At 47.0% G+C, this 59,326-nt stretch overlaps 1 long non-coding RNA gene and 1 pseudogene across 1 annotated transcript; both read left to right on the top strand.

The window, feature by feature from the left end:
• Positions 1-15,259: 15,259 nt before the first annotated feature.
• On the top strand, positions 15,260-24,613 carry LOC130684493 (uncharacterized). The gene is made up of 3 exons (XR_008998772.1): positions 15,260-15,346; positions 22,668-22,796; positions 24,166-24,613. It is a non-coding gene; the product is annotated as an uncharacterized LOC130684493 (long non-coding RNA).
• A 7,966-nt stretch (positions 24,614-32,579) lies between these two features.
• LOC118929342 (60S ribosomal protein L9-like) lies at positions 32,580-33,173 on the top strand (annotated as a pseudogene).
• Positions 33,174-59,326: the final 26,153 nt, after the last annotated feature.

Raw genomic sequence — 59,326 nt, 5'->3', positions numbered from 1 at the left:
TGTGGGGGTGTGCGTGGAGGGGAGACCTAAGGGTGATATTCCCTCAGTGTCTAAGCTGCATTCTTGTGGATTCCCTTTTTCCTGCGAACTGTTAACCCATAATTTCCTTTTGAGTAGATAAATAGCAATTCTCTGTCACCACCCAACATTCCCTGTCCCCCTCCCCACCTCCATGTTCTCACATAAACACATGCCCTGGATTGCCCATCTCTTGATGTGTGAAGGCCATCCTTTGGAATTCTAAGAGAAATCTTCTGGTTCTCAATACGGCCCGGCTTTTGCAAATCCAAAGGAGTTTGTTTTTCAGACTATTGTTTCAGCTAGAGGTAGACAGAATCTTCCTGAGAACTAGAAAGCCAAGAACTTGAACTTGGCAGTACTCAGCGTGGGGGAGCCATTGGGGGAGGACCCCGGCAGGGACACCACCCCGAGTGGTGGGGTAGGTTGGCACAGGCAGTCCTAGGGGCCACCAGTCATGGCAGACTTCATCAGTGCGTTGTACTGACTGCAACAGTTATATGAGAGGTAACATTTTGAGGAAAGGGAAACTTTCTGAATTTGAAAATGAGCTGCTGGGGGCTCCTGGTACAGAGAAGTACAGGAAACAGTAATCTCTTAATGTCTTAAAATACCATCCTGCTGTAATAATGCAAAATGAGAGGTGGCACAGGCAAGAAGGGTGATGGGGTTTCAGGGAGAGGAGAGTCAGGAAGGTCACAGCAGGGAGATGGACTTGAACTGGGCTTCAAGGAGGAGCTAAGCGGGCAGAGGACAGCAGGTCTAGGTGAGGTTCTGTCGTGAGCAAAGGAATAAGAGAAGGGGTGCTCACAGAGTGGTTGGGGACAGTACTATGTCCCTACTGTTGGCTTTGTGTTGGAGAGTGACCAAAGAGAAGATTGGATGAGTAGTCTGGGCAGGCTTTGGAGTGTGACTGCCAGGCTGGAGATGCTCCAGGGGGCAGTGAAGGAGAGCTGGCTGGGGAGGAGGGCAGCTTAGCAGAGGTCAGGACCTTGGGGAGAGGGTGCCAGGTGCGTGGCAGTGAGTGTGAGGGAAGGGGCCTGCCTGAGTTCTGGAGGAGAATGGCAGGACTCCAGGACTGAGCAGGGAGGCTGAGAGGTGGTCAGATTATAGTAGGGATGTGGAGCCTGGAGGGGACCATGGGAGGGATTCCAGGGTGACTGGTAGGCAGCTGACAGTTGGCACCCAGAGACACAACAGAGTGGTCGGGGTGGAGGGTGCATGTCCAGGGGCTGTCTGCACAGAGGCCACCCTGCCCCTGAGTGGGCCTGAAGGTGGTGGCTTCTCTGAGGGAGGAAGGCACCTAGCGAGGACTGTAGGAGCAGCCTGGGAAAGCCCAGAGGGGGAGGCCACTTCACAGACATGAAATTTTTTTGGAACTGAAATGGTCATATGTGTGACTCTGAACTTGTGCAATGGCCTGGTGATTTCTCATTGTTCTGTGATGTCCATTTCAGTTTTGTTATGAGTGTTCATGACAAAAAATAACTAGCACAATGAAAATCAAAAGCCCTCTTGAAGAGCCGGAATGGAAAATAGGTCTCTGAAGAACCAGCTTTCATTACATTGTGAGGGTTGAATATTTCTCTCAGAGTTGTGGACCGACCCTGAACTCTGTTTACCTCCCCCACCCACCCTGACACCCACACCTGGGCCTCCCTGACATCTCGGAGGGACACACACCTGGGCGGAGATTTTCCACTCAGCTCTGGTGATTCACATTTCTGTTATCACAGACTATTTGATGAGCACGCTGGAGATTTTTCAGGGTGCACCCCCTGGCAAGAGTCGTGTTTCTGGGCTGGTGATTCAAGATGACTAGGCAGGCAGAGGGTGATCTGATGCCTTTTTCTGGCATGAGAGCTCTTCCAAATAAATGAATAGGCTACTTCCAAAAACACTGCAGTGGAAGAAACACGAGTACAGGTTTCTGCTCTGAGCACCATGGCTCTTGCGCAGCCCCACCACCATTGTTTCACCCTCCCTGGTCCCGCTGCAGTCCTCCCCACCTCTCGACAACATACTCCCACTAAGGGTGAAAACAACAAAAAGCATTAGCCATGGACTCACCACACTTCTCCCCTGAGCGCTTCCGACAGCCAGCAGAAATCGATAAATTAGGATGCAGAAAATGACATTTGGCTTTGTCATGGTATTGAATGGAAATTCTGTTTCCTTCCCCTGACTCTAAACTTATAGACTGCTTCCTGCTTTCCTGTTAGAGCCTGTTCTCACCCAGACAGTTCTGACACTGACTTACTAACTTAGGCTTTTTTAAACCACAGTTTTAGAAAAGTTAAACACACACTCTCACACACACACTTACAGGAAAAGAGACATACAAACAACAAACCCTGTTAAGGAGCTGACTAAGCAAAAAGGCTTGCCTTCCAAGGGCCAGGGCCAGGACGGGCATTCTCAACTTAGCTGACTAACACAGCTCACATTTTTAATAGTTTACACATCTGTGTGAGCTGTTAACACTTTGGTGTCTCAGAGGATGCACACCTCCAGAGTTCTTCCATCAAGACATGCCATCTCCGGTTTAGAGAAGAGCAAACAGGAGTGTTGCAGGGAAGATGAGTCAAGCGGCTAGTGAGTTGGTGCTAAAATGAAGCAGCAGCAAGCCAGGCCCCCTGGGGCAGTTTTGGAAAGGCTTGCATGTCTCCACGCTGCAGGGGTCAGCAGGGCTCTTCTGTCCCAGCCTTTGTGCTCACCTTTCTGTCCACCCTGTTGGTCACTAAGGGCCCAGAGCAGGAGAATAAAATGTTTTTGACATTGTCTTGGGCACAAAGTCCAAGACTGTTGTTAACCCAGTCCTGGATGAAGGAGGTTGTTTTCTTCTGGTGGAATTTTTGATGTGAAGGTAAGGCAGTGGGGCCCGAAGTTGGCAGTTGAGTGTGGATCCCACACAACCAACCTCATTTTCCAAGAGGAACCTAGTTTCTGCTTCTAGGTCTCAGGATTTGCTCAACTCGGACCATGCACCCTGAGGGCCTGGCCAAGATCTCTGTGTGAGGCTCTGGTCCCAGGATGAGTAGACAAGTTTATACAGAGGTCGCTGATACCTGCTGGCTACTGTGCTGCTCTTGCTTGGAGGAAAAGATGCACACTTATTAGATAGCAAGAAGTGATTCTTGCTCACCAGTGAGCCCAACTCCAGAGAGTTTCCGGGGCCTTCAGAATGCCTTTGCTGAGCACCTAACAATGGGCCAGGCCCTGGGCTATTCATGGAGGACAAGGCCAGGGCCTGCCTTCGGAAGCCCACTATCTAGGACAGGGATGCAGATAGTCTTTACAAATATTTCCTGCTTTGTGGGCCATATGTCTCTGTCACTACTACTCAACTCTGTCATTGCAGTGTGAAAGGAGCCACAAGAAAAGAGTATGGGTGTGTGCCAATAAAACTTTATAAAATAGGTGCTGGCTGGATTTGGTGAACTCAATTACTGCCCATATTTTTCTTCTGAGCTTTTGAAGGGCAGAAAAAATTCTTATTTATGTTTGTCTTGCTAGTGCTCTGCATGGGGCCTGATTCTTGGTGTGTGTTGAGTCATATTCCATGAAGATCTGCTAAGGAAAATTTGGTGGGTATATTTATAATTGTATCTTGAGATGCACTTGGAGCCATGATACTCAATTGTTTAAAGGATCCTAGTATCTCTCTCTCTCACACACACATGCACACACACACACATGAATGTAGGTGTTTTACAACTAACTTCCAGGTATATGGGCAGTTTATATTCCAATTCTGTTTTTCTTTCAATTCCCCCCTCTTACTATCCCTTCTCTCTTCCTTTTCATCTCCTGTCCATTTTCTTATCTCTTTCCCTAATATTTATTATGCATCTTCCACATGCCAGGCACTATGCTAGGCTCTAGATGATATCTAAATATAACAAACACCAACACATAAAACATTTGCCTTCAAAGAGCTTATAATCCAGTAGCTGAAACCAAAGAAAGAAAAAAGGAGGAAAAGTAAAGATAAATGCAGAATTTAATGAACTAGAAAACAAAAATATAAAATAGGAAATATCAATGAAACCAAAAGCCGGGTTCTTTGGAAAGAGTAACAAAATTGATTTTAATAAACAAAACCCTAGTAAGAGTGAGCAAGGGAGAAAAGAAAGAAAAGGTAAAAATAATGTCAGGCAGGATAAAGAGACATCACAACAGAGCTCAACTTCACTGAAGATCATAAGAAGATATTATGAACAATGTCATGCATTTACATTTGAAAATTTAGATAAATGGGTAAGTTCCTAAAAAACATGATTTGTCAAAACTAACACAAGAAAAATATAAATCTTAACTAGGCCAATAACTGTTCAATCAGCTGAATCCATAATTTAATGGCTTTCTACAACGAAAACCCTAGACATGGAGGTACTATGCTCAGAAATGCATGCATGCATGCAGTGTACAGGCACAAGGAAGATGATGGCAACACTATGGTCTTATGGACTAGGGAACAACCTAAATGTCCACCAGGAGTAGAACAGATGAGAAGACAAAGCCACAAGATATTGGCCTGCTCATCTGGAAGCAGTGTGCACAGATGATGTGTTCTGCTGTACTGGGAATGTTCATGGGCGAGGTCCTCGAGTGGAGGCTTGAGAGAGAGAAGCTATCTACTGGTGGGTTTGTTGGGAAGGTGGACAGAGATGCTCAAGCAGCAGATAACTCACTTTGTTTGGGAAAGAGCAGGCTTTCAGTGCAGCTGGAGTCTAGGTGCAAGGTGGGTCCAGGGCAGGGTGAGCCTGGAGGTGATTCACAATGGGCCAGGGAGAACCATTGACGGGTTTCAATAATATGACCAGGGCTTCCTGTGTTTCAGAGGACACTCTGGTGTCTTTGTTGAGGTTGGATGAAGAAGACTAGCTTGGAGGGGAGGGTTGGAGAGATGTGCAAAGTCAGACGAGAGATGTTGAGACAGGAAATGGTGCAGTAGTGGTGGGGGTAGAGAGGAAGGGGTAGGAACAAAACTGTTACTAAGGTCGAACCTATAGGACTTGGACAGTGAGTAAATTCGGGGGATGGAGGAGAGAAGAAGGGGTCCAGCACAGCCCTCTCATCACTGGTTTGGATGGCCAGGTGGATGGGGATCCCCTTCTCTGGGGAGGGAATAGGGGAAGGAGAGAGGTTAGGTTTGGTGCATGTTGAAGTTGAGATTCATTGTCCAGGAGAGAGTTGGGCACTTGCATTTGGGGCTCTGAGGAGAAATTTTCTGCTGTAGATATCAAGAACAGAGGTGACTAGAGGGGTGGAATGGGGGAGGAACACTGTAAGGGAAAGCAGTTGGGTGGAGGGAGAATCTCTGGGCGCCACCACTTCCCACAGTCTGCTCCATGGTGGGAAGCTTCCTACTGGAAGGAAAGCGCAGCCCTTCCTTTGAGGTTGTCCGCATGTGCTGCTGCAAGAATTAGTCATGCTGGCCAGGGAAGGCCTCCAGTGGGAGAGGAGCCCCCAGACAGGGGAACCCCGTGGACAGAAGGAAAACAGAAGCCCTTAGATTCCAGGTGTTTCTTCCTTCCAGCAGCAACTCCCGTTCTGGGTCAGCACTGGGCCTCTCTCCAGGCCTCTTGCTCCCTTAAGCAATAAGGAAATAGGGCCGTTGTGTTCCCCATGTGGAACCAAAGAGTGCTGTTGTTGTCATCCACCCCATAAGGATTGAGAAGCCTTCAAATGCCTTGTCCTGTCTGGGAAGGGCACAGCTCCTGGCCCATGGCTGTTCCTCTCTCCCAACAAAGGAGTGGGCTTGGCAGCTTTCTAGAGTTGTCTCAGCCTGTAAGCCACAGATTACATTTGAAAACCATTCTGTAAGTGTATGGCCTGGTTGATGAACTTTATGATCAAATCCACATAATTGGTCGTAGATATTTTGAAGCAAAAGAGTAGGGAAGTCCTCATTTTGGGGGACAGAAAACTAAGCTACACCGACAATTTAAAACCAAAGGCAAGTAACCCGAGGAGACTGGATCAGACAATTTTGGGAAAATGTAATGCAGAAGCAACCTTTGTTTGTTTAAATACATCTTACTGAGGAACCCCATTACCAAAACAGGTAGGTGCTGAGATGCTCTGGACCCAGGGAGCCCACCCCTCCAGGTCTCTCATCCCCTCTTCCCACTGCCCCCTGCTTTCCAGGCTCCGCCCTCAGTATATCGCTAGCAGATCCACTTGGTCCTTGGACCTATACCTGTAGAAGTTTCTCTCTTTCCTGCTAACCTCGTCCAACATCTCGGCCAGTCATTTGCATCTCTCAATTGGGTAGAAGCTTCTCACTCACAGCTTGCTTCTCTGCATGCTGCTCCTGGCTGAGCCTTTCGTCACAGAGATGTCACTGGCTCTTTTGTTTCTCAGAAACAGTCCAGCCAGTGCAGTTACTGGCCTGGGGCTTGGTCCCAAGGCCCATGGCTGCAGTCAGCCCTCACATCCTGTGTCTGAAGGGGCAGTCAGCTCGGGCTTTGAGAGAAAAGAACCCCAGGGGTGCGTGTGTGCTTGTTGTGTACGTAGGTGCTGGCCGTGGCCCGGCGGGGGCGCCTTGGGACTCCAGGCTCCACACCCACTGTCTTCCTTGGGTGGAAGGGAAAGAGGACAGAGGCGGGTGGGGAGTGGGGTTCCTAAGGGCCCAGATCTGGAGGAAGAGCCAAACAATTAGCTGTTTAAGGCTTTGAGGGGTTGGAAGGTCAGCATGCAAAGGACACAAATAATTCAGGTCAACAAACCTTACGAATGTACAGGATACTGACCATCCTACTTTGGAATCTGCTGTTTAAGAGAATGTCCTAACCTAATAGGGAGGATTCAGGAACTCTGAAGATGAGGTCATTTGGTAAGAGGTCAAGGTCCCATGGAGCCACTCTGAGTCACCTCTGCCATCTCAGCAGCTGGTCATAGCCTAATAATAACAAGAGTGAGCATTCATGGGACACTTATGGGCTTACATGGATTGTCATGCTCTGTCCTCAGGTCTATACCTACATTAGCCTTGAGGACAAACATGGCAATCTCAGCTAGGGCTCACCTGTGGGCACTCATGGCATGTGGGGCACTGTGCTAGTGTGTTCAGTGCACCATATCATTTAATTCTCACAATACCCCTGAGATGATGAGTGCTGATTAATTGGTGTGGGTTTGCATGCATTTGTCCTGGGAATGGGAGTGAGCATGGGTCCTGTGGGCCTGCCCTGGGGCACGGGAACAGACAAAGACCATGTCTGCATGACTGAGGTGTGCATCGCTTATGCACATGTCCCTGTGGCAGTGGACAAGACCCCCTGGGTACAAACTGACCTCTCCTTTGGAGGTATAGTAGGAGAGCTCAGGCAGCCTGTGGGGAACTGCCTTGTTTCTCTGACCCACCCAGTGTTACTTTGTCCTAGGGAAATGGTGCCACCTAGCCAGGCCCCAGTCTGTGGAGGGTTCACCATGCTACAGGATCACCCACAAGCTGCTCAGCAGAAGGGGACTGTTCCTGTAAAAGGTACGGGACAGAAGAAGGCAGGGAGGCTTTCTCCTGGCTGTGGCAGGCCTGGCCCTAACTCCCTGCCCCTTTGGGAATGTAGAGTAGACTGGCTCTGGATGAGCCCTGGGGGGATGGCAGGAGCTGAGAGGAGTGGGGAGCCACAGCAGTGGCATGGGTGAGCACTGAGCAGGAAGGAGTTCCAGGTGTTGGGAGAGGGGCTCACCAGGAATGCAGGGGGAGTGGAGCCCTGCAAGACAGCTTGGCGGTGGGGGAGCCCAAATGGGCTGGGCCCTGGGCACTGTGAACATGGGAATGCCCGCCTCCAACAGCTGGTATACGCAGCACCCGGGAACAGGAATACTACTGATTCTCCTGTGAAGTTGGGAAAGTGTGGCTTTATTAGGACATCTCACAATTCCAGGACACAGTGAAGTGACAAAATCTGTGAAACACATTTCTCTCTCTTTCTTGGTGAGAATGAGGGGAGAAGATGGGCAGAGAACAGGAGGACCACTGTGGGAACAGCAGAGTGTGCAAACCTCCCCCTGGACCTGCTCGGGGTATGGCCCCCAGGGAAGGGAGAGGTAGGCGAGGACAGCGGAGCAGGAAGGGAAGGAGGGGTGTGTCCTCAGGTTATCCTGCAGTTTTGGTGCTTTTAGTTCAAGGTTCTCGGGTCCATGTCCCATGTTTGGACACTTCCCTGTGTAGGGAAATGATAAATAAGATATTTTTTTCCCTCTGGGTTCAGAAGGAACAGAGCTTCCAGATGGCAAATAGAAAATGTGGCTGCCAAAGGTGTGGATGATGTTCTGGATTTCAGCTTCCAGGCTGGCCAGCACTGCCCCCAGGCCTCGGGGTAGGGCAGGATGAAGGCTGTCCCTGAGGTCCTTTGGGCCTGTCCCTGGGTGTTAGTCAAAAGAAGTGGTTCTTTAGGAAGGGGTGGCTGGTGAGACTCCCCCTCATGAGTCTGTGAGATGGGATACTGTCTAGACCTTGTTTTGCCGGGAAGTCGCGGGAATCCTCACTTCCCTCCCAGGTGAGTTAGTGAGCTCTCTGTGGTCTGCGGCCCAGGTATTACCACCAAGAGGTGCAAAGGACACAAGTGAGGGAACTGTGTGTTTTCATACTAGGTCCTGGGCAAGTGTGTCCCATGATGGACAGAGCACAAAGGCCATGGGGCTAAATTAACATTGGTAGCTAAGAAGGGGGAAGGGGGAAAGGCCAGAACCAGCAGGTTCCCAGGGAGAGGAGAGCTCAGGTGGGCAGGGGGCTAATCTGCACAAGGAAGGCTGGCTTTCAGATGGTGGGAGGCTTGGCTTCTCCACAGTGGGACTTGGCAACCAGACAGGATGTGGGAAAGGACAGAGGGATGGAGGCCTCCTTTTGCCTGAGAAGGAACAATGGTTATTCTTCCACTGAAGGCTGACATTCCGTCAGAGAGGAAAGGCCTCCTGGTGGTAGAGAGGGGGCAGCTTAAGGAAAGAAACGGAAAGGGAAGGGGTCCAGCCACCTGCACTGATCTGGGCACACAGAGGCCTTTGGAGCTGATTTGGAGTCTGATATGCCCCTGTCTGCAGCACCAAAGGAGACAGGCCGGCTCATGCTGCCGCCGTTATCTGAGCGTGACTCTCTGCTTTATGAGGTTCCACTGACTCAACTCCCACCCCCGCTGCACAGCTGCCTAGGACCCAAGCTGCAAGCCTGGATGGGATGGTACAACACTGCTCAGAGCAAGGGTCCCACGCTAGGCTGTGTGGTTCTGTGAGACCTACCATCTATGCACATGGGGCAAAGGATTTCCCAGAAAAAGTAAAGGATGCTGGGTAATATAATCAGTGCACACAAGTCCCTCCTCTTTCCAAATATGCACTTATCTCCAAAACAATCAAAACTGCCTAGTTAAATAACACTTGTTCAGTACAAAGGAAGTACAGCATGATGGGATTACTTACCGGTTCCAAGTAAAACATTCCCGATTGTTAAGCATGCAACAATGAGCAGAAAAGCTGAATGGCATGTGCGCTTGAGGCCCTCTGTGCTCAAGGCAAGCCTGGTGGAGTGGCTGGGTGTCCAGTCCAGGGGTCACCAGCGACTCTCTCCCACAGTCAGCTTCTGGGGAGAGGCTGCACCATGTTGGGAAGTGTGGGGACCTGTTCGGGGCACCACTCAAAGTCCTCACCTGATGGGCCATCTGTGCCCTGCCCACTGCCCGCTGTCCACACACAGTGACTTAGGCATTTCCAGCATATCTGCCTCTGGACTCGGCCTTCAGTCCCCTCAGTGGGAGGCAGGCTCTCTGCCAGTGCAGCTGGTGGCACTGAAGACATCATCTGCCAAAGAGGAGATGGCATTCAGGAGCCAAAGGCAACTGAGAGGAGGGGGCAGTTTTCAGTTCTCACCAAAAAAAGGGTTGGTGACAGGACTCATCGTCTGTTATGGACTGAATTGTGTGGTTCCTCCTATCCCTCCTGTTCATTTGTTGAAGCCTCAACACTCAATGTGACTGTATATGGGGGTAACTGAGATTAAATGAAGCTGTCAGGTTGGGGCCCAGATCTAAGAGGGCTAGTGTCCCTGTAAGAAGAGACACCAGAGAGAGCTCTCCCTCTCTCCTCCCCACTCTCTCCTGACGTGAGCACACAGCAGGAAGGCCACTGTCTGCAAGCAGGAAGAGAGCCCTCACCAGGCACCCAACTGGCCAGCACATCGACTGGGACTTCCAGCCTCCAGATCCGTGAGAAATAAGTGTCTGTGGTTTTAGCCCACAGTCTGTGGGATTTTTGCCTGGTGGCCTGAGCAGACTAAGACGTCATCCAACAATCAATCTGAAAGACAAAAGGGACCAGGAAGTCTCAGGGGCAAATGGTCCCTAGTGGCCATCTTAGGCATCTGTGGTCCTGCTGATGAGGGCTGCTGCTTTTTCTGGAACATGGCTAGGGAATTTGCTTGGAGGCATGTGTGCGTGTGTGCTGGCTTTTATGGCTAGGTTACTAAGGTGGAGAAGGAGAAGCCAGAGAACACTGACCCTTCTCTTGAGTCTTTGCTGTCTATGCACGGCTGTGACTCCATCGTGTGCCACATCACATGGGGCCCTGAGAATCTTCAAGCAGGCAGTAAACAGCAGTGAGAGATAAATTCTTAATAAAATGAGTCCTGTTTTTATGCAAATATGCCTGCTAATAAAGAATGAAGGAGCAGGAACTACAGAATATTTATGACAGAGAGAAGCAGGACTGTTTGGAAACAGATGTTTTATTAGGTTCCCTTGAGGCACCAGCTGCTCTTTTAACATTTCTATTTTGGGGCTTTATGTAGGAAAGCAATTGCTCTATAAATAGCAGGACAAACAGAGCCAGGGAGGTGGTGGTTATCCTGTGGGGAGGGGGAGCCCGGAGTCTGAGGAAACCTTGAGACGCTGTCCCCTGTCCTATTGGGGGCTTCTCACGCTAGACCCTCTCCTGTGCTCATCTCCCTTCTCAGTGGACTTATAGGTGTCCCAAATTCTTGTCCTTCTGCCAAAACCTCCATGCCTGCTTCCAGGCAATTTCATCTTCATAATTTTTTAAATCTTGAAATGTTTTTCTTTGTGTTTTGAAAGAAACTCATCCCTCAGAAAAGTTGCAAGAATAGAACAGGGACCACCTGTATGCCTTTCATACAAATTTACAAGCTAACATCTTGCTTCCTCTCTCTTTCTGATTACATATTCATATTTTTTGCAGAACTATTTGGGATTATGTTGCAGACAACATGGCTTTTTACGGTGAAAGAGTTGAGCAACTGTCTCCTAAGAAGACAGCCTTTTCTCTTCTGTAACCACAGTGTGACGATCACACCCAACACTGTGATCTCATGTGAAGTCAGTGTTCGCATCTCACCAATGTCCCATATGTTTTTACAACACCCTCCTCCCCCAAGCAATTGGTACAGTTGGTGCAGTCCCGAATCATTCATTGTGTTTACTTGTCCTGCTGTCTCTTTAGTCTCCTATAGGCAGCCAGGATTCTGTGTCCTTTCTTTGAATTCAGGGCATCCATCATATTTGGATTGGTTAGGATCTGAGAGGGGAAGCAGAAAGACAATGCAAAGGAATCAGGGATTTGTTAGAGGGATGCATCCATACACCACTATAGAAGAAACTGAGGAACTGCAGTTCTGGAGGGGACACTCGGGGGCCAGAGGAAAGTGCTAACTTGGGACTACATGGGGTGGGGTGGGGGTGCAGTAATGTTTATGGAGACTGCCCCTTAGATGGAGTGGAAGAGTGCTGGGCCTGTGGTCTCTGCAGGTGGGCAGGGCACAGACCTGGGGATGGAATAGATGCAAAGCAGGAAAAAACCAGGGCAAAGTCACCCATATGGGGACTCAACGGCTGTGTCTGTCCCCATTGCACCTGCAAAGAAGCCAGTGCCCCTCAGCAGGAAGCTGTCCCCATGCCTGGCTCAGGGCTTGGGCAGCTGAAAGGAGAAGGCCCCATGGGGCAGGAGATGCCATGAGTCGGTCCACTGCCTGGCATGAAGGTGATTGGCACACGGTGGCAGTGAGAGTCCTTCAAGCACGGTGGTAGCTCCCCCTCTGCCTTCCAGACCCTGTGTTCATCTCTCCCTGAGCCTGCCCTAGCCACTTCCCTCCACAGACTCCTGTCTCCTCCCATGACAAGTGTGAGGCAGGTGAATACCTTGTAAGATGGTCTTTGGGTGTGGGCTCGCACACCAGGGCAGGTGTCCCCTTACGAGGCTGAGCCCCGCTCTGTGCCCATCGCACCCTGAGCTGCCTCCCCAGGATCATCTCACCTCACCATGCTGCTTCTCATCTGCCTTCTCTTCGCAGGGAGATGAGAAGTGTTTCTGGGAGGACAGGGCTTGGCCCGTCCTCTCTATGGCTATACCTCCAGGACCCAGCCCAGTCCTGGAACAGAGCCTTCATCATGGAATAGTTGACCAATGAAGGAATGAGCTGGTAGCTCTGTTTTTCTGTAAACCATCTTCAGGGTGCTGACTTGTACTTTGAGGTTCTTGCTGTGAGCAACGGCCTCGGCCATCATGGAGCCACCCACCCACTATTTTCCATGGTGACTTTGTCCTGGGACAGAACATTGTAATTGGGGCAGTTCTTAATTCAAAGTACAGAAAATCCAGTGTAACTGTGGCTTATGCAAGATAGGAGTTTATTTCTCTCTTATCTAAACCGAGTCCAAAGGGAACTGACTGAAGGACTCTGCAGAGGCCCAGGCTGTCCTAGTGCCCCTCTGTGCTCTTCTCAGGGAAGGGCTCTTCCTTATGATCCAAGTTGGCTGCATCCACATTTCAGGCAGCACTACGGACAAGGGGACAAACAAGAGACAAAAGAGGCAAAAAGTGCAGCCACAGGTCCCTCCTGCTTACATTCCGTTACGTGGAACTCACATGGCCATACCTGGCTGGGAACGAGGTGGGAACATTATCTTTATTCTGGAGAGCCATGTGCCAGGAAAAATGCTGCAGCTAAGGAAGAAAAGAGTGTTTTTGTCAGACCATCAGTGGCCTCTGCCACACTGTGTTTTGGGGAAGGCCACTTGTCTTCCTTCTCACTCTTTCACATGTAGGCTGGGAAGGGGGCAGGAGGTCCCAGGCCCTGCACTTGCATGCAAGTATGGTGAAGCTGGTCATCTTTAGCTTTTCCTGCAAGTGGGGCACACAAGCAACTGTGTGGTGTGATTTGATGATTTGTATTGAATGGCATGAGGTCATCCACAGTCATAAAAGTGCAACCAGTAGATTGTACTTCAGTGCACTGGGAAAAGTCCTAAAAAGCAAAAACCAACCCAAAGCCCAAGGGAAGGTCAGTAGAGTTTAAAGGCCGTAGTAAGAAGGCAGGCAGATGAACAGTGTGTTTTTGGGTGGGGCCACTGCATATTATGGTGGCTATCTGGCCATTTTCACTGCAATGTTATTGAAAGAGGGCATTTATGATAGGGTGGGAATTTTAAATCTCCTTTCAAAAGCATGGGTCTCATGGGACTGTGCTAGAGGTGGGGAACTCCCTGGAGAGCAGTTTTCTAACTACTTGTAGCTGAGTTTATTTTGTTTTATTAAAGTATGCCCAACTGAACATTTCCTCTCTTTCTCATGCTTTTGGACCAGGGAACTCAGAAAGTAAATTTGCCTCCAAGCAGCACAGCCAGCAGGCTTGTGAACAAGGGACTCTCCTTATCGTGTCCAGAGGGTGCATCACCTTGACTTTGAGTGGTCAGTGCGGCAGGGAGGTAGGGGGAGGGGAGAAGCTGCTGCTGCTGGTTACCAAGTGCAATGTGCTATCCACTTGGCTGAATTACACTTGAACACAAACTGCTGGTGTTTATTTAAGGCGACTTCCCTATGTCCTGCATCTGGGGCTTGGACTATTCCTGTTACAGCCATTGCTACTATTCCATGGGAACTGGCATGTACAGGGTGTGCGCCATTGTTCTGGGCATTCCAGGGTTAGAGCATCCATTTCCCACTAAACCTTTGCATTGTTTGGCAGGCCAGAGAGGCAAATGCAGAGATCTACATAAGTCAATAAAAAATACAAGGCAACAGCGATGGCCATTTTTTGAGTGTGTACTGTGTTGTAGGTCCTGAATATGTAAGATCTCAGTATATTCTTTGACAGCCATGAAAGATAGGGTTTTTTTTTCCCTCTGGAGATGAGAACAAGACTGTAGCAGCAGCAGTTGAGTAACTTGCCTCCAGGTCTGTGTGTGATGGGATGTGGGGGTCGGGGTGGGACGCTCAAGCAGAGCAGCAGCCCAGCCTGTTAATGCTGCCAATAAGCACTAATGCAGAACCTGCTTTCTACAGAAGGTGGGGGCTTCTCAGGCTGTGATGCAGGGTGACATCCCACCCAGGACCACCTCCTCCCTCCAAAAATAAACCAGCTGGAAGCAGCCATTGTGGTTGACAAAGGTCCTCCAGCTTATCTGGCCTTTGGTTTCCTGTGATACTAATGTTTATGCCAAGACAGTCTCAGCCCTCTACCTTTGGAATGGAGAAGTCCCTCCTTAGAGTGTGAGATACCCCTTCCTGAACTTTTCATTTGAGTCCACACTAGCAATTTAACCCTTAATCATTTTAATTTACTTCTTTTTGTACATTTACTGGTTTATCAAGCTCTGAAAGGGAGGCATCAAGTATTTAAATTCTCTGCCTGAAGCAGCACTAACATAGTGGAGAAAAACAAATGTTTGAAGACTGGTTGACAGACTTAGTAATTTAAAAAAGTTACTTCCTCACCTTGTTGGTTTCTTTTGCAAAACAGTATTCTTATTCCATTAGTAATTTATTTTTTCTACTGTGTCTAGTGGGAGAAAGACCTCAACATGTTTACGGGTTACTGTTCTGTTGAACTATTCATGGGCTCCTGTATTTCCATGGTGACTTTGTCCTGGGACAGAACATTGTAATTGGGGCAGTTTTTGCAGACTATTGCAGCGGTCTGTGTATCTCCCATCTGAGGGAATAGACTCACACAGAGAGAGATTGGACTAAACCAGCACTAGAGAGACCCCACCCCACCCCCAGGTGCAATTCAGGGAATTCTCTTCTGTCAAATAATTATTTTTACATCTCCAAAAGGAAGTAGCAAGCAATTTCTATACCAAGGAAACCTCTGCTTCAGGACTTTCCCTCATTTCCTCCAGCTGGTTTCTTACATTTCTAAGGCATCTAGTCTGTGCTATGGCCGTACTGAAAATGCATAAATTATGATCTCTGCCCTCAGGAAGCTTACAGTCCAGCTGGGAGCTGAGAGAAAGAATAATAGAGAACTAGAAAGACAACGCAGCATCAGAACCCAAGTTTCATCCTGCAGGTTGAAATGCATTCCAACGCATTGGTAGGTGGATTGTAAAATTAGTGTAAGGGAAAGTAATCAGTATTTTTAGAAAAAGAAAATAACTAAAATGGTAAAGATTAGAGTGCATATGATGTAGTAAAAATAAGAACTGTTTTGTAAAACTTTGGTTCTGTTTTACATATAAAGATAATGTATTTCTTACCATGGGTCTTGGTCAAATATGTTTGAACAATTCTGACAAGCTGTGCGTGAGATGCATAGGCGCAGTAGTTCCCAACTTGTGTTTGAGTCACGGACTCTTAGGAACCATTTGGAAACAATTGGAAGCCTCCCTAGAAAAATACATATGCCTGGCATTTTGTCTGTGATCTGAGTAGTTTGTGGAACATGCAGCCTTGCTTAGGTCCCTTTGATCTGGAGACCAAAAGCCAGGAGGGAGGGAGAGCAGAGAGGCTGGGGGAGACGGTGGGGCCTACAGTTCCCAGGGCTTTGTATTTCCGATGAAGAGAGAGGATCATCCATCATCACTGGGAAACCAACGAAGGCTTCCAAGGAGGAAAAGCTCATGATCCAATTCATACCATAGGAAGACTTTTCTGGAAGTTTAAGAGACCAGAAGTCCAATTTGGAGGCTATTACAATAAATTATCTGAGAGATGGTAGAGGCAGATAGGTAGGAGGGCCCAGTTGTGAGGAATTTTGAGGATTAAAAAAATTACTGAGCTTGGTGTTTGTGTGGGTGTTGGGGGAAACCAGGGAGCAGGAGGAGTCTGGGGGCAGTTGCTGGGTTCCGAGCTTTGAGTGGACAGTGATGCTAATCTCTGAGGCAGGAAACCACACAGAAGGAGAGGGAAGTTTGGGAGGAGTATGAGTTTAGTTTTGTACCTCAGGGATACACACAGGCACATGCCTAGCCTGGTGTGGGCTCCCAGCATTGTCCCTGTGAGACTAAAGAGCAAGTGCCAAGAAGGCCCGTGTTTGGGTGGGGCTGGGGGCAGGCAGGGCTGGAAAAAGATGCGGCTTCGGGCTTCTCTTGGGTAGGTGTGTGCTCTGGTAGAACAGTTTGGTGGTCCTGAGGTAACAGGAGTGTTCCAAAGACTCTGTCACCCCCATTCACAGTGGAAATGGCAGGGAAGGCGCAAGGATGAACTGGAGGCAAGGGGGCTTGTGCCAGCAGACTGGTTTTGGGAACAGAGAGGAAGGGGTTGGTCCAGCCCAGTAGGGAAGAAGGCCTAGTGTGCCACGGCAAGGGTGTGTGTGATTGTGTGTGTGTGTGTGTGTGTGTGTGTGTGTGTGTGTGTGTGTGTGGCAATGCCTAGCCACATCTGGGTCTGCCCAGCCCACTCCTAGGGTAGGAAGAGGGCTCTGCCCTAGCATTGCATCCCAGCCAGTATCCTGACTGCCTTTTGCTGTGCTTCTGGCCTGCTCCTGATTGCCCAGTCATTGAGCTCTTGCTGGATACTGTATATGGCTTGGCACCACCCCTGCAGGCCTAGGGCTTGATTCTACCCATTCAGTTCTAACCTCTGCTGACCTCTGCCCCATTCACCCACCGCTGACCTTGAACCCTGGACTGAGCTTCTGTCAGCTTGTCTGGGCCATTGCCCTGTCACATCCAGTCCCATGGTCCAGTTTCTGCTGGATTCCACTGAGCCTGCCAGTGGGAAACATACCGGAGACTAGGATCTTCAGTCTTTTCCAGGCCCAGGAAACTGACTGACCATGTTTGTTTCAGCTACAGAGGAAGGCACTGTAGGCAGGAACTTTATGTTCATTCACTCTTGATAGGTCTGCTGGGGCTCTAGGTTAGAGTCAGGTTTATATTGGATGATCTGGGCAAACTCCATAACTATTCATTTGTAGTATTGTTAAATATTTCCAGACATCAGCACAACATGCATACCATGATGCTGTGCTTGGAGCACTGTTTTTTTAAACAAGAAAAATGTATAAGCAGAAATTAAATCTCCCTTTCTGTCCGGAACCCACTATAAAGGTCCTGCATTATTTACCAACCACAGGAGTTTTTCCTTCACTGGGATATGTATCTCTCTTAGTACTTTTCCAGCTGCTCAAACATACCTTGGTAGTCACTCACTAGCTCCCCAAACCAGGGTCACCGTAGTCCTATTCAGTGGCTCAGTGATTTGGCACCCAGATCAAAAGCAAAGGCAATTTCAGAATTCTACTAACTCTTCAGAGGGAACTAAATAATAGTCCTCATCTCATGAGATTCTTGTGAAGATGGACAGTATTTGGTACAGTCAGTACCTGGCTTCCCAAGGGCTCAGTCATGGCCAGCTCTTTTCCTTAGGAGAGCCGTGTAGTACCCAACCAACAGACTTTCATATCAGCTGGGACAGTGACGTCAAGGCCTTCTGTGTGAGCTTATTTGTAGTTGAGAAAGTGAAGGAGAGTCTCAAGAATGCTCTGCAAGAAAAGAAACAGGTAGAGAGAATAGCAGTGTGCGGCTGAAAGAGCGAAGTTTGAACCCTCAGTTTATCTCCTCCTTGAGTGACCTCAGGGGAAATATTTAGTTTTACCAAGTCCCAGGGCTTTCATTGGAGAATGGGAATAATGCCTTCTTGCTGAGGCAGAATCAAATAAGAATGCTGGCAAAAGGTAAATTTTGAAGCAGCCAACGTTCGCCCTCATTTCTTACAGCACGTTGTAGTGAGAGCACCACATTTTTTCATAGCTTCTTGGGCGTTACTAAATCATTTTACTGGATGAACTCTGACAAACTCCAGGGCCACCAGACATGTCAGGCTCCATGAAGGCCCCATAAGAAGGACTTTTCTTGGGTTATTAAAGCAACAGGTGGTTTCCACTCAAGAGATCTGGCCAAGGAGATCTGGCCACTTTTGCAGAAAGTGAAAACTCAGAGGTTGAACAAGGGAGGGGCAGCGGGCACACAGTGGGGGAGGAGGGAGGCAGTTGTGGAACACAAAAGGCAGTGCAGAGACATTGCCTCTCTTGTTCCTCATGGAAGTCCCTTATTGAGGCTCTGGGGTCTATGAGGAATTCTGAATAGATGGGGCAAAAAATACCTTAGCACCTGTGCTGGGCTTATACAAGGGTGAAATGGGGAATTGTGGCCATCTTATGGACCATTTGAAGGGGAAGCAAGAAGTCCCCAAGAACCCATTTAAGGCCTTGGCTTTCCTGTATTTCAGACTAAAGTGTTATTTTGACCAGGGTGTAACCTCGGTCTCTACGTAACTTTCCAAGCATAGATCTGGTCATGAAAGACTTAGACCATTCCTGCCAATGGGAGGCTGCAGTGCTAGAGGCCAATGTGGAACTGATCGGAGGAGGGGGAACAGGTCTGAGGTCCCAGTGCTCAAGGTTCCAATCACTGTGACCTATGGCTGTCTAGGGAACAATGGAACCTGTGGTTACAATGATGGTCTGGGAAATTTAAGTACCTGATCCACCAAAGAATCTTAGAAACTTATGACTTTATAATTGGAAAGTTGCCAGTGTTTCTAGAGTGGCTGCACTTTTGGGTGACAGCAGCTGAGGAAATAAAATCACCAGGCCAGCTTCGTGAGTGAGGCTGGCCAGCCCCAAGGCCAAGTGTATCCTTGGTGGAAAAGTAATTCCCAGGGAGGAAGCCTGTGATTGGATGAAGGTTCTTATCTCCCCAGTGTATACAAACAACTGAGCTTTTTTTTAGCACATAAAATGCTAGTCCTTTAAGACCCAGTCTGGGCCATGTATGTCTCAATGTATTGTCATGTTGATGCTTTCCTTGGATGGCCCCATCTGGGAGGGAGAAAGAAAGTTTCTGCGGTGGCACCTGGAGTGGGCTTGTACCAGCAAGGTGCTCAAAAAGGGTTTGTGGAAAGGATACATTTGTCCTGTTCACCTCTGAGCAATTAGGGTAACATGGCACTTGGTACCCTCCACTTCCCCTTTCTGCATTCACTCTTCATGCCTGGTGGTGCAAAACAAACCAGGAACTGGAAGCCTGCCTTTCTTGCCAGAGTCTTAGCACTCCTTTGTCACTCCCATCTCTCATGTAAGGGAGAAAATCTAATCAACTTGATAAACATAATAATTCCAGAATGTTAGGGAATTAATGCTTCACCCCAACCCTGAGTGGCATGGGCTGAAGGTTAAGAGCTAATCCAGCTGGGTGTCAATCTTTCTGCCCACTGTTAACTGTGAGGCCATGGGCACCTTGCTTCATCTCTCTGAGCCTCAGTTTTCTTATCTGAAAAACAAAGATGCTAATCATTTTTATAGTTATTTCCCAGGGACCATAGGATTAAGTGAAGTGATGAATGTAAAGCTCTAAGTACAGTAGTAGGCACACTACAAGCATTCCAATGCTGGATACCAGGGTAAGATTTTGAAACTTATTGATGTTATTTTCTCTTTTGCCTTCCAGAATATATAACATTTATGTTAACTGGCTGGCATTCAAGTAGAGGAAGTGGAGGGGAGATTGTGTTTGTTACAGAAAAACCCTCCACCATTGATTTTAGTGACCTCACTTCAAAACAGGGAGCTACCTAGGCAGCTTTCACTAATGCAGAAGAATACACTGCAAAGACATGCTCTTTAGCAGTGGAGTGGTAGGCGAAGCAGTGGTGGTGGTTGGGGTCATCTTCCTCTGGTATATAGGCAAAACGGGTGCATTATCTGTGGGGAATTTAAAATGAACCCCAAACTGAGTCTACATTTTTTTTTATTATCATGTACAGGCAATTTTAAACATTCTCTGAGATAAAATAGTCCTCTCCACAAAAAATAATGTTCTAAGTTCTAAGCAATTAGTACAATTACTGTTGAGTTTTAATAAAATACATGTGAAATTTTTAGCTTATTTTTATTATTTGTCCTTTAATAAACATTGTATTCTCTGAGGTAAGTAATTTGGAGAACTCCCAGTTATGTAGTTGGCCCCTGACACATGTTTACCCAGTTACACATTCATTTCAAAAATAAACTCATAATGATCTGGAACCATCCAAATCACTTTGGGTGCAGTTCCTGTTTCCAACCCCTGTGGTACACAACATACTCTTTTTTTGAAAAAAGTAGTATGTCAATTTAATGAAATACTATGCAATGATGAACAAGAATAGGGTAGACCTGTATGTACTGACATAAAACAATCTCCAGTGTATACTATTCAATGAAGTAAGCAATATACAAAACATCTAAAAATATTTTAAAAGGTGATATGTATGTGTGTGTATACATATGTGTGTGTTTTATACATGAATAGAATATCTTTCAAAGAACAGTTAAGAATGCTATGCATTCAAAAGGCAGAATCATAGTACAGTGATTGTAAAGACAAAGAACAGGGCTGTGCTTGGCAGCACCATTTCGCACCATTCACGTCAGGCCCTCCTTCATCCCCTCCCCTTGGTGAGCCCTGCATCCTGGAATTATAAAGGGCTTCTCTCCATCTACTTTCTGGGACTTTGTAGTGGAGGTGCCCGCCTTCCGCAAAGCTTCCCAACTGATGGACAGAGGCATGTGCCAAGTGGATTTCAGCTGTGCCAATATAATGTGACCTGCCCACCTCCTTGGGGGCCGGGGAGGAGCCTGTGCTGCCAGAGGTCCTGGGCCAATCACCTCCTACTCTGGCACAGCCTCCCACTTAGCCCAGTGGGCCACACAAATGCTATTTTGTCCATGGGCCATTTTGTGCAAAAGCCCAAGCTCTGCCTGAGGAGCAAAGACAGTGTGCTCTTCTTGGCTGTTAAGGAGAAATGGATCTGTTATGTGCACATAAGAAAAAGGTGTTTGACCTGTTTCCTTACCTTGAGAAAATGATCTGGTAGTACTGTTGCTCCCAGATTAATTTGAGTGTTTTGCCAGTCGGCAGCCTGTGGATAGGGTGTGTGGTGTGTGGCTCCCTGAAAACGAATCCCTCTGTGACCGAAGTTGAGTTATTATTGTTCTCTAGCTTTGGGTTGTTGCGTTGTTTCCACCAACAGCCTCTTAACACCTTCTCTTTGCGAAGTGCTCAGAGATGTAGCAGAGCTGTACACGTGGCTGTTCTTATTCTCCCTGCCACAGGGGGAAGTTCTCTGTGGCTTTGGTGCACTGGATGTATGCCATCTAAAAGGTGTCATAATAAAGTGGTTTGGACCCCTGTTCTGTAGCCATGTCATGACCAGTGCCTGAGGGGGATAGTGACAGTTATAGTAGTCGTTGAATTGTGACATGTGAATGAAATACAAGTCAATAATTCCTTTTGGGGGATTTTCATCCATTGATTATGCCATCCAGGCTTCATTCACAATCTTCCCATGTGGGATGAATGAAGCACTGGGAGCATGGAGGGCTGGGAGCTAGAGCATAAACTGTGGTTTGTAAAGTGCATTCAGCCAATAAATATTTTATTGAATGACATCTGTGTCGGGCACCGAACTATGTGCTGGGCATGTTTTCCTGGCAAGATAGAGAGAAAAGTTATTATAAAGGTGAAAGAGATTCCTGTAGACAAAAGTTGAAGGTCTTTTGAAGTTATCTAAAGGTGCTTATTTAAAGGAAAATATAGAATAGCGTCTGTCTTCTATGTTTGTAAATGCGTGTGGCCTAATTCTCTCTAAACCCCTGGGTCTGCCTCTATCATTTGTAGAGCTCAGGGCCTGAGTACAAAGGAGGCCATCAATTGTCCAAGTATTAAGGAATACAAATCAAGCCTACAACAACTAAATAAAATGTGCTCTGTGCTCTTTCTTTAAAAAAATATACATTCATTAAAACAAAATTGAAAAATGTGTAAAGCTGTAACTTTTACATGACCAAAAGCCTGCAGATAACAATGACGGCTGGATTAATTATTACTGCACATGTTTTAAATGTTCTTTTGTTCTGTTTGAGTGACCAAAAAAATGAAGACACACACAATTTGTACTTATTTATAATTTATACTAATTTATACTTACTTATTTCCTTGAATTAAATTTTGCCTTCATTTCAGCATGATCGCACATTCTCTCATCATAGTGAACATTTTCACACAATTTTGTTCTATTGACAGTGGTGAGCTAAAGGACTTTAAAAATGTAAGTGTATTCAAAGTATACAAAATTTGAATTTATTTTCATAAAAATATGAAAGTATAAAAAACTACTTGTTTCATATGTATTCTCAAAGAAAGTCATTTATCTTATGAAATATGAAAATCAGAATTTGAGAGATAAAAATTATAATTAGAAAATGTAAAAAAGTTAAAACAAGAGTATTTAAATAAAATGGAATTTTAAATTAAATTTTCTGAAAATTAAATGAAGTCTCATTCACTTCTTGTAATACTTCACATTTCTAGTATTCAGCTCTTATCTAGTTGCTAATATAAAGGACCTGTGTTTCACTGAACCCTACACAGATACCAGTTTAAGAGTCCCAGAAATCGTGAGACGTTGCTCCACGTTCCTCAGCTGCCATGTACATTGGCTACAAATGCCATGGTAATTCTCCAGGAATTGGACCAGGAAATGGAGCAAGGAAATGGATGGTAGGTCTACTGGAAATGATTTCTTATGCAAGAATCTGTTCATTCATGCCATCTGAGGGGAGGGTTCACGTGTTAATTTGTCTGTCCTCTCACCTCTGCGTATCTGCTGCTCAAATCCTGTCTGTCCTCTCCAGTGCTGTCCTGTCTCACATAAGAGGCCCCAGGGTATCCCACAGACCTTTATGGCACTTGGAGGCAGTGGGGTTTTCTTTTTTTTTCCCCCAGGACATAGGGCAAAAGATAGGAAGCCATGGGAAGTGGTTTCCTTGTGCCAGGGCAGTGTTAGCTACAGAAGTGGGTGTTTTGGGTTGTGTGAGCCTTGGCCAGCCTCAGCACTGGATCCCAAGTGACTGAGGGGTCCCTATGAGCATTAGCACAGCTACGTGTGTCTACTTAAAAGTGTGGAGCTGCCTAGGCCTCAGGTCTCAGGGCAGGATTCCTTTTCCGGGAGTTTCCTCATAATGCTGACCACTCATACAGAGCAAGATGCCAGGGGAGATGCTTCACTCTGGAGGTGACTTCTCACCTTGGGATGGCTTCCCTAGCCCAGCTCTGCCCCTGCCCCTCCCATGGTGGGGCCCTTCAAGGGGCCTGCCTCCTGCCTGGTTTGTTTCTGTCCTGTGGGGTTCATGGAGCAGTGCACGGTTGGATCTGATGTAAAGGCTGTGCAGCAGGCCTGGAAGAAGAGTGTCTGCTTGTAGTTTGCATGAAGTTGCAGTATGTGTAGGCATTGTAGGGAAGCCTACTCCACTCTCTGGGAAACCTCTGTCCTGGGCTGTCTCAAGGCTGGGCTGCTCTATATGGGCTTCCTGGCTGCAGCAGAATGGCTGTTATTACCCCCAGGCTATGCTAGCACTGACCCGTAGAGGAGATGGGGTGCTTGGTGCTGATTCTCAAAAGCGCTTTTGTGTGAGATTTACAGATAACAATTACTGCACTGTGTTTTCATCTGTCCTGAGGCTGGTTTCAAAGCTGACCTGGAATATTCTGCATTGCATGTGAGAAAGAAGTTATGTTCCATTGAAATACATCACTGTGTTAGTGGAATAGTGATGGTGGTACCAGTCATGGCTGACAGCATTTATCAGGTGTCTTTGCTATACTCAGAGGCAGGGAGGATGATAGGCTGGACATACGGGGTGAATCAACCAGCCAGGACACCATGAGAGATGACAGGCCAGGTGCAAGGTGGCAGACCAGGCATATTAAAACCACCAGGCCCACTTTTGCGACTCAGCCTGCCCCAGGGCCCCACCCCTGGAATCTGCTCAGTGGTGCTGCAGCCTAACTCCACCTGAAACCTGTCTGATCTTGCCTTTGTCCTCTGTGTTCCTGACCTCACTTCCTATTTGCTGTGTCTTTTTTCCAGCAGACCCTGAGCATCATGAGTTCATTTCCAACCTGACAACTTCACCTGGTTTCCTGACTGCTCTCTTAGTTAACTGTGATTGTCCCAGAGCTTCCTGCCACAGCCCCTGCCTCCTGCCAAGGACATAGAGCAAAATACAGGGAGAAGAGATTTGAACTTCTTACTCCTGGGGGTCTTACAGATTGAGACAGACATTCCTATGTAGAATGAGCATACAAGCAAAACGTGTTTAAAAAAGTGATTGCATAAGTACATGGTAAGGCACATGCAACATTTTGTGTGGGTATCCACTTAACAGAGGGCCGCTAGAAGAGGAATAGTAGGATTCCACACACAGCCCTGCAGGTAAGAAGTGGCCCAGTTCCTCTTGGATCACCTTGGCAAAGCCTCACAATTTGAAAAGCTTCCAAGACTCTCACAATAAAAACACATGGCTGTAATGACTCCCACTATGCATTTGTCTCCTCCGCAAATTAAGCTTTGTGCCTGGGGAAATTAGGTATGTCTAACAACACATTTAGAATATATTTAGTTGTACTGTAATGCAATTGTTCTCAAGGATACTCCATTTTCTCTGGTTTCACAGATGTTTTGGTTGGGTTTTATTTTTAAAGTGCCTTAGCCAGAAATACCTTCTTGCAGAAACAGCAGGTTCATTTCCTTTCAATATTTCACTTTGGCCAATTGCTTGACCTTCGTTTAGGTCTCCCTGGGACCCACATGCTTCCCTCCCATTAGCATCACTGGGAGCCACAGCAGACAGATTGAGGCCAAGGGAAGGAAGACCCCCATGGCTGCGCTTTGGGGCAGCAGCATTGCAGCATGGAACACTGGTGCACGTGAATAGTTGTAAATGGTGCTTTGCAAGCCATATGCTGCCTTTGATTGTGTTTACATTGAGACACACAACATCTTGTTATCAAAGAAGGCAAGACACAGCACTCAGTGGCAGGAGATAGCAACCACAATGAGTGTCAGAGTCTTCTCTATCCACATGCTGTTGCCTGGATGTTTAGTCTGGCAGAAATTCAGACCAGAAGGTCATTGTGGGGAAATGAGGCTGTGCCTTATGCTGTGATGGAAAGGCTGTTTCAGAATGTAAGGCGCTCTCTCTGTACTCCAAAGCAGAAAAATATTTGGACTTCTGCTGCCTGGCTAGATTATTCCTCCAGGAACTGGTTGAGGCCCTAAGGCTGAGTCCCATCTACCCTCAAGGGCTTCTCTGGTTAACAAAACTGAAATCCTGGGAGGAGGGCAGCTTTGAGGTCCATCTGTGAAAAGTTGTGCCTGAGACAGTACAATGGAGGCCAACCTGGAGCCCAGTGGGTGTCTGTGCAGAGCCTGGCTGCCTGCTTTGCCAGGTGGGTGGGTTGTCATCCAGCAGGGCCTGACACCTGAATGGACAGTTATGTCAGGTGTTGGGGTATGGGCATTGTTGCTCTACCTGAATCAGTGTTTTGTGACCTGGGTGGGGGTGGGGGTGGGAATTTCCCCTGTTAAAAGTTCTGCAGTGCTGAGGTTCTAGCTCAGGTGAGAGAGAAAAGCCCTCTCTCCTGGCTGGAGGGCAGAGGAGAAGGAGAGGAAGGGAGGCAGACCCTTTGCCTGTGGCCAGGTCACACCTACTTCAAAATAACATAGATTCAGTAGGAGCTGTGCTCTTGCTAAACTCCCCAATGGCAGGAAGGTTAGGTGTCAAAATGTTCCTTCATGTTAAGAGAGAATAGAGGAAAAGGTGAAGGTGGAACTTTAGGCCAGAGCCTCCATGGAGCGCTCTTCTGTAACCCCTGAAAGAATGGAGCTCCATGTTTAGGCTAGTTACCCCTGGGCAGGCACCTTGTGGGGGTCTAATGAGTCTATGTAAGTGTCTAATGAGGGAGCTGGACTAGAGGGATTTTAGGGTCCACTCTGGGCCTGAGCTGCTATATGGCCAGTCCAAGGGGGAGTGCAGGCTTTGTCTGCCTGGGAGACCTGAGTTTAAGTTGCATCTTCTAGTGTCTTGATTGCTGTGCAGTCTGGAGAAAGTACTTAACCTCTCTGAACCTGAGTTTCCTCATTCTTTAAATGGACAGTTGGTATGAGAAGTAGTCTGGTACTGAGTAAAAGGTGGTTGCTTTCCCTTCGTCTCCTTCTTTGAGTTAGCAAAGACTGGGGGCAAAACAATCCCTCCACCTCTCATGTACCCTCCTCATCTACCACAGACACAAGTTTCCTTCCCACACTGGGAGGAGGGGATCTTCAGCTATAGTGTAATTCAAATGGAAGGCACTGTCTCTTGGAGGACAGGTGTAACTCAAGTCCCCCTGTTGCCTGATTTTCTCTCTGCCAGGCCAGCTCAGAGTCCTCTGCCAGGACTTAGGGACCTGAAATGCCCGTGACCCTCACACCCTCAAAGGGGGCTGGCTCATCTGTGGCCAGCAGAGCTGGATTTCCTATAGGCTTCCATGGCACTTGGCTTTGAGAACACATCTTCTTGCTTGGTGCATCTTCCTCCTGCCCCACAAATGCCTGCCCCAGGGTCTGCAGAGGAGATGGGGAAGAAAGTGGAAGGAAAGAGCTTTTAGTCATCCTGACCTCAGTTAAAACTTCGACTCTGCTGGTGATTAGCTGTGCATGTTAGGCGTGTCCCTGAACTCACATCCCAGAATTCTAGTCTGTAAAGCAGGGATATTAATTCCTTCTTGTCAGGAGTGTTGTAAATATCAAAGGTAGTGAGGTACCTGGCACATGGGAGGCATTTGATAATAATATCCTTGTTATTCAGAGCAGTGTTCTCATGCCCTTAAATAGTTTTCTTTAAATAATTAGAACAGTGGTTTTCAAGGTGCATGCGGCTCCTGGACCAGGGATATTAGCAACACCTTGAACTCATTGGGGATGCAGATTCTTAGGCCCCACCCGGGACTACTGAATCAAAAACCCTGGGGTCTGCGCTCAGCAATCTGTGTTTATAAGAATAATGAAATTGGAGAATCTCTGAATTGGAAATATTTTTCAGAACCTCATCTTTCAAGCTCATTTCTTTTGCCAGCCTGATGGTGCTCACTTGGTCCTGGATGTAATCTGGGAGGGATTACAGACTCAGGGACCATGGAAGCTGGGGCACATACCTGTGGGCTGGGTTGGGTGACACTTGCCTGAATGCAGGAAAAGGGCTCTGGGACTTCTCAGTCCCATCATCCTCCTGTGCAGACGAGGGCCTGTGGTTAGTGTTCTGGGTCTTGCCCCCATGGGGAGAGCGGCTCTCCTTCCTTCACCAGGGGGCAGAGCATGCAGATCTTGTGCCCAGCTGTCCTCCTGCAGCCCAAGCCTAGCCAAGTCTCTCACCTTGGCCCAGTGAGCCTTGCGGGCAGATGTGCCATTGACTACCCGGCTCTGCCCCAAGAACGTGTCCTGTGAATGGACACTGCCAGTGCGGTCCGACCAGCACCTCACCTGAGCCCAGCCACTGTTATTAGTACTGTGAGGAGGCTCTAATTTTGGGGGAAACCTGACGCCTTGGTGTTGCTGTGTTCTGTCAAGCAATCTTTCAAAGGACGCACTGACTCTGTTGTGTGGTTTGTTACCATCCTCCTCACTGAATCATTGAACCAGAGGCATAGCAGGCAACTAATGCAAGCAGCACTTGACTTTGAGTTCTGTTAGCAGCTGTCATTTCTGAGGGTCTACTGGGTGCCAGTCATTCCACAAGGCTCCGTCAAGTATTTGAAGCCCAAGGTGGCTTCTGTTCTGAGAATGGAATGTTTCCAATAGCTACCCAGAGTTTTTCAAGTAGTTCTCTGTGAGTCCTCAACATTTTACCTCTCTTTTCAGAAGTGGTGTGGTTTTGGTCCTGCCACTCATTTGCTGTGTGACCTGGGGAAAGTTACCAAACATCTCTGAGGCTCACTCAGTTCCCTTAACATTCCACTGGAGATAAAGATGATTGCAGGGCTATTGGGGAGATTGCAAGAGATCAGTAGTATGGTGCTTGGCACATGGTAGGTGATCCACAACCTGTAGTCATTATCATTATGTTGGGGTTTGCCTCTGGGCACAGCCCTGGAAAGACAGCGTATCTCACCCCATGGAAAGTAAACTTTGAAGTAACTATTTCAACATTTTAATGAAAGAAAGATGAAAAAGTTTTCAGGACTGGAAAGCAGAGGTCCTTCCAACAATGTCTGTGCTTCTTGTTTCATCATCCATCACAATGTACTCTGCTGGTGAACCCCACAGGGCACTCCTGGACACCAGGTAGAGGACGTGTGCCCCAGACCACCATCCGCCAGCCTGTCAGGCAACCGGGAACTGACTCAAGATGCTGGTGAGCATGGCTGCCTGTTCTCATCCATGAAACATTCTCCTGGAACCACTTGACTGACAACACCAAATGCTCTGGCCAGACGGGCAAAGGGCTCGAGGACCTGGCTCTTGGCTTCTCAGTGTGATCTCATAGGTCGGCTCACTTGGACCCTTTGGGATGGATTCAGCTGTCCACATGAAAGGACGAATGAGACAATGTCTAGAGAATTTCCCAGGCTTCGTGGGGGAGAGGTGGGTGTTCGTTATTCTGAGGCTGCTCAGCTAATCAGGTGCTTGGAGCACAGGGTTAGTGGTCCCAGAAAATCAAAAGGGCTCTTAACTATGAAACCAAACAGCAGAATAAACTTGTAAGACCTTTAGATGCTTTTCAGCAGGGTGACAGCTTTTTGTTTCATTGACACTTGTTTGTGTTTTGCATGGTTTTTATTGTGGTAAACTACACTTCCTTAAAATGTACCATTTTAACCATTTTTACAGTGACATTTAGCACATTCACACTGCTGTGTTGCCATCCCCACTGTCCATCTCCAGAACTTTTTCATCTTCTCAAATTGAGACTCTGTCCCTGTTAAACACTAAGTTCCCATGCCCCCTCCTCCTAACCCCTGGTAAGCACCGTTTATTCTTTTGAAACTTTGGTAAAGACCAAAGGAAGTTTCTAGAAGATGGTGGAAGGTACTTCAAATGATCCTCTCCTTCAATAGTATTTTTCAGAACTCTGTCTTGGTACTACAGGACCTCTGACCTATTGGATGTAGGCACAAAACAAAGGCTTGATTGTATGTGGAAGTATTTTGCACTTCTGGAGTAATTGTGCCTGCCTTCATTTTGCCCTTGCTGAAAAGAGCAATATAATGTTTATAAGAGAGCATTTGCAAAGAAGAAAGGCTTGAAACACACCACTGTCTTCCTGAGCTGACGACAGCTATTATTCCAGTGGAAACTGTGGTGGAAACAAAGAAATACTGCAGCAGTGTTTTAACGTGAGCATTTGAAGTGGCTTCCTTCCAAAGCCTCACGGATGTAGGTACCTGGGATCTCTGGCCAGAGCCTCCTGCACTGTCTTGATTTCTTCCCTATAGCTTTGTTGATGCAGCTGTGGAGAAGTCTGGTGTGCATCCTGAATCTGCAATTGCTTCCACTCGCTTGGTTATGTCACTGTGTCTTCCTGAATGGTTTACTGTTCCAGTTACAGGGCATTTGTTGTACTGAGCAAGATTTTCATTGTTGAGAAGATTCAGAATCTCAGGGGCAGAATGGCAGGCAAAATATACATTTCAGTGGAAAACTATTAAAATATGAAAGTAGGAGTAATCTGGGGGCAATTAAGAGAAATTGAGAAATTTTCCCCCAGGAAGGGTGAAAAACATTGGTGTTCTTTTAAAATTTGGGGCATGCAGGTTGGCCTGCTTGGAGCCCTCAGCACCTTATCACAGACTTTGCTCACGAAGTCTCGATGCTGACTCACTGCGGGCCCTGTTGAGTCATTTCAAGTCAATTTCTTTCCACCAATAAAATGGGGTAAACAATGCCTGCCCTGGTTGTAAGACTCAAATGAGAAAACATGTGAAAGTGATTTGAAAATCATGAAATGTTTTCCAGGTGAATTGTAGTGGCCTAGTGGTGAGCTGGTTGGAACAGCACCTCCCAGTGAGGTGTCCAGTGGGCAGAGGTGTGTGTGCGGATGTCAAACCCCTCAGCCTTCCCTGGCTGTGATTGATCTCCTACAAACATTATCATTTCCCAAGAGAGCCATGACAGATGACAGAAATGGATGTGGAAGCCTGGTGGGGAAGAGTCTCTGCTTAGTGAGCATCTCCAGAATGGCCACCCTGCAGTGGGGTAGGCTGTTTAATTGCTTCCCCTGTAGATCAAAGATTCTATGAGGGTGGGGGTCCACAAGGAGCCTACCATATCACCAGTTCCTCACACATGGATTGTTCTCTGACATCCCTGCTCAGCTACTCACTAGCTGTGTGACCTCAGTTTTCCTACCCAGCAAATGGGAATTTAAGTCACCCTCCCGAGGGAGTGACTGTCACAGCATGCAGCCTGGGGTCCTGTCTTATCTGGTTCTTGGAGTGGCCTTCCAGAGGGGCTGATGTTCTGTTTTGTGTTGCTTCTTTTATTCCTGATTTATTGCTGTTGCTTTTTTTTTCTTTAAGTCCATCAGCGTCATCATGGGCAAATCCTTGATCACAGTCATGTGCTCGAACAGAGAAACCTTGGCGCTAAATTTCTATGAACCCATGTTTACTTAGTTCACCAAACTGAGTGATGGGGTTTTTGGCTTTCCATTTTGGGACAAGGATATTTGACCAACTGGTTTCAATGCAAAATTTGGGATGGGTGAGTGGCATGTAATTCTGTTTAAGTAAGCATGTCTACACAGAGTTTTGTCCTGTAGATATAGGACTATATGAGCACCTATCAGGACACAGCTGAGGGTCCTGTGAGATAGCATTGGGCCAGCATGGAATGGCCTCATATCAAAAGGCATAGGGGTTTCAGGCCTGAGCTGGGGGCCTAGGAGTCTGGCATAGATGGGGTGAGGAGTTACTGCCTGGGCCAGGCGGGCTGGCCTGTGCTGTGGGATCCAAAGCAGGGAAACACTGTCCCTCTCCTGAGCAAGGGAGGCTATGGTGCAAGGGGAATTCCAAAACCTGGAGGGGGCTTGGGGTAGATTGTGGGTTCTGGGAAAGTTTGGGAATGGGACTGGGCAAAGGGGCCAAGAGGGATACGAAAGCATCACAGAGAACCACGGCGTGTGTGCTGTGCTTGTGTGTGATTTTGGGGAGGCAGGGAGGGAGCCTTCTGAGCGGGACAGCAGCAGAACCGAGGAGACCACAGAGAGAGACCCAGCTGGGCAGGTGTCCAAGGGAGTTGTTGGGATGTGGCTACAGGATCCTGGAAAGCCGCATAGCCCACTCCCCCTCCTGGTGGTCAAATCCCCTTAAAAATGGCTCCAGCGGTCAGAGAGCCTATGCCTGGTACTTGTCAGGGCAGGACAGTCACTACCTCATAACATAGCCAACTTGATCCATTCTTTATTTTTCCATTGGATTTTATTTGAGGCACAGCTCACAGTAAAACATGCACATACTCAATGCACAGCTCAGACAACTGTCACATTTGCACCCACTAGTGTCATCAACCCCCAGATCAAGATAGAGAATGTTTCCACCATCCCAGCAGGTTCATCACACTCCTTTCTGGGGAACAGCCTCTCTTCCCACCCCAGGGCCATACTTTTTTGAACCTGATCACCTTAGATTAGTTTGCCTGTTCGTGAACTCTGTATCCATGGAATCGTACTGTTGTCACTTGTCTATGCCCGGCTGACCATCTGTTTGCATGGAACAGCTGCTCATGATATTGAGCCTCCTCTAGTGTGTGTACCTCTGCTCCACCCCCACCTTAACTCAGCTCCCACTGAGCCTCCTCCCTGGCACCCACAGTGACAGGACTCCCCCAAAGGGCGCGTGCTTCTGCTGCCCTCAAAGGATGTGCCAAGAGCCTGGAGGTTGGCTTTTCTTGCCTCCAGAAAGGGGAAGACCTTGCCCTGGAGTTTGGAACAGGCAAGCTGGCAATGAACTTGAATATTAGCTCTATGACCTCTAAAAAGTTGCTTGACCTTCCTGGACTTCAAGTTCCTCCTTCCCGAGATGAAGTTTGGATCCGATGCCCCTTGGAGTGCCTTGTGTCCCCGAGTGCCCCTTGCTCAGGTCATCAGTACACCCTCTGTGCACACGGAGTTCCTAACTCAAAAGTCTTGGCTGCCTACATGTGTTTTTATCCCATCTTGAAGTTCAACATTCCTGTAGACTTAATTTATTTTATACCCTGGGTTTGAAACAAGACATTTCAACAGCAAGGACTCTAGACTGGTAGAGAGCTGTCTTTATGCTGACCGACAAGGGGCTTCTTTTCCTCCAGCTGACCTTGGCTGCTTGCCCCTACCCAGAGGCAAAAGGCTGTCTGGAGGTCCCCTCTATAGAAATTTCTAGAAGTGGATGAAAAGAACACTTCTGTTTGGAGAGTATTTTGTTTCTTGGTTCAGTTGTTTTGGAAAATCTTTAGACTCAGAGCTCTTTGCTGCATCTACTTCAAGAATGAAGATCATTCTCAGCAACCAGACTGTGGACATTTCAGAAAATGTTGATATCACTCTGAAGGGTCACACCGTTATTGTGAAGGGCCCCAGGGGAATCCATGGAGGGACTTCAGTCACATCAATGCAGAGTTCAGTTTCCTTGGAAAGAAAATGAAGAGGCTCCAGACTGGCAAATGGTAGGGAAATAGAAAGGAAATGGCTACTGTTTGCACTATCTGTAACCATGTGCAGAACATGATCAACGGGGTTACACTGAGCTTTCCTTACAAGATGAGGTCTGTGTATGCTCACTTCCCCATGAATGTCATTATTCAGGAGAATGGTTCTCTTGTTGAAATCCAAAATTTCTTGGGCAAAAAATATATCTGCAGGGTTCATATGAATCCAGGCATTGCTTGTTCAGTATCTCAATCCCAGAAAGATGAGTTGATTCTTGAAGGAAATGACATTGAACTTGTATCAAATTCAGCTGCTTTGATTCAGCAAGCCACAACAGTTAAAAAAATAAGGATATCAGAAAATTTTTGGATGATATCTATGTTTCTGAAAAAGGAATAGTTCAGCAGTCTGACAAATAAGATCTAAGTTGTGCAGCTACAGAAACAGTGGATGCTGGATGATTCCTTAGACTTACTTGTGGTATTTTAAAAATACAATAAAAGTCTTACTGATTTGGGGAAAAAAAAAGAAAATCCTTAGACTCAGAAAAATCTCTTTTGCAATTCAGTTCAAAATGGGCCCTTGAGTCCCCTGGAGAGGAAGCCAGTTGTCTATTATGCTTGAGAATTTTTGTGCCCCTTTGTCCCCCTAACCCTCTGTACCTACCCACCCCACCCCCACCCCCATAGTAACCACCAGTCACTTCTCAATGTCTATGAGTCTACTGCTGTTTTGTTCATTCTGTTTTGCTTTGTTTTTATATTCCACAAATGAGTGAAATCATAGGCCAGCTGTCTAATGGCAAAGCTACCATCAGCTGTCGACTGCCGGCCAGCTCCTGGACTACCAGGCTCAGGGTCTCCCACCTGTAAAACAGGAGAACAATTCCTGCTTTGTGTTGCAGGGTTGTCGTGAACTTCAAATAAAACACAGCAATGCCAGAAAAAAGGCACTGTTACAGTGAGTCTTTGGTGTGGGTAAGTAAACCGTGGATTTGGCAAGGGTTCAGCTGGGTAGTGAACTGATCTGGTTTCTTTTTCCCGGTTTGATCAGAGCCTGGTGCTGTTAGAGGGTTCTCCCTATACTCCACCTGTTCTTTCTGCTCTTCTTTTCTACCCAACACCTCCCCATTTTCTTACCCCTGCTGCTGTGGGGTGCTTTCTGATTAATGAGCCCCCTACACCCATGGCCCCTCACAGGAGATCCCCTGGAGTCCAGCTGAGGGATCTGGCCACCACCCCACCTACTGGAAGCACTGTGGGGCTGCCCCAGGAGGCCATGGCGTGCTGGGCTCGGTGACCTGTACATGTGGGCTTTTATTGCTATCAGCTAGCTTGGGATATTTAGAGTCATGGTGTATTACGACTGGATGGGATTTAGATTTCTTAATTGAAAGATGAACACCCTGCAGCCCTGAGAAGCTGAGTCACCTCCTCAGGCCCCACAGTGTGTCTCCCATTTGCCTTTGTATTAGCTTTAAACCTGCTGTCTCTGCTCCCATTTATGTGGGGTTGCCTTGTCTTAAGCTCTTTGAGGACATAGACTAAGCCTCACACAGGTACTTGATATTTATTTTTGATCAGGTTAAATAGTTAATAAATATTTATTGCAATTAATGGAAGGCTCAAAGAATAGCTACATCATGCAATGCATTCTTGCATGTGAATTATTTGTGACGAGGCCTAGACTTGGCCACAGGGCAGGGAACCCTGGTGCCCCCTGTGTGTTTGGTAGTACCTTCTGCCATTGTTGGTAGCAGAGAGGGTCAAGGCCAAAAGTGCAGTGGAGGCGAAGGGGCTCATCTCTAATCTGTCTGCTTCCTTTGCCTCCTGCACTTCAAACATCCTTGAAACATTACCTGCAAGTTACTGGAGCTTTAAATCGAAATGTCAACCCTCTCTTCATTTCCACTTACTGCACTGGCCCCAGCGGGATGGAATATTCTGCTTTTCCAGTGGATGACATCCTTTCTAATAAGTCCTCTGCAGGTGACTTCATTCACGTAGCATCTGCAGCACCAGTAACTGGCTCACAGATAATAATAACTTGGATTTTACCCTTTCATCATGTCATTTGGCTCCCAGCTTCTGAATCTCAGAATCAAAACCTAACCCCAAAACAATGGACTGTCTTCTGAGTTCAGTTTAAGAATATCTCTGACCTCCAGATTCTTGGGGAATGGTGGACCCCGATGTCCAGGAGCTGCACTGGGCCAGGTTGTGAATGAAGCTGAGACCAAAGCATCTCTGTAGCGGGGTTGGGCTGTGGGTGACATCCTCTTCTCAGAGAGGCTGCGGTCAGTGCTGTGTGCTTTCCAGTGTGGGATAATATCTGCATGCCTCTTCTGTGTCTGCGTGAGGTGGGCAGATGAGTTTAGTAGTGCTCTGTGTTGACTGAGAAGCTGGAACAAGGTCTCCTGGTTCCCAGCACTGCTGGAGAGCTGTGCTACACCACACCACTGGACTCATTCATAATTGAAGACCAGTTGACTCTGTCTATATAGATCCAAATATATTTGCTTAAAATAGAGATACAAGTTCTCTTGTATCTCTAGATAGATAGAGATACTGTTCATTTGCTTAAAATAGAGATACAAGTTCCAAACCTAGAGGAAATTGATCAGGGTTATTTCCCAGTCTCCCTTAATAGATCTGGAGTTGCCCTTCACATGACAGAGAGGGAATCGATAAGCATATCCCCGAAACTAGTTTCCAAAAATAGTGTGGCTGTTTCACAGTCAAGGTTGCCTCACCACCAAGGTCCACTTGAGGTTCAGACCACAGTGATTTCCCCTGCAGAGGAGGTATCTGATAATTTCCATGGCTTTCTGGGTTCTCCATGGCTGCTGCTGAACTGGACTGGAAGTGGCCTTGTTTCCATGAATACTAATGACATCAAACATTCCATGTAAAGCTGTGGCTGTCCATCTCTCCTCAAGCTCCTCTTTATAAATATATATCTGAGAGGTCACAGGCAGTGGGAAAGAGAGAGAGCCCAACCACTCTGTCCTCTGTCTGGGCTGCTGACCCTTGCCAGAGGGGTCCTTGCTCTCACTGAGGTGTGTGGCCTTGGGTCCCCCATGCCATGAAGCTGCTGAGGGTGGTTGGTCATCTGCAGCTGCACCTTCCTGCTTACACCCCACTTAGCCTGTCCCTTTCAGGGGCTCCACATCTCACATTGGAGATCCCTAGGCTGGAGGTCCCTCCTCAAGTCCCTGAGCAGCACTGATGTCCCCGCCCCCGCCAAACCCAGGAACGTCAGGTTCAGGGGTGAGGAGGTTGGACCTCAGGCCCCCTCAGCCTCCCTCCGGAGCAGCAGGCCTTGCCTGGGCTGCTCACCATCTTCGCTTTCGGCCTGTGTGGTCTTTGGAGCACTTGTCATCCCCTGTGTCTCAATCAATTTGGGTTTATATAACAAATCATGGCAGACTTGGTAGCTTATGCAACAGAAATTTATTTCTCATAGTTCTGGAGGCCAGGAAGTCTAAGAATAAGATACTTGCAGATTTGGGATCAGGTGAGAACCCACTTCCTGGTTTGTAGACACTGTCTTCTTGTAGTGTCCTCACATGGCAGAGAGGGAGGATGCAAACGCATGTGTACCCTCTCATAAGTGCACTGATCCCATCATGGGGGCTCCATCCTCATGACCTCCCAGAGGCCCCACCTCCTAACACCATCAGACTGGGGCTTAGGGTTTCAACATATGAACTTCGGTGGGGACACAAACATTTAGTCCATAAAACGGGTTAGGTGCATGGGTGTGGAATTCCTCCCCCAAACTCCCTTCCTCAGAGACTGAGGGCAATTTGGGGCACAGAATTGCCAGGGGTTCATCAGGGATTACCTCTAAGAGAAGATGTTTGCTCTGAAGCAAAAGAGGGTAACTGAGAATACCAGGTTAGTTAAGGGATAGCTAAATATAGTCCCAAAGCCTAGGCTGGTCTATCTTTGTTTTGAGGACTGGCCTAATGCTGGCCCAGCCCTGGGCATGTGTGCCTTTCCTTGGGGGGGTGGCTGGGGGGGTTTTTAGTTGTCTTGTGATCATCCTTAGGTCAGAGGTTAACTGAAAGACTGGTCTGCTACTGAAATAGCCTAGCAGTGCCTATGTGCTTTGCTTCATATGTTCAAAAGACATTTACTAAATAATTGCAATTGGGTCACAAGGCGAAAAATAAATGTTGTTTCAGCCTTCAGATAACTCCCAGTCTTAAGGAGCCTATAGGCAAGGAAACAGGTGTGTAGGTTAGCGATTGCTGTGTAACAGACAACTGCAAAAATCTCAGTAACACACAATAAACATTTATTTTCATGGGTCTGTGCGCCACTTGGGTGGCTCAGTTTCAGGCTGTAGGTCTCTGGGAGTTGGCTAGACTGATTTTATTTCATGGTTGTTCATAGCAAGTCCCAGGCTAAGGGGCAACAATGACCTGGCAGTACACTCTTCTTTTGATGATGACAGAGATTCAAAAGAACAGATGGAAACATGCAGAACTCCCAAGGCCCAGGCCTGGAACTGGTACACTGGCTCCTCTGTTCCAACACCCTCAGCAACCAAGGTCACACCGACAAGCCTGAGGTCAAGGGCGGGTAGAGCGTTCCCTCATGGCATGGAGTCTGGCTTGTCCTGCTCTTGCTCGGGGAGGGTCAGATCTCTTTCTCTCTGGCTCAAGCCAGCACACTGTCTAAGCCTTGGGCATAGCCCAGGACATGGCAGGATGCAGCTAGCTTTGTGTCTGGGGAAGTGTTTCCCCTCAAGTTCTTCATCAGCATCAGGCCCCACTGAGTGTGGCATTAGAAGCTCCCTTTCTGCGGGCTTCCCCTTCAGGCTGGTGGAGCCACAGGTCCAGCATTCTCTGGAACACAATTGTTCTTGTGCCAGCCTCCTTGTCCAGGCCACCACCATCTGTGCCCTAACTATTGAAAAAGCCTCCTAACTGGTCCCTCTGCCTCCACCCTTGCCATTCCCGTATTTCTTCTCCACATACCCCCTAAATGAACTTCCCAGCATGTAACTCAAAACGTGTCATTCTCTGCTGAAACCCTGCCATGGCTTTCCATTGCACTGGGTTAAAAAAGAAAACACTCCTTAGGGTGGCCTCTGGGAAGTCAAGACTATTTTCAAAACAATTCTAAGGCATTATTTGCCTTTTCCACTCTCTGTCTGATGAGTTACAGTTGAGTTTCCCACAAGCTTCATGACAGTGCAACAGACTGAATTCAGAGGCAGAAGTGAGAATTTTGCTTTTAAGCTAGACACTAAAGAGAATTAAGAAAATGTAAAACAATGCCATTCTTTACACTATTTTTTTTTTGGAAATAGTCATCTTTCATAAAAATAAATATTTTATATTAGCATATAGTGAGCTAAACTATTGCTATTTTAAAATGAATTAATAAATAATAATTTTTTTTTCTTTTTAATTTCTAAGACAGTAAATATTGATAAACATAACCCCAGATGAACAAAAGCTCTTTAGGGGTTTTGGAAATAGAGATTTTCAGGCTGTAAAGATTCCTGAGACCAAAAAGTTTGAGAACCACAGGTATAGAGTATTTCTTAACCTTCCGTGATCCAGAATCCCCCTCCCTCGCCCTTTTAAGGTCAGGTGGCAACTTTCAACATCTGTTGGCAGTAGTGGTGCATTTGGCAGCACTGGAATCAATAATCTTTTGTGGAGCAGGAGGCAGTCATTTTGTTGCAGATAGTTATTTGGGACGTGGGGTCAGTTAACTTGAGTTCAACTATGGCTCCATCACTTAGTAGCTGGATACTTGGGCATAGTACTTGACCTTCTGGGCCACATTCTCCTCATCTGTATGATGATAATAGTGCTACCTCTGGGATTACCTGCTCTCTAGGTCTGTTGAGAAGACTGTATGTGATCACACACACAGGGTGCTGGGTTTGCAGCCAGAACCCAGCAAGTCCCAGCCCCGGGACTGCAGTGTAATGCTGCTCTACTGTAGCTGTAGCTTATTTCAAAATGAGAACATAAATAAAAGAAACGTTGACCCAGAGTCCATGAAGACTGGAGGAAGAATTTACTTTGAATGTGAGGAAGACAGTGGGAATTAGAGAAAAGGGCTGCTCGGTGGTGTGGCCTTGAGCCCCACCTGAAAAGGCTGGAGGTGGATTTTCACAGCTCGCCCGGTGGGTTAACAACGAGGGGGCTATGCCTTAGCCAGTCACAGGTTTACAAGGGATCTAAAAAGAGAGATACTTTTGTACCTCCCCTGTCCAGCCCAAGCCTTTGGGGGCCCAAGATTGAGTGGCAGGGCTTGGCCTGACTGCACTCTGGAGGTGGCATCTAAAGACAAAATGCAAAGAAAATGCCCCCTCCGCTCTGGAGGGGGCACATCTGCTGTCTCTTCCTTTGTTGGCTGCTCCTTGCTGTCTGCTTCCGAGCAACTACTTCTTTGGCTGGTAGAGTGAAATCAAGAGATGTGTTTGACCTTGGTATGTTTATACCACGAAGTGGGAAAGTATCATGAGTAAAACCAGAGCAGGGAAACCATATGAAGTCCCCTGAGGAATGGTAGAGTGTGTGAATGTGTGTGTGCATGCATGTGAGTGTGTGTGTGCGCGCACGTTTGTTAACAATTTGGTCAAAGGCTTGGTTATCTCTAGGAGGAGACCTGATTGGCTAGGTCAGATTAAAGACCAAAATTTCTTTCCTCATCTGACCTCAGTTTTGCTGTCTGTAAAATGGGACCACTGCTTGTGTCCCTCCCTGATATACCTGTAAGGCACACAGTGGTAGAAGTAACATAATTATCAACAGTGGCAAGCATGAAGAGCTCTAGAAGACATTTGCTCTCTCTTTAGCCCAGTAAGAGAAACCACAGAATTGCTGACTGAGGAGGGAAAACACGTCAAAACATCAGTAGTTCAACTATCTGTGGCATCCTAAGTCTTCTTTCAAGTTTCTGTTGTCATGGTGTGGTCACAGATGAGAACAATCAGCCCAAGGGATAAGGAGCTTCAATTTGTCTAGCAGAGAATGTCCTTGGCTCCCACATGCCTCTCCTCATCCAGAAGCCACTTTGAGGCCTTGTGAGCTACAGCTGGAGCAGCTCTGGGAGACAGGGGAGCTGCACCTCCGTATGCTGATACTGGCAGAGATACGACTGCAAGGGAAGAACTGAGAAGATGAAGGAGAGTGTTTCGCCAGGACTGCAAAACAGGTGCATCCCTCACTCAGGGGCTGCTGAGTACATTTGGGCCTGGCATTCTCTGATGTTTCTTCTGTTCCTTGAAAGCCATGTACCCCTTTGCATCTGCATGAGATGATGTCTAAAGGGGCCGACCCACCTCAAAATGACCTCAGTGTAGCTTGGCTAGTTGGAAGGTAGAGGTGGCACTTGGCCTGGAAGTATAGTGACCACATGCTTTCTTGTACAAGCTGGGACAATTTTTGGAGAATAAAAGGGGATGCTATTAATAATTATTTGGGTAACAGGAACAAGCTGGAATAGTCTGGGTAAAGAAGACATATGGTCACCCACCTGGAAGTTGTGGGAAGCTGGTAGAAGGGCTTCCCCATGAGGTTTCTCATGGAAAAGTGGCCAAGCCACTTTACCAGGGTTGAGCACACAGGGAGAGAGAGCCCCACTACTTATGCCTGGGAGAGGTTGGCAGCAGGGGACATCTTGGTAAAGGGGCAATAGGTTACTCAACTGATGAAGGTGGTTGTTCCTGGAGGTCTGGTTTGGAGATCAAACTGGTCATCATAACACTGCACATTTTCCCCAGGTTCCACACTATTCAAAACACACAAGATATATGACTGAATCAGAAAATCCCACCCAACAGTCCCAGGGTGCCTGGGGCAGGTTGTTATTTGAGAGGTTAGGAACTTGAGCAGGTGTCCCTATAGCCATCAGCCTGCCAGGAATGAATTTGTTTCCTATTGCACTACCCACCAGGACAACGACTAAGGCCCAAGTTTCTTAGAATGCATTTATACCCAGTTGGTGACCTTTAAGAGACTACAGACCTTTAGGGAGGAGAGCCTTACTCTGCTGTGGAGCAGGGAAGGCCTTATGAACTGTGGAGAGGAATTGGGAGCCTGTCTGGATGTGGGGCTAAGCCTCTACTCAGGTCTTTTTGTGTTCTTGTGGTTTGTAATATCAGCTGAGTGCCGGGCGTGCCACCAGTAAGAGCTCAGGGTTCGGGGGCTAGCTGGCTAGAGGCTGCATGCAACCTACCAAGCCTTCCAAGGGTAGTGACTCACAGTGACCCCTGAGATTTCATGGAGTGGCAGGAAGTCAGAGCTGAAAGTGGTCATGATGGTCATCTCTTCCAATATCCTTATTGAAAAGATGAGGAGTCTGATGTCTGGAGTAGGAGCTGAAGGCAAAGTGTGCCTACTCCATGCCAAGTGTCCATTTGCATGAATCTCATTTAATCTGCAAAAAACCTCTGAGACAGGACATTTATCTGAGATGAACTCTGTCGCTTAAACTAGTAAGTGGGGAGGCAGGATTGGAATTCAGTTTCCAGTCTGACTCTGGAAGCCCAGATCTTTGTACCACATGCCCCACCTTTCTCTGAGGCTCTTTGTCTGGAAGGGATCAGGCCAAGCTGAAGGTATGCTGACCCCCATTGAAGTCTTTTTAGGTAAACTTTCATTGTAAATATTTTCTCTTTGACTTTGCAACCCTTGGCAGTTACTTACCAGAGCTGTAGAGTGAAGGTAAGCTTACAAGAGAGGAACCTTCCGTCTGGCCCGAGAGAACCATGGGCAATTAATGAATGACTCTCAGGCTGTTAAATCAGTTGCCCCAGGAGGTGAACACTGCCATTCTGTGGATATGACCAGGGCCCATTTTTCCATGATCCCAGAAAAACCAGATAAGCCAGAAACAAATCAGGCCCAGAGATGAGGTGGTAGAATGTTCTGGCAGATCCAAAAAGCCCACCCCACCGCAGCAGAGGCCCCCAATGACCCCTGCGGAGGTGGACAGTGGTGGGTTTGCATGGGGGAGTTCAGCAGCAGCAGACTGAGCTCTGCAGGCAGCCTGCTTCCTTCCAGAGATGGTGCTGGGCCAGGGGGATCCTGACTGGGGATGGGAGCAGTTGGGGCGGGGAGGACAGAGGCAGGGGCGGCACCACTGGGCAGGCATCCATTTCTAATCTCTTCTCTCCAGAGATGCTGGAGAATCCAGAGGCAGTGGGACAATGGGAACTATGTTCCCAGAAGACTATGGTTCTGCAAAGAGAGAAACGGCCTCTTTGTTCAAACCATACATAGGGCTGGTGGTCTCTCTAGAGAGATCTGGGTCTACCAGGAGGGGCAAACATGCAAAGGGGAAAGGCGCCGGCACTGTCCTTGAGGCAAGGGTCAGCACTGTAAGAACAAACAGGCTGTTCTGGAAATGGCCTGGGCCCCTCCCCCTGTGCCTGCTCTTAGGGACTAGTATCTGTGGAGTCTTTTGCTTTATATGCTGAGCAGCACTTACCACATCTTTGAGAAACAGGTCAACCCAGGTAGCCTTTATTTGCCAGGCCAATGGTTGGAACTCTGACCCACATGGAGGCCACCTGGGCTCTGGAGCCACCAGCAGCCCTTCTTGCCTCAGGTCCCCCTGCAAACGACGCCCCCATTCATTTCCATCCATGAGATCCTGGTTGACTACTGGGGCTTGGCTGAAATAGTCTCTTCTGCCATGTGTTACCTTAGTTTCATTTTTCCCATTCTAAATTATGAACCATTCTAAATTATGAGATTTCAAACATTTCCCACAGTAGAGAGCAGAACATGAGCACATCATCTATGTGTCATCCAGAATCAGGTTTTACCACAATCCCTTCATAGCTCTCTTTTTCTGGACTTTTAAAAGTATCATGTCATTTTACTCCTACATACTAGAGTTTACATCTCTAAAAAATATGGGCATTTCAGACATAGTGATATTATGGCTCTAGGCCTAAAAAATACCAATATTGCTATCATCCAATACACAATCCATATTGAAATTTCTCCAATTGTCTCAATTTTTTTAACGGTCAATTCTTTGGAATCAAGCCTACCATTTGATGTGGATGAGTTTTCCAAGGAATGGGGCCAGTTGTTCTGCAGAATTCCCCCCACATGGCCTCCCTCTCCCCATTTCTGTCCTCCTTATATCCCTTATTATAAGTGCCCACTGCTGACCTGGCCTTTGTCTCTTCTGCAGTGTGAACTTTTTGGGGATAGGCCAACGTCCCCTCTGATCTTTGTGTCCCTTGTGAATCCCAAGGTCGTGCACTGTGCATAATAAGTGTCCCATTAATTCCCCAAAGCATCACCTATCAGAGTGATTTTCTCTTTGCCACCTAAAACTTAAGTCTTGAGATTTTGAAACCCCCATGTCTGGATGGAGTGGCTGTTGGATCCAGAGGGATTTTTATGCAGAGCTCAGGGTAGATCGGATCACTGTTAAGACTCAGCACTTTGGGCTCCAGAATCTGGCTGATGTCAGACATTGACTTCGTCTTCTGACTGAGTTCTGGGATTTTTCAATATTCTCATGGCCAAATTGCATGAGCTGGCATGATCTGAGGAGGCAAATTAAGGCATGGTTTCTTACCATCACTTTTAACAACCTGGCAAGGGACAGAAAGTTTGCCTGCCCCTCCCATATTGCTGTAACATTTAGTGAGTTTGCATGGAGTTGGGGGCCTGGCCTCTTGGGTTGGTAGCACCTCCTGTCTCTTGCCCAATCTTTTGATGCAATTCTGTGTCTGTACAACCTCTGACTTGTTTGTTCTCAAAGGTATGATCTATATGCCATATGGTGAGTGAATGAGAAACTATGGCTTGGATTATGGAATTCGACTTTATGATTCATTTGCTTGGCAAGCTCTTTTTGAGAATCTACCATGAGCCAGGCTCTGCCTGTCCAAGTTCTGGGGCCCCAAGGGTGGCCAAGACCCACTTAACTGGCAAAGAATTAATCGCTTAATGAAAGAGACAGCCCATGAGTGCCATGGTAGAAGGAAGTCAGGGTACCATGGGAGGCAGAGAATGACACCCATCTCAGACACTAAGGTATGGGAGAGCTTCCTGAAGGAGGCAGATTCTCTGCTGAATTTTGATGGATACATGGGAATTTGCTGGAAGGAGGGGAAGGGGAAGAGGAAGAGGGAAAAACATTGCAAATATATTCCAAGGAGAGGGAATAGCACTTATCCTGTATTTTCAGAGACATTCGTAATATAATTCACTTCACAGATGGTTTAAAAAAACAGGCCTGAGGTGGTTAAATGATTTGTCCAAGGGGAGGAAGAGTAATTAGAGTTATGGTCTTCAGAGAAGCAGTTCAGCATCCTTTCTTCCAGGTCCAGGAAACATGCATCCCTCCAGTAAGTAACTAAAAACTCTCATTTGGGCCATGGAAGGGCTGAGCCTGGCCTTGGGGAGCACACACAGTTGCTACATTCAGGAAAGAAAGTTTAGGCTTGGTCCACTTGTGAGCAGACTAGCCTTGGGCCCCTTCACAGGGTGCTCCTGGGACTGGAAGCTCTCAGAAAATGGACAGTTTCTCTTCCTGAGGCGGATACAGACTCTTTTATGTTGGCTTACTGACAAGCTGGAAATACCAGACTACTGACCAAATGGGCTATTTGATGGTTTATGTACTATATGAAAACCACTGTGGCTTATTACATATACATAAAGTGTTAGTTAATATTGCTAATCTAACCACAATCTTGAGGAAGATCAAGACTTTTCTTCTCCATGTCAGGTGATTAAAAAAAAAAAATCTACGCAAAGATTAGAAGTGTTTCTCTGGAAAAGCTCCATGAACTTTTTAAAAACCTTTTGTCCCTGAAGTATTTGGCACTAAAGTGATCACCACAGCAGTAGGCACTTCACTTTGAAGACTTTTTCAGAGGAGGTAAAGGAAACTAACAATGACCCAGCCCCGTCTACGTAACAGACACTATTCTAGAGACTTCCACACATCATTCCATTTAATTCTGGTTAACTGTACCACATACATTTATTAGTAGCCCAGTTTTTACATGTGAGGGAACCCACATTCTTAGAGGTTATTTAACTTGTTATTTAAATAACTGACAAGTTATTTGACTTGTCAGTGTTACAGAGTAAGTAGCAAAACTAGAATTCTGACCACAAAGTCTTCGCTTCCCTTGGCACCATTGCATTTCATAGAGGGGAGGTGGGGCCAAAGATTTAGCTGTCAAGTCAGACTCTGGGTGGGATCCAAGTTCCAATAATTACTTCCTCCAGCCATGTTACTTAGCTCTTTTTGCCTGGCTTTCCTAGTTGTAAATGGTACTTTTCCTATAGGAAGGATTCAAGGAGTCAATTTAGGTAAAATGCTCAAAACAGTACTTGGCACTAAGAAGCACTGCCTGAATGTAAACTACTGCTACAAGGACTTTCACTTGAGATCAAGGTTACCCTTTGCCTGGGCTTGTCTTATTTGGGGAGAAGACGGAGTGTTGGCATCTCTTTGAGAGCAGCACAGCTGCCTGGACTGAATAGTCAGGGGGGCAGTGGGCTGGCCAGGACTGGGCTTCTGCCAGGCAGAGCTGGAAGAACTGACAGATCAGGGTGCGAGGGTCCCAGAGCCCTGAAGAGTTGGGTTGCCTTTGCTAGACTGGACCTATTTGATAGGCCAGGCATGGAGGATCATGTGGTTTGGGAGACAATGGCTCCTGAAACAACTGTGAGTCACAAATCTCTCTGAATTCAGTGATGTCTTGGGTCCCTGAAGGGCACTGAGAGCATGGGTAGCCTCTGCTGGCAGGTGCGGGTCAGAACTGAGCCCAGGATGAGCAAAACAAGGCTCGCGTCAGCAGCCCACGTTCCCAGCAATCAGTGGCGAGAGTGGAATCTTGTCTGCCAGGGTGTGGAGGTTATGGTGCTTCTCAGAGAGAACAGACCAGGACCTGGAGTCTGGCTTGGCTAAAAACCAGGCAGTGCCCACTGGGTGGGCAGACAAAGGCCAACGGAGGTGGCCCGTTGGCAGTGGGAGCAGATCCAGGCAGGGAAGTGGGTGGCACTGTGCATGTGGGAGGATCTGCTGAGCTACATTCTGGGGGCTCAGAGAGGACAGGCCCCTGAGCCCAGGGAGAAGGCCTGGGAAGATCAGCAAAGGACCTATGGCTAGGGCAGGGTTTGGGGGTGGTTCCAGCCCTGGTAGGTGAGTTCAGGGGTCCAGGCGAGAGACAGGTGGGCTGCTGCAGCAATACCTCATGCAAAGGGCACTTTGCTTGCTATGGGAAGAGGCCAGGTGCACATCCAGCTGGTCCACCACTTGATGGATGTGCACTGAGGACAGTCACCTTTGGCTTGGTGGAATCTGAATCCCCCAACCCACTAACTGAGGAAAACACTGCCTGCTTATGGGGCAAAGGACAGAAGAAGGAACAATGCTGTGCATTGGGATAGCATGGTGTGTGCGTGTCCCTGTCCCAACCCTCTCTCCGCACCCCAATTATTTCTACCCAGTCGCATCACCTCCCTGAATCCTGTTTGTCTCAACTTTAAAATGGAGATAAAAATAACAGCCTCATCTTACTGTGCACCTGAAGGCTCTTGATGCCAAAAATGTTGAAGAAATTGAGTCTAAGGCAGAGTGAGGGCTCCTTGAGCGCAAGGGGCGGGAGGGTGCTAGGAGGGAGCTGGACCCCCAGGGCACAATTCCAGCAGCCATGCCTGGAGGGGAGCTGCTGCCCTTGGAGAAGGGCAGTGCCATCCTGTAGCTGGGAATGGCAGGGTCTGGTATCCTGCCTGGTGCCCAGGCAAGGCCACTCCCAACTGGCACCTGATCTCACCTTGTCAGCAGGGAGAACTTTGCATGCAGGTCAAAGCCCATGTCTCCTTTGAACAGGCCTTTGCCATCTACCAAGTCTCCATGCTGAAGTGCAGCTATCTCCATCGTGGAACCCAGCAGCCTCTTCCCTCTAGGTAACATCTGCAGGGCAGGTCTGCACATTGCTGAGTGTCTCCCTGAGTCTTCCCGCTCCTTGGACAAAACAGCTGTTAGAGGGACTAAGTAATGGTGATCTATGTCTAACCTCATCAGACCGTTCAGAGAGTGGCTTTAATAGCTATCCTAGAGGTGACATTCCATTAGGGGTGACTGAACTTAATTTTAATGGCAGGATGGCTTACTGTTTCATCATCCTCTCCCAGGCCTGAAGGTCAGTGGAAAACTTTCTTTCCTCCAGGAGTTACATTTCGAGATTCCTGTAACACTGTGCCAATATTGATCATTGCCAAATACTGATCTATAAGGGAATCCTTCTGCACAAACAGGTTTGTTTATCTATGTGGGGCTCTTGGTTCAGTGACCCCGGAGTCAGATGGTGTAGTATTGAAGATTGGCTCCAGCACTCACTGGCTGTGTGGCCTTGGGCAACTTACTTAATGTCTCTGTGTCTCAGTTTCTTCATTTGTGAAGTTGGGTGATAACAGCATATGCTTCTTAGAGCTGTTGGGAGGCTTACATGATTTGGTGTGTGTAACATGGTTAGAACAGTGCCTGAAACATGAGAATTTTCATGGAGCTCTTATTGGATTCTTAGCCTATTATTAACTCTAGAGAAAAGAAGAGAAGCAGCAGCCATTTACAAAACATGGTCAAAGCCACAAATGAACAGATAGTCGGGCTAAGGCGAGGGGTTCAGCAAGAAGGAGGTAAGTGTGGAAAAGCAGGCTGGGGTTGATTGTAGAGGTATTGGAAAGCCAGGCTCATGGCTTGGAACTGAATGATATACCACTGAATGGAGAGCTTCTGAACATTTCACAAGAGAACAAGACAATGGGAGAGAAGTAATTTTGGAGGATCTTCACTGACAGTGGGAATGGAAATAAATAAATATTTATTTATTTATTTATTCCATTACAAAGGAAGCCCCTGCGGGATCTTGTAGCTAATTGGATGTGGGGTGAGGGGAGGAGGAGTCCAGGATGACTTTGAGAAGCCCAGTGAGGTGACAAGCAGAAAATAGTGTCACTGCCAATGTGGGAAGAACTGGTTTGGAGGGAAATGGGCATACTGGGCTTGGGATACCAGGAGGAAATGTCATCTGAGGGTCCCAGACCAGCCCTGGGGAGCTCATCAGGGCTGGGGATGTAGATGTAGATGTGGGTGTCACCTGCAGAGAGAAGAGGGGTTTTTTCAGCTCTTGCGAGTGAGGAGAGAAAGGGAGGCATGGAAGTCTGAGGATAGGTGCAGGAAGATTTGCAGGGCCAGGAGCTGACAAAGGCAGTGGAGGTCTCAAGAAAGGCAGAGAGCAGAGAGGGCAGGAGACAGCAACCCAAGGGAGTGGCAGGCTGGGGTGTGCTGGTGGGAGCCAAGGTGAAGCATGCTGCCAGATCTGCAGAGAGGCTGTGAGGGAGAAGAGCCAGGACTGTGCCTCAGCTGCTGGCAGCCTGTGCAGGGGCAGGTGTGCTGAGCCATGGGGGGTAAGGGGTGCCAGCAGGAAGGAAGGCCTCTGCCGTGTTGGGTGAGGAGGGAGCGGATTTAGTTTTCAGAATTCCTACAAAGTGCCAGACGTTAGAAGAGGGAGAAATACCATCATGCCTGGCAGTTTTGAAGTCCCATTCTTTGACTCACTGGGCTGCCTTCTGGATCCCAGACCAGGAAACAATAAAGAGAGGTTAGGCAGATTGGCTGTGTAATTTTGAGCAATCTGGCCCTGGATTGCCCATCTGCAAAGGGGGAGGGGAACATTTGCACATTTGCACGGAGTGGTGCCTGGAGCCCCCTCCTGCCATCTCAGCCCATTGCTGTCCTTGGCTGACCTCCGAGGGCAGAGCACCTTCCTACTAACCAGGGATCCCAATCACTGGGCACTGTGGCCCTCCGTCCTGTGGTGACTGTGTAACTCCCATCCTGCTGAAAGACCAGTGGGACAAGGACAATGGATGACTGCATAAAAATTTATAGATTGCAACCTCTGCATGCATGTGTTACCGTGTGAGTAGTTACTATCAGCTTGTTTGTGCTGTCAGAAAATTTGAGGCTCAGAAACTTGACCAAGTTCACACACCAGTAAGAGGTGGAGCTACAATTTGAATCCAGACACTTGTGCTCCAAGTTCAAAACTCTTTCTATCACACTGCGCTATTCTAAAGTTTAAGTGGATTAAAATGTTTCTAATTTGAGTAGTCTGGACAATTATGTAGAACTCTTTGAGCTGTTAAACAACTTTGGTGTGGCCAAATTTGAATTGGGACACCAACCCTGCTGGCTGTGGGGCATTGGCTTCTTCAGCATGGAAGTAGCTGGTTTGAACCTTTTTTCCTCTTTGCAGATGGGGAAACTGAGGTGGCTTCAGATCAGCCTTCTGGCACTGCCTCCAGATCTGACATGGGTTTGGATGGTGGCCGTGTAAATCTGTTTCCCCAGCTGTCACAGTGGCTTATGTTCAGAGAGTGGCTGATACTGGCAGGCTCTGGCTTGAAGTTATAGCTTCTGGGACCCAAACCCTCCCTTTCCCTGGAAGGTAAGGGTCCCCAGAGGAGTTACAGGTCCTCCTTGGTGGCATACAGTTTTGCCAGGTAGCTGCCACTCCGGAGTTCTTTGCTCTGCTGTTGGGCTCCTGTCCACTGGCCTTGATGTGACAGTGAGATTAGCCACTGCCACACCGAGGTCTCGCCTCCTATATTCCAGCAGTGGACCTTATCTCCTCCATGATCTAATGTCCCCTGATGGGAAGAGGGGGGCAGCCCCTCACCCCAAGTCTAGCAGCTCGTACCCAGCTACCAGCACAGGCAATTCTTATTCTTCCTTTGGAATTACAGGCTCAAGCCTCACCCATTTCATCTCTTTCTGTCTCCTGTGCCCTGGAATGTGGGGCAAAGCCCCAGGGGTTGTGTTGAATGACAATTAGAGTGAAAGCACCCAGCACTGCACCCTAAGGTCTCCCTCTCCCTGGCTAACTGGCCTCTAGCTTGCTTCTACATTGAACTCAAGCTCTACAACAGGCCCTCAGTGGGAGGTGGGGGTGAGGATGGGTCAGGTGTGGCCTTTGCCCCCTTTGTGCTGCTGTTTGCTCTATTGCAGAATTGCCCATCGGCCCCCACTCTCCCTGAAAGAGCCAGAAGTCTCCACTTCTCTGCTGACCAGCCTTGTGTATGGCATACCTGGTGCCTGGGGTACTGTTACAGAAACAAACCCGCAGGGATATGGGAGTAGAGGTATATGAAGGCTACATTTGTTTTGGTGAAACAAATGTCAGCTATAGCTGATAAGACTCAATCACTGTGGCAGGCAGCCTCTGAGATGGCCCCTCAGATGTCTTACCTCCTCTCCCACACTGAATGGGGCCGACCCTTGGGACCAATAGGATATTATGGAAATGACCAAGTGTGACCTCTAAAGCTGGGCCATAGATGACATGTGGCTTCTGCCTTGTTCCCTGCTCACTCACCCTGGGTAAGCCAGCTGCCTCCTGGTGAACTGAGGTCTCCTGCCTCAGCTAGCCATGTGACAATAGAGCCATCCTAGAAGCAGACCCTCGAATCCCTGTCAAGCTTTCAGACGACTGTAGCCTCTACTGACATCTTATGACAACCTCATGAGGGACCCTAAACCAGAAGCAGCCAGCTAAGCCACTCCTAGATTCCTGACCATGGCAGCTGTGACATAGAAATGCTATTGCTGTTCTAAGCAGCTAAGTTTAGGCTCGTTTGTTACCCAGTAACTGATAACTGTTAGACCCCTGGTAGGTACACAGGGACTTAGGACTCAGTTGGGACTCACATGCCATCACATTGGCCAGTGTTTTCAGCCAGCATTGCTGCCCATCTCTCTGTTTCTCTTGATGCTGCTTCTGGGGACGTGCAGGCTGAGTGGGGCATTTGTTCCCTTGCAGTCCTCTCTTTGGGGCACTTTTCCAGGTTCTGAAGTCCATTTCACACTGTTGCAGCATGGAAGCTGGGCTATGCTTGGACATGAAGGGTGCTTGGTAAGTCAGGCAGCAAGTTGGCAGGAGGGCACATGTTAGTGAGCAGGCTTCCAGCACCCCTGCCTGCCGCTGCTCCTTGCCTGCTTCTCCTGGGGCCTCACTTCCCATAATAATCCCACAGTCCATGAGAAGCCATCTCAGATGCACAAAGAGCCTTGTCTCACAGTCATATAGGAGGGACTGAGAATTCTGGGATTTCAAACCAGAGATGATTGGGCCCATTTTGTCCATCAGGCAGCAGAGCCACACAATGTCAGAGGAGTAGGCAAGGAGCTTTAAAGCCCAGGCTTGGCACTGGCTGAGCAAAGGGATGACTGAGGGGCCACCATTTCACACCCTCTGCTTGGCTCTGAGAAACCTGGGGAGCAGCTGCACCTTGGGGCTCACACTTTCAGAACTAAGGAACACTGGAGCAGGAGCATGGAGATGAATGATGAGGCTAGAGAAGGGCTTCAAAGCCATGACAAGTGAGGAATCAGCAGAAGAGCCTCAGACTATTACTGTGGGGAGGGGAGAGGGGCTCACTGACATACCACTTATCTGCATCCCTGAGTCCTCTTGGGCCAGAAGGATCCAACTTGTCCCACAGGGGGCTAAGGTATGCGACAGGTGGGAGGGACCTGTGAGCAGATACGCACCATGAGAAAGGACATCATGGATGCTCAGGCACATCAGGATTCTCAGGGAGGAGTTGAGTGACTTGTCCCCGGAGCTGTCCAGTCCCAGCCAGATGGCTTAGATCGAGGTGGGAGGATTAAGACCTCTCCAGGAGATGTGCTATTCTCTGGTGTGTGGGCAGCACTCTGAGAAGCCCTTCAGAGGCAGCAATCCTGTTGCTTCCCTGCTGTGCAGTGCCAGTGGGCTGCATGGAGAAAGTTCCTGTCCTCCACTGGCCTGACCACGGCCTCTCCGTGTGTGGTCTGGCCACTCCAGACTGCAATGGCCTATTTGCCTTGACTGACAGGATCTCTTGCCTCTTAAGCACTTTTGTGAAGAGCAGGAAAAAAACATCACTGTGCCCTGTCCCCTCTGAAGAGTGGATGAGTCATTGGCTCTAGGGGACCAGTATCCTTTCTAAGTCACTGAGCTAATGAATCAGGCTCGTGTCATTCCTTCTCTGTAGTTTTTAACTAGGGAAACAAAGTGACCTTGCAGACACATGATTCTGGACATGGAGGGATCCTGGCCTCAGCCTCGGGCAGCTGGATTGGGGAGGGGACCAGACAGCTGCAGCTCTGCTTGATACCCAGGTGAGCAGAAGTCTGCAACCTCCCATCTCCAGAACCCTTCCTGGGCAGTCAGCATTGCTCAAATCCCCTTCAGGCCCAGATCCTCACTTGGCCCTCAAAGCACCAGGTGGGGGATAAATCTGTCCAGTCCATTAGTAGCAGAACAAATGTATTCTCCCCAGTACCAGAGGGAGTTCATTCACATGGAGAATGTTCAGGCTGTGGGAACTGGGCGTTTCATGGAGTTACTGGGGCCCCCCTCTCCCTGTGCCTCTCAGTGCTTTTCCTTGAAGTCTGAAATGAGTGCATTCTTTCCTGAGACAGCTGCTCTGCTGACTTCCAACATGCTGCACTCTGAGCTCATAAAAGCAGAGGAATCAAAGGGAGAAGCTGCGAGTGTTTAGGCCCACGGGCCCAGCTGCGCCAGAGACTGCAGTTTGCTTTTTCTTTGCATGTGTTTCACATGTGCCGTCTCGTCTTGCAGCATCTTGGCCAGCTCTTGCTCTTCTGCAAAGGGAGGTAAAGGGCCCCTGGGCTGGGAAAATGCTTAAAGCTGGGGGAGACAGGCTGCTATCCAGGGCTTTCCAAGAGTAATGCAGATCACTGAACTGCATAGAAGAGCAACTCTGCATTTGAAATCTGGGTGAAGCTGTGAACACAACAGGGAGGTCAGGTCTGGTCTGGGTGCACTGTAGCACCGGGGACTTGAGAGGAATATTCTGGGCTTGGGAGCCCTCTCTTTCCTCAGCTGGTTGCAAGAACCTACTGTCTGTTGGTGAAGTCAGTTTGCCTTGATGCCCTCACTTGGAGGCCAGCTTCACTCCAAAGCAGCCATCGGCAACTCTTACTGACCGCATCTGTTTGGCTTCACTTTTTACAAATGGGCAAGAGAGTCCATCCATGTGGGGTGATCCTCATGAGAACATCTCCCACTGCCCATTCATCCTTCACCTTGCCCATTCCTCCAAAGTCAAATTTAAGGCTGGAAAAAATGCTTGGCAATAGAGAAAATGATAGTTTTAGCAGGAGCCTGAGGAATTGGTAGGGAAAGCCTGAATTTAGATTACTTTTATTTTGAAGAAATAATTCATTTTCTCAGTTCAGAAATCAAAACTATAAAAATTCTTGCTCCCATCAACTCCAGCACAAGTGAACACTTAGATTAGTTGCCTGGGTGTCTTTATTGAATACAAGCAGATGTGTGTAATTTTTTCCTTTTCCTTTTCTGTCTTACAGAAATGGAAATACAAATGGCTCATAAGAGAATGGAAGGATCCTCAAAGATAAGAGAAATACAAATTAAAACTGCCATAAAATACCCATGTGGCAGGGCTGACAAAAGTTTGCATTCCGTACAAACTGTTTTGGACTTTTTCTTTTCATTTAATCATATATCTTGGAGATCTTTCAAATTGGTGTGTAAAGAGTTTCCTTATTCATTTTTACAGCTTTGTGGTTTCCTACTTATGGATGCACCGTAAATTTATTTACTTAGTTTCCTATTGACCCTTGGGTTGCTTCCAATCTTCTGCTACTTCAAACAGTGCCGCCCAGGACATTTCCTGTATGTGCAGGTACATCTGTAGGAAAAATTCGGGCAAGTAGGGTTGTTGAGTCAAAAGGTAAGAGTGTTTATGATGGTTATAAGGTTTTCCAGATCCTCTCAATTGTTGTATGGGGTTGTACAATATGCACAACCAATAGTAATCATTTAGAGGGCCCCTTTCCCCAGAGTTGTGGCACATAAGCATTTCATTGCAGTTTTAATTTGAATTTCTCTTGTTAAAGTGAATTTGAGCATTATTTATTTTTTTAAGAGATGTTTGCATTTCCTTTTCCATGAGCTGCCTCTATTGCCTATCTAAACAAGAATTGTATTGTTGCCTTGGCTTTTTTCTTAACAATTTCCAGAAGCTCTCTATATATTAAGGGAGGGTTAGTCCTCTGTGATTGGAGTCGCAAATACTTTTTGCACACTGTTGTTTTTGGTTTTGCTTATGCTGTGTGCGTATGTATAAGTTTTTAAAAAAAATTTAGGTGGTAGACTATTGTAATCATTTTTTTTTTGATATGGATTCAGGATTTAAAATAAAGGCTTTCTATAGTCCAAGGTTCTACAGGAATCTGTTCATGTTTTCTTCCAGTATGTTCATGGTGTCATTTTAAAAAATATTTGTATCTTTGATCCATTTGGAGTTGATACTGTGGCAAAATATGAAGTGTGGATCAAATTTAACTTTTTCAGTTGTCTTGATAGTATTTATTGAACCACTTGCCAGTGGTTAGACTTTTCACCTTTGTAATTTACTGAATCTGATTAAAATTGGTTCTGTTTCTCTATCTTCTAGTTTATTCTACTGACTGGGCTGTCTGCCCACTAGCCAGTACTGTGCTGCTGTATCACTGAGACTTTCTGATATGCTGTGGTAGGGGGATAGCTGTCCCTTCTTGCCACTTTTTTTTCCCCTCTGTTCTTGCTTCTCTTTGTTTTCTTTTCTTTCTTTTCCTGGCTTTTCTTATTTGATTCATTTACCATATGAACTTCAGAATAACTAATTTTTTTAAATGTTGGTATTTTTATTGAGATCACGTTACATTTATGAATTAATATGAATGTCATGATGATATCAATTATATTGACATGATAATGTCTCTTCCTCTTTTTAGAACGTGGTAAGTGTTTACACTGGTTCTCCTCTTCTTTTGTATTTTTAAAAGGTTTTCCTCTTAGATTTTTACATGAGTCTTAAGTTCATTTGCAGGTACTTTATTGTGTAGCCATTGTAAAAATATCTTGAAGGAGATATCATTTTCCTCACTATATCCCCTACTGGTTGTTATATAAATATCATTGTCCAGTATGTTCATTGTGTACCATGCTATGTTAAAGGATGCATTGTTTATAGTTGTTTTTTCAGAAAGTCTTTAAAGAAGAACAAGGTTATTTGGGAAAGTACCCCAAATGGATATTTCAGCAGTTAAAAGAAAGCAGCCACAAGTAGGTTTGGGACAAGTCATATTGGGGTGGGGATGCTAAAGTGTGCCTCTTGAGAATTAGTGACCCTTGTGGAACTGGGGGCTGTACCTCAATGTGAAGCTCCATTTTAGATAAAGATTAAAAAGGTATAAAGGTACAGACAATTACCTGGAAAAGAATTGGTAATGGACTTGCGTGTAGTTGTATTCCTTCAAGCCCTGAAACACAGAAGGGAAATGCCCAAGGCTGAGTGCAGTGGGAAGCAAGGGTTCCACTGGCTATAAAACTTGTGGCTGCCACAAGGAGAATTGTGTGGGCATGGGCCTCTAGGGTCCTGGGCCCTTAGCTTTCAAGCCATTCATCTGAATTCATCAGTAGAATGATCTTTGAACACAGGGGAGAGAATGGAGGTCCTTCCGTCATCTGTTCCCTTGGAGATGGGAAGGAGCATGGAATTAACAGGTGGTCAGTGACCGCCCAGTGGGAGATGATCATCACGTTATGCTGTCTTGGTTGGGGCCTAAGGTAGAGTGGGCAGCCCAGCTCTAACACCCCAATGCCTTTGAAGTTTCCCATAGAGTTTATTCAACCAAGGATTGGGGGTTCATCTGGGACTCAGGGACCTTTTAGGGAATAAAGTTTAGTGTCTTCTTCAGCCACAACAAATAAGAAGAAGGGAAGATGCTGCTGTTAAGCTTTATGTGTGATGCTTGGTGCTGCCTGTTTGGCCTTTTATTTAATCCTCTAAACAGTCCTCCAGGGCATTCTCTCTGTTTTTCCGGATGTAGAAATGAAGTCGCAGGGGGTGCAGTTTACTTGCTTAGGGCCGCTCAGTTAGTTAGTAGCTGACACGCTACTACTAGGGGTTCAGGCAGGAAGACAGTGGACGTGGGGCTCTGAGCAGTCCCCCATGCCTCCTTCCCTTGATGAAAACAGTTGTTCCTTTCCCTGCTTGGCTTCTGGGTTTCCCATTACACTTTGGTTTGAAGAATGGATTCCACTGAGAAAGAGTCTGTGTTCTCCAGACAGGCCCATTCCTTTATGTCTCTTGTTCCCAGTGACAGACTTTGGAATTTTAGATTGGCATGCCATCCCCCCGCCATTATCCCTGCTCTCAGCCCTCATGCCCACTACTGTTGCCCCACTTTGCCTAGTGCCTCTAAGGGATCCCAGCTCCCCAAAGGGCATTCTCAGATGCTGATGGCTCAGAGGAGGCTCAGGGCTCTGAGTCAGCAAGGACAGCTGCAAAGGTGAGTCTTCGAGGTGACTGTGCCCAGCCCAGTTCCCAGCCTCCCACCGTGGCCACAACAACTCCATGCTGGGATGCCCAGCAGTGGGGTAAAGCTCATGTTTTTCCCAAGTGCTGCAATGGGGAGAAATTGCTGCCAGTCATTCTTTCTGCGCTCCTTCCATCCCACAGACCAAAAGGTTCTGCAGTCAACCCTTCCTGTCACTCAGCAGTGTCTACGGTAAGAGAAACTCAACGATTGCTCAAACCAAGCTGGGGGACTTGCAAATGTACTTGACCTCATTATATGCTTTGACAGATTGCATTGCCTTTTGCATTTAATGACTCGTAGTCCTTGGTGTTTCTTTTTGTTCTTATATTTTTTTATTTTGGTATCATTAATCTACAATTACATGAGCAACATTATTGTTACTAGACTCCCTCCAACATAAAGTCCCCATCACATACCCCATTACAGTCACTATCCATCAGTGTAGTAAGATGCTATAGAATCACTACTTGTCTTCTCTGTGTTGTACAGCCCTCCCCATGCCTCCCCCCTACATTATGTGTGCTAATCCTAATGCCCCTTTTCCCCCCTTGTCGCTCCCTTCCCATTCACCCTCCCCAGTCCCTTTCCCTTTGGTAACTGTTAGCCCATTCTTGGGTTCTGTGAGTCTGCTGCTGTTTTGTTCCTTCAGTTTTTTTCTTTGTTCTTATACTCCACAGATGAGTGAAATCATCTGATACTTGTTTTTTTCGGCCTGGCTTATTTCACTGAGCATAATACCCTCTAGCTCCATCCATGTTGTTGCAAATGGTAGGATTTATTTTCTTCTTATGGCTGAATCATATTCCATTGTGTATATGTACCACATCTTCTTTATCCATTCATCTACTGATGGACACTTAGGTTGCTTCCATTTCTTGACTTTTGTAAATAGTGCTGTGATAAACATAGGGGTGCATATATCTTTTCCAAACTGGGCTGCTGCATTCTTAGGGTAAATTCCTAGGAGTGGAATTCATGGGTCAAATGGTATTTCTATTTTGAGTTTTTTGAGGAACCTCCATACTGCCTTCCACAATGGTTGAATTAAGTTACATTCCCACCAGCAGTGTAGGAGGGACCCTTTCTCCACATCCTCACCAACATTTGTTGTTGTTTGTCTTTTGGATGGTGGCCATCCTTACTGTTGTGAGGTGATATCTCATTGTGGTTTTAATTTTCATTTCTCTGATGATTAGCGATATGGAGCATCTTTTCATGTGCCTGTTAGTCATCTGAATTTCTTCTTTGGAGAGTGTCTGTTCAGATCCTCTGCACATTTTTTAACTGGATTATTTGCTTTTTGTTTGTTGAGGTGCATGAGCTCTTTATATATTTTGGATGTCAACCCTTTATCGGATATGTCATTTATGAATATATTCTCCCATACTGTAGGATGTCTTTTTGTTCTATTGATGGTGTCCTTTGTTGTACAGAAGCTTTTCAGCTTGATGTAGTCCCACTTGTTCATTTTTGCTTTTGTTTCCCTTGCCTGGGGAGATATGTTCATGAAGAAGTTGCTCATGTTTATGTCCAAGAGATTTTTGCCTATGTTTTTTTTCTAAGAGTTTAATGGTTTCACGACTTACACTCAGGCCTTTGATCCATTTCGAATTTACTTTTGTGTATGGGGTTAGACAGTGATCCAGTTTCATTCTCTTACATGTAACTGTCCAGTTTTGTCAACACCAGCTGTTGAAGAGGCTGTCATTTCCCCATTGTATATCCATGGCTCCTTTATTGTATATTAATTGACCATATATGTTAGGGTTAATATCTGGGGTCTCTATTCTGTTCCACTGTTCTGTGGGTCTGTTCTTGGGACAGTACCAAATTGTCTTGATTACTGTGACTTTGAAGTAGAGCTTAAAGTTGGGGAGCAAGATCCCCCCCACTTTATTCTTCCTTCTCAGGATTGCTTTGGCTATTCGGGGTCTTTTGTGGTTCCATATGAATTTTAGAACTATTTGTTCCAGTTCATTGAAGAATGCTGTTGGTAATTTGATAGGGGTTGCATTGAATCTGTGTATTGTTTTGGGCAGGATGGCCATTTTGACAATATTAATTCTTCCTAGCCAAGAGCATGGGATGAGTTTCCATTTGTTAGTGTCCTCTTTATTTTCTCTTAAGAGTGTCTTGTAGTTTTCAGGGTATAGGTCTTTCCTTTCTTGGTTAGATTTATTCCTAGGTATTTTATTCTTTTTGATGCAATTGTGAATGGAATTGTTTTCCTGATTTCTCTTTCTGCTAGTTCATCGTTGGTGTATAGGAATGCAACAGATATCTGTGTATTAATTTTGTATCCTGCAACTTTGCTGAATTTGGATATTAGTTCTAGTAGTTTTGGAGTGGAGTCTTTAGGGTTTTTATGTCCAATATCACGTCATCGGCAAATAGTGACAGTTTGACTTCTTTACCATTCTGGATGCCTTGTATTTCTTTGTTTTGTCTGATTGCCAAGGCTAGGACCTCTAGTACTGTGTTGAATAAAAGTGGGGAGAGTGGGCATCCCTGTCTTGTTCCTGATCTTATGTGTAAAGCTTTCAGCTTCTCGCTGTTAAGTATAATGTTGGCTGTGGGTTTGTCATATATGGCCTTTATTATGTTGAGGTACTTGCCTCAATGTAATAAAGTTGATCATGTGGTTTATGTCCTTCTTTTTGTTAATGTGGTGGATGATGTTGATCGATTTTCGAATGTTGTACCATCCTTGCATCCCTGAGTTGAATTCCACTTGGTCATGGTGTATGATCCTCTTGACGTATGTTTGAATTCGGTTTGGTACTGTTTTGTTGAATATTTTTGCATCTATGTTCATCAGGGATATTGGTCCGTAATTTTCTTTTTTTGTGGGGTCTTTGCCTGGTTTTGATATTAGAGTGATGCTGGCGTCATAGAATGAGTTTTGGAGTATTCCCTCTTCTTCTATTTTTTGGAAAACTTTAAGGAGAATGGGTATTATGTCTTCTCTATATGTCTGATAAGTTCAGCAGTGAATCCATCTGGTACAGGGGTTTTGTTCTTGTGTAGTTTTTTAATTACTAATTCAATTTCGTTGATGTTAATTGGTCTGTTTAGATTTTCTGTTTCTTCCTTGGTCAGTCTTGGAAGGTTGTATTTTTCTAGGAAGTTGTCCATTTCTTCTAGGTTATCCAGCTTCTTAGCA

The sequence above is a fragment of the Manis pentadactyla genome, chromosome 8, assembly GCF_030020395.1.
Source record: "Manis pentadactyla isolate mManPen7 chromosome 8, mManPen7.hap1, whole genome shotgun sequence".
In the NCBI taxonomy this organism is placed as follows: Eukaryota; Metazoa; Chordata; class Mammalia; order Pholidota; family Manidae; genus Manis; species Manis pentadactyla.
This window is presented reverse-complemented; position numbering and strand designations above follow the sequence as displayed.